Here is a 72,089-nt window from a genome sequence, read left to right on the forward strand (position 1 = left end):
TTGTAATAAAGTTGGAGTTTCTATTAAATAACCTCATATTGGCAAAAAATACTTCATTCATAAAATGTAAATAGTAAACCCACTACTTTATGTTTTCTTAGCTGTTTTTTTTGTGACTTTTATAGAAATGTTGACATGATTAGCTCAGTTTCCAAATACATTTTGTATTGAATAAAAAGTTTTTACGAGTGGCACATCTGGTACCTACACCGGTCGGGATCTCAAATTTCAGGTCATAAAAACAGAAAGTAGTAATAAAAGCAGTCACTGTTGCACATTTTACCTCAAATTTGCATTTCTCACTTGTGTCTTCTGTGTTTAAATGCTGCGATTTACACCAGACTTTATTCTTCCGGTCTGGATCTCTGCTTGAGTCAGACTTCCTCTTGAATCAGTGAAGTTAGCATCACAACATCCTTTGCCCACAAACCAAAGGAACACAACAGCCGTCCAGATGTTGATCACTTCCTGCTGGAGCTAAACACATCTGCATGATGTGCCCTTCACATGCATCCAATCCTTCAAACCTTTCTCATCTTTTCTTGATCTAGTTTCTTTATTTTTCACGTTGTTCGACAATCAAATGCTAAAAAAAGACGGACAAACGGAAACAGATGCTGTGAAAAGGGTCCTCGGTTCGCCTTGTACCGGAGCCAGAGTGGTATTAGCATGACCGATGAATTAGGATTATGTTAGTTTCAGCAGAGCTTACGTAAGGTCCTTTAACGCGTTTTAAGACGGAGTAATTTTCTACTCTAAAGAGTGTGAGGCTGTGTAAACTAATAGGATCAGCAGAGACCTGTCCAGACAGCACACTGATGAACAGCTGGAGGAATTTCTCCAACTCTGGAAGCTTTGTCTGGCTTTGACTCATCCAAAGAGACTTGTTGTCATGCCAAGACCACTAAAGAACCGTTGCACAGTCAATGTTGGCACCAGAAAGGCCCGACCAGATGCTACAGAGCTTCACAAATGAGACATTTTTGGTTCTGTTTAGCTGGTTATCGTGTCACTGGAGCCAAGGGAGAAGTGTTGGAAACCTTGGCAAACATCACAGTACAGGTGACAGTGTTTCAGGTGATAAATGGTTCTTCTTCTTTGTAATTAACAGCTCCAATCTCAGCTTAACCCGAATCCTAAAATAAATTCTGAACACTCAAACAGCCTTTTAGACGTCGGCCACAGCGAGGAACAGGCATAAGGTCTTTGTCCAGTGTCATTTAAACGAGGAGTGAGTGTGAAAAGCTGTGAGTTTCAGCCCGAGGATCGGAGTAAAAGCTCTGTGAGCAGCAGCGATCGAGCTTAGGGACAAACGGAGTTTATTTGTGGAGCACAAGGCAATTCAAAGTGCTTTACAAGTAAAATAATTCCATGAAACATCAAGATAATCATTAATTAATTGATTTAAAAGTAAAGAGTGCAGATGAAACACTTTCAGCTGTCATATGCACAGCTAAATGAACAGTTTTCAGCCTGGATTTAAACATTGTCAGAGTTGAGGCCTGTCGAATACATTATATATGATATAATATAGGTAGAATATGCTGAAAAGGAGAGAAAAGCACAACCTATGGACCGATCCAAGTTAACGAATTCGACCGCCTGAATTCACTGTTGTGTAATTCATTTGATCAATTTTAAGTTTATTTGTAATTCAAAGTGCTTTACAGCTACATAAAATCACAAGAAGGCAAATAAAATCATTCCAAAAACAAACAATAATCATTAATTAATTGAATTAAAAGTAAAGAGTGCAGATAAAATGCTTTCAGCTGTCATTTTCACAGCTAAATGAACAGTTTTGTCAGAGTTGAGGCCTGTTTCACATCTTCTGGAGGACTGTTCCAGATGTTAGGAGCATGAAGCTGAACTGCAGCCTCAGATTTTAATCCTGACTCTGGACACCAGCAGGAGACGCCTCCCTGAGGCTCTCAGAGTCCCAGCTGGTTCATATGGCTCTAACAGGTCAAAGAGGTCGTCTTCACCACCGACTGTAACACTTTAACTAAGTGTCAGGACTCAGAACTCAGATGCAAAGAGATGTTTATTAAGTAAACACAGCAGGGCAGGATGAGGATCTCCAAGCAGAGCAACAGGCTCTCCACAATAACTACGGCTGGGGAGATTTCTGCAAACATAAACCGCTCCACAAGGGCTCTTTAACTGTAACAAAGCTCTCCTAATGAGGCGGATTTAAACTCTTAAAAAACAGAGGCGCTCTGAAACTTTAACTGTAAAAATCTTTCAATAAACGAAGACCTGAAACCGCTCCACTGGGGGAGGAACTGCGGAAAGTACAAGTCAATAAATCCAAAATACGGAGGAACAAAGCAAAGCGATGAAACTTACCGGGATAAACTGTGGCTGAATAAACAAACTAAAGATGGCTCTGCAGGAGGATCGCTCACTGCAGGCTCGAGGAAACTGTGGCTCAAAGGCTGGTAATGATGCTCAAAAGGAGACAAGAAACTGGAACAAGACAAGGGAAACACAGACTATTTAAACTCATGAGGGACCAAGAGGAACAGCTGGAAACACTCAAGGAATCAGGGAAGATAATCAGACACTAAACAAAAGAGGAAGGGCAAGGTACCTGAAACAAGAGGAAGTTAATATTTCAAAATAAAACAGGAAATGACACGACACAGAACGTAAATTGTGCCACTAAGTAAATAAATCCACAGAGATTGTGCTGTAAATTAAATCCAAGCAAGCTGAAACTAATTTTGTGGGCTGAAAATTTAAAATGTCCGGGAATGCTACTGAATTACTGAATAATTTACAATTTCACAGGTCATTGAGCAACTGTTTGACTCTTCAGAATAAATAATTTCAACATTCCACCGAAATAAATCTATTTTCTGTTGGTTTATTTCCATTTTTTACTCACTTTTTCTTTGGTTTTAAAGCTTTCCTTTAAGGAAACCTCAGCTAAAGTTTCCCCAAAACCTCTGGAGCTAAAACTTAACTTTTTAAAAGTCAACTTTGGGGAATCAGGAAAGACCTGAAACGAGAGGAAGTTAATATTTCAAAATAAAACAGGAAATGACGAGACAAGACATGACACAGAACGTAAATTGTGCCACTAAGTAAGTAAATCCACGGAGATTGTGCCGTAAATTAAATCCAAGCAAGCTGAAACAAATTTTGTGGGCTGAATACTCCAAAGAAAAGTAATCCTGGTCAGAAATGACACATTTAAAATGTCCAGGAACGCTAACTACTGAATAATTTACAATTTCACAGGTCATCGAGCAACTGTTTGACTCGATTATTTCAACATTCCACTGAAATAAATCCATTTTCTGTTGGTTTATTTCCATTTTTTACTCACTTTTTCTTTGGTTTTAAAGCTTTTCTTTAAGGAAACCTCAACAAAAGTTTCTCCAAAACCTCTGGAGCTAAAACTTAACTTTTTAAAAGTCAACTTTGGGGAATCAGGAAAGACCTGAAACGAGAGGAAGTTAATATTTCAAAATAAAACAGGAAATGACGAGACAAGACATGACACAGAACGTAAATTGTGCCACTAAGTAAGTAAATCCACGGAGATTGTGCCGTAAATTAAATCCAAGCAAGCTGAAACAAATTTTGTGGGCTGAATACTCCAAAGAAAAGTAATCCTGGTCAGAAATGACACATTTAAAATGTCCAGGAACGCTAACTACTGAATAATTTACAATTTCACAGGTCATCGAGCAACTGTTTGACTCGATTATTTCAACATTCCACTGAAATAAATCCATTTTCTGTTGGTTTATTTCCATTTTTTACTCACTTTTTCTTTGGTTTTAAAGCTTTTCTTTAAGGAAACCTCAGCAAAAGTTTCTCCAAAACCTCTGGAGCTAAAACTTAACTTTTTAAAAGTCAAGTTTGGGGAATCAGGGAAGACCTGAAACGAGAGGAAGTTAATATTTCAAAATAAAACAGGAAATGACATGACACAGAACGTAAATTGTGACACTAAGTAAGTAAATCCACAGAGATTGTGCCGTAAATTAAATCCAAGCAAGCTGAAACTAATTTTGTGGGCTGAACATTTAAAATGTCCGGGAATGCTACTGAATTACTGAATAATTTACAATTTTACAGGTCATCGAGCAACTGTTTGACTCTTCATTCCACTGAAATAAATCCATTTTCTGTTGGTTTATTTCCATTTTTTACTCACTTTTTCTTTGGTTTTAAAGCTTTCCTTTAAGGAAACCTCAACAAAAGTTTCTCCAAAACCTCTGGAGCTGAAACTAAACTTTTTAAAAGTCAACTTTGGGGAATCAGGGGACCTGAAACGAGAGGAAGTTAACCTTTCAAAATAAAACAGGAAATGACACGACACAGAACGTAAATTGTGCCACTAAGTAAGTAAATCCACAGAGATTGTGCCGTAAATTAAATCCAAGCAAGCTGACACTAATTTTGTGGGCTGAATACTCCAAAGAAAAGTAATCCTGGTCAGAAATGACACATTTAAAATGTCCAGGAACGCTAACTACTGAATAATTTACAATTTCATAGGTCATCGAGCAACTGTTTCACTCGATTATTTCAACATTCCACTGAAATAAATCCATTTTCTGTTGGTTTATTTCCATTTTTTACTCACCTTTTCTTTGGTTTTAAAGCTTTCCTTTAAGGAAACCTCAACAAAAGTTTCTCCAAAACCTCTGGAGCTAAAACTAAACTTTTTAAAAATCAACTTTGGCATTTCAGTGTTGAACTGACGCTGAAAGATGAGTTTAGAGTGTAGAGCAGGGGTGTGTTGTTGTTGCCGCCCGGGGCATATTGTGTTACCTGCTGCTGCTGCAGAGCTGTGTTAACTCTCACGTTGTGATCCACTTGCTGCTGCAGTAATTTAATTCAGGCTGCAAACAAAGCTGTGGAAAACCCACAGATGGTCCCATACATCCAGTGGGAAATATTATTAGGGGGGAATCTATCCAACAAAGTGCAAGTGTGCATTTGAAGCCAGGAAAGCGACGCAGTGGCCTCAGAGAGACTGATTCACAGCTAAAAGAAAGCAATTTATACACCAAAGTAAAAGCAAAAAGGTGCCACTTACCAATTCAACATGTTTTATGAGCTTCGGCTGATAGAATTGTTCATCTTTATTAAATTATTAAACATTATGTGACGTCAAAGCTTGAATTTATGTGCAGTTGCTGCACATTTAATTGCATCTTTTTACTCCAGAAAGAGTCAAAAATGGCTGCAGCAGCTGATCTGAGATACGTTAATACGCATAATTTAATAAGACTGCTTTCTGTTCTCATGTTTGTGATAATAGTTTAAATGTTTGCAGCAGGGAACGGGTTTGTTTAAATGCTGAATTGTGTCCTGCTTCCTCTGAGAATTACTTCTAAATTCAGCTCATTTCTACTCTTCAGAAGCCAAACGTTAATCTTTTTTAATGAGTTTCAATAAAACATGTTTATCGACAGTATATAAAAGTGTAAAACCCAAAGTATAAGATTAACATCTGAATATACACCCGGTAACTTTATCAGGAACACCTGTTCAATCACCTGTGACCACAAACAGCTGATCAGCCAATCGCATGGCAGCAACATTTAGGCATGTAGAGGTGGTGAAGACAACCTGCTGATGTTCAAACCGAGCATCAGAACAGGGAAGAACGGGGATTTAAGGGGATTTAAGTGTCTTTGAAGGTGGTTGTTGGTGCCAGACGGGCTGGTCTGAGTATGTCAGAAGCAGCTGATCTGCTGGGATTTTCACCGATAACCATCTCTAGTTTACAGAGAAGGGTCCGAAAAAGAGAAAATATCCAGTGAAAATGCCTCGTTGGTGTGAGAGGTCAGAGGAGAATGGGCCGACTGGTTCCAGATGACAGGAAGACAACAGGAACTCCTGAAATAAGCGCTCGTTCCAACCGAGGAACGCAGAATAGCGTCTCTGAGCCAGTGGAGCCCTGAAGAAGATGGGCTGCAGCAGCAGGAGACCACAGCGGGTGCTGCTCCTGTCAGCTGACAGCAGGAAACTGAGGCTACAATTCACACAGGCTCACCAGAACTGGACAATAGAAGGTTGGAAAAACTGGTCTGACGAGTCTCCATTTCAGTCGAATTAGTGGCGGAACGGAAATTAAATTCCCGTTAGTTCCGCTACCGGGTTAATTTATTTAACAAAATTTAACATTTTAACGCAAAATTAGCTTTTTAGACAAGATTAACGTTCAATTAAATTCAATTTAGTTTTATTTATATAGCGCCAAATTACAACAAAAGTCATCTCAAGGCACTTAAATATTATAGTCCAATTCAAACCAATTGGAGTTCAATTCATTATATATATATATATTTACAATTAGTTAATTAATTTTAACAGCCCGTGTGTGTGTGTGTGTGTTTATGATTAGATAGATAGATAGATAGATAGATAGATAGATAGATAGATAGATAGATAGATAGATAGATAGATAGATAGATAGATAGATAGATAGATAGATAGATAGATAGATAGATAGATAGATAGATAGATAGATAGATAGATAGATAGATAGATAGATAGATAGATAGATAGATAGATAGATAGATAGATAGATAGATAGATAGATAGATAGATAGATAGATAGATAGATAGATAGATAGATAGATAGATAGATAGATAGATAGATAGATAGATAGATAGATAGATAGATAGATAGATAGATAGATAGATAGATAGATAGATAGATAGATAGATAGATAGATAGATAGATAGATAGATAGATAGATAGATAGATAGATAGATAGATAGATAGATAGATAGATAGATAGATAGATAGATAGATAGATAGATAGATAGATAGATAGATAGATAGATAGATAGATAGATAGATAGATAGATAGATAGATAGATAGATAGATAGATAGATAGATAGATAGATAGATAGATAGATAGATAGATAGATAGATAGATAGATAGATAGATAGATAGATAGATAGATAGATAGATAGATAGATAGATAGATAGATAGATAGATAGATAGATAGATAGATAGATAGATAGATAGATAGATAGATAGATAGATAGATAGATAGATAGATAGATAGATAGATAGATAGATAGATAGATAGATAGATAGATAGATAGATAGATAGATAGATAGATAGATAGATAGATAGATAGATAGATAGATAGATAGATAGATAGATAGATAGATAGATAGATAGATAGATAGATAGATAGATAGATAGATAGATAGATAGATAGATAGATAGATAGATAGATAGATAGATAGATAGATAGATAGATAGATAGATAGATAGATAGATTGATTGATTGATTTATGAGCCCAGCATCCCATCCTCTGATGGCTGCTTCCAGCAGGATAATGCACCATGTCCCAAAGCTCATATCACCTCAAACTGCTTTATTTAACATCGCAATGAGTTCCCTGAACTCCAACGGCCTCCAGTCACCAGATCTCAGTCCAACAGAGCAGCTTTGGGATGTGGTGGAAGAGGAGATTAGCATCACAGATGTGCAGCCGACACATCTGCAGCAGCTGCGTGATGCTGTCATGTTAATATGGACCAAAGTCTCTGAGGAATGTTTCCAGCACCTTGTTGAAGGTTTGCCACGAAGAATTAAGGCCGTTCTGAAGGTAAAAAGAGGTAAAAGCCTTTTACTAAGAAGGTGTTCCTCATAAACAGGATCATGCATGTGTTTGAACTGGTGTTACTCTAATAAAACGGTACGAGCTGCACATTAATATTTTAAGTTAAATATCAGATAAATCCAGCAGTAATATCACACATTTATCAACAGAGCATTTTCTGCTCTGTTTATTGACTCCTGGGGTACTTTGTCACTCCGAATCCGACCGACCTGCCATAAATCACCTATGAAGCATACACTCACACACATAGAGGTATTGATCTGGAGGTGGGAGCCATAAAATGAGCGGTGATGGATCAGTGCAGTGAGCGGCTCGGCCTTGTCACTTGTGATTTTCATGCCTGGAGATGTGAGATCCCTGCCGGCTGATCAATAAAGAGGGACTGTCAGTTTCTACATATTCATTGAAAACGCCACTGCTGCAAAAACAAATAACAGAGAACATGTCCAGCTCATCTTTCATAGCCCCAAAGCTTTGGACCTGAGATGAAACGAGATGAGTTACTTATCTCTTTCATCTTTGTCTTAATCTGATTTATTGATTTCAAGGCAAAGCTTGTTTTTCAGGCTTTTCCCTGTAGGATTTAAATTGATGGATAATGTTAAGCATGTAGAATAGAAAAAGTAAGTAAAAACCAAACAAACGTGTGATTTATAACTCATGACTGTTGGTAATGGCATTTTTAGCCACAGATATGAGCCTGCCCACCCATAAAGCCAATAAAAGATGACCCTGTGGCTTGTTTGTGAAAGCGACTCTCCGTGACCTCCATAAAGGTGTTTTATTGTGACATTGAACATATGACAGCCATAACGAGTACGTAAGGTGATGGTAGCTGTGGCAGGATGCTGCTGCGGATGGATGAGCTGACGAACTTTCACATGTTCCACCAACTTCCATCTTAAAAACACAGCTGGCCTCATTGTGTCCAAGGCTGCCGAGCGTGAAGTGAGGGTGGAAGCATCGAGGTCCTTTTAGCTAACGAAAGGTAACGAAAATCCACGTGGTTTACACCAAAGAGCTGGAAAATAACACATTATGAGATTATCAACACTGAAACATCAGTGTATGGGCATCCCTAATTATAAGCTTTATCAGAAAGGAAAGTTTCAGCCTGATCTTAAAGGTAGAGAGGGTGTCTGCTTCCTGAAGCCAAACTGGCAGCTGGTTCCACAGAGAGGGGCCTGATAACTGAAGGCTCTGCCTCCCATTCTGCTTTTAGGGGCCTGATAACTGAAGGCTCTGCCTCCCATTCTGCTTTTAGGGGCCTGATAACTGAAGGCTCTGCCTCCCATTCTGCTTTTAGGGGCCTGATAACTGAAGGCTCTGCCTCCCATTCTGCTTTTAGGGGCCTGATAACTGAAGGCTCTGCCTCCCATTCTGCTTTTAGGGGCCTGATAACTGAAGGCTCTGCCTCCCATTCTGCTTTTAGGGGCCTGATAACTGAAGGCTCTGCCTCCCATTCTGCTTTTAGGGGCCTGATAACTGAAGGCTCTGCCTCCCATTCTGCTTTTAGGGGCCTGATAACTGAAGGCTCTGCCTCCCATTCTGCTTTTAGGGGCCTGATAACTGAAGGCTCTGCCTCCCATTCTGCTTTTAGGGGCCTGATAACTGAAGGCTCTGCCTCCCATTCTGCTTTTAGGGGCCTGATAACTGAAGGCTCTGCCTCCCATTCTGCTTTTAGAAACTCTGGGAACCACAAGGAAACCTGCAGCCTGAGAGCAAAGTGCTCTGTTGGGGAAATATCCAACTGTGAGATCTTTAAGATGTGATGGAGCTCGGTCATTAAGAGCTTTATATGTGAGGAGAAGAACCTTAAATTCTATTCTGAATCTAACAGGGAGCCAATGAAGAGAAGCTAAAACTGGAGAAACATGATCTCTGCTGTTAGATCTCATCAGAACTCTGGCTGCAGCATTTTGGATCAGCTGGAGGCTTTTCAGAGAGTCTGTGGGACAGAACAATAATAAGGAATTACAGTAGTTCAGTCCTGAAGGAACAGATGCATGGAGCAGTTTCTCTGCTCTGAGACAGGATGCTCCTGATTTTAACAATATTACGAAGGTGAAAGAAGGCAGAAACCTGTTTTATATGAGCATCAATGGTCAGAAATAACCCAAAGGTTCCTCACTTTAGGACTAGAAGCCAAAGAAATAACATCTAGAGTAACTATTTAGCTAGTTTCTCTCGGAGGTGCTCAAAACTACATCCAATAATGTACATTTATGTCCACAACCATCATACTAATGTTTTAAAAACTACAGGAAATGAACTTAGACATTTACAATAAGCCCAGTGACTGGTTTGAGATGCTTTTAAGTTCAATATTTGGTGCAGAACATTAAAATTAGTTAAATACACCTGCAGCACATTCATCTACATGTTATTTTTAGGCTAAATCAGCTCATTTTGTTGTAAATATGCAGCCTCAGATCCAAGAAAATACAGAAAACCTGGGTTGATTTGCATCGTTCATAAGTATCCTCAGTGAGGATTAGTTGAGATAACTGGAGGATAACCTGGATATGTTGAAGCTTCGTAATACAGAGTAATATAGAGTTTATTTGCATGTTTTGGTGATAAAGGTCCAGCTTAGAACAAACTCTGAACTTGGGGCCCTCACAGCAGCTTTCAGATCTCTGGGTTTATGGCTTTCAGGTGGAAGCGTTCAGGTCCAGGTTAAATAAAACCTTTCTGTATCCAGGTTAAATCAAACCTGGATCTGTGTCCAGGTTAAATAAAACCTTTCAGGTCCAGGTTAAATAAAACAGTTCTGTGTCCAGGTTAAATAAAACATTTTTGTGTCCAGGTTAAATAAAACCGTTCTGTGTCCAGGTTAAATAAAACCTTTCTGTGTCCAGGTTAAATAAAACCTTTCAGGTCCAGGTTAAATAAAACCTGGATCTGTGTCCAGGTTAAATAAAACCTTTCTGTATCCAGGTTAAATAAAACCTGGATCTGTATCCAGGTTAAATAAAACCTGGATCTGAGTCCAGGTTAAATAAAACATTTTTGTGTCCAGGTTAAATAAAACCGTTCTGTGTCCAGGTTAAATAAAACCTTTCAGGTCCAGGTTAAATAAAACCTGGATCTGTGTCCAGGTTAAATAAAACCTTTCTGTGTCCAGGTTAAATAAAACCTTTCAGGTCCAGGTTAAATAAAACCTGGATCTGTGTCCAGGTTAAATAAAACCTTTCTGTATCCAGGTTAAATAAAACCTGGATCTGTATCCAGGTTAAATAAAACCTGGATCTGAGTCCAGGTTAAATAAAACCTGGATCTGTATCCAGGTTAAATAAAACCTGGATCTGTGTCCAGGTTAAATAAAACCTGGATCTGTATCCAGGTTAAATAAAACCTGGATCTGAGTCCAGGTTAAATAAAACCTTTCTGTGTTGATTGGCAGGAGATGAATCAAACTGAACCGGGCTGCTGTGAGAGGATAGAAGAAAAGTTCGCCTCCCTTTATCTTACATGGTAATAAACCGTTTAATTGCTTTTTGTGTGACTGATTCTGGCTGTATTTGTCAAAGGTAAGTGCTAAGCAGCGGTGTTGAACAGGTGCAGGTGGGTAATGAGCTCCTGTCCGGTGACGGTGATGACGCACAGCGGTCGTACGGAGAGGAGGATGCTCCGCGCAGCCTCACGTTCCCTCACTGAGCGCGCGACTGTCTGACGGTGAGCAGCTCTCGTTTTCTCCCGCAACCTGGAAGGTGTAAGAGGTGATACCTGAGTGGATGGAAGGAGCTTTTTATTGTTCTCGGCTTTCTGTCGCACGTCACGTGCCTCCGTCCTGAGGACCAACAGGCTGTGAGAGGAGGAAAGAGGCAGAGGAGACGCGCGTAACTCTTCTGTGCGTCTTCGGGTCATGCTTCCCCCCCTCAGCCTCCTCTGACAGCTGCAGCCTCTCCGCTCCTTGGATAAACTTTCTGGTCGCGGACGCGGCCGCTCGCTCCAAGATCATGAAGACGACGCGGAAATGTCGCGCGCTGCTGTCGGTGGCTTTGAACCTGGTGGCTCTATTATTCTCCACCACCGCCTTCATCACAACGTACTGGTGCGAGGGCACCCAGCGCGTGCCCAAGCCCAACTGCAGCAAGCAGCGGCGCCACAACTGCATCGACTACGGCGTGAACGAAACGGACCAGAACAAAGTGCACTACAGCTGGGAGACCGGGGACGACCGCTTCCTCTTCCGCCGGTTCCACACCGGCATCTGGTACTCCTGTGAGGAGAACATCCACGGCACAGGTGCGTGCGACAGTGCGTGGGGGCAGGTATCTGTGAGGTGATTAAAGCTGAAATCTTAATCTTAGCCTTTCCTGAGCGCCTCTGGGACCAGAAACACCAGTGAGTCCACTGCCTGGTTTCATTTTAAAGCTTAACTTTCTCTGCAAGTTTCACTTTGTTCATGCTTGACTGCAGTCATGAATCTAACAGGTCAGACGTGTCGTTTTTACGCACGCAAAACACGCACATTTCTGCGCGTAAAACCAAAACAAACGTTCTGCTGCTTTCGGTTTTTAGTGTTTCTTGTCTGCAGATTCTTTAATATCAGTTTGTGGTGCAGAAGACACTCAGTAAATCTAATATTTGAGCAGATTTGAATGATTTTTATAACTTAAACGAACTTAGTGAAAGAATTTCCTCTGATGATGGAAAGATTTAATGAGGTTTTATCTTTTTAAAGAATAAACCAGACGAACTGTCTCTGATATTCTCTTAATAATTAAAGTAAACTGAATTTATTTTGCCTAAACATGCTTTTAATTTGCTTTGTGGGATTCAGACGAATCCTTAATTCAGCAGATATTTATATTTCTTCTTTAGTCATTATTTTTGTCCACTTTTCAATAAATGAGTCCAAATAATGTGCTTTTTGTAAAGAGGTTCCATTAAAACATCTGAACCGACTCTGTTTGGCTCAAGTTCAGCTTGTTAACAGCAGGAAAACATTTAGAAAAGATCTTTGCTTTGCCTCCAGCTTATTAGTCTGTTTCTGATATTTAGTCCTCTTGTGATGAAGCAAATATGACGAGAGTTTTGGTGCCAGTTATCTTCCTGTGCTCTGATAAAAGATAGAAGTCAGTTAAAACGATGTCCAGTACCTGTATGTTTACCTTATTTACCGGATTTCTGCTCCAGAGGGAACTAATAAAGGAAGAGCGATAAGGTGTGAAGGGGTGATAGAGGTAAAAAACGACTGATGCACTTTGAGAGTCGCCACAGAAGCTCGTATTGCTACAGAAGGTTGTGGTTGTTACTCATTTGGGGAATGGAAACGGCTTTGGGAATTGAATCTGACCTTGTAAAAGATTGAAAATGACTCACCAGCTGTTTCCAGTCTGGGCTGTCTGACCGACATCTTCCCAGCTATGATATAATGTCTCAGATGTTCCCAGAGCTGAAGGTTACTCCTGAAGAAGAGCTCCATTTTCTTCCTGTGAATGTCCACCTCAGTTGTCCCTTTCTGGCTCGGACAACTACTTCTTCTGCTGAATTATTACCATGAGCAACACACTCTATGCTGCCTCCAAAAGATTTCTTCAGATTTGCTTCATTAGAGAACAGAAAGACGATTATGTGGCTTTATGTTCTTATATTATTGTTGTTATTATTATTATTTTATCGTTAAAATGACCAAATCATCCAGAACCAGGAAGGAACCATTTGCCTGGACCAGCTGGGGCTGAGAGGACAGGAAAGAGGGGACAACAAACACCGTAACACCAGGCCAGAGATACCTGCTGAGAGAGAGAAACACAAGTTAATGACAGCGATGATGTCATATGTACATGGAGAGGTGCATCATGGGAGCTCCCCCAGCAGGCTGGGCCTATAGCAGCAGAACTATGGGATGTTTCAGGGTCACCTGAGCCATTTACCATTTAATTAACCGAACCTATATTATGTATTAGATATGAGTGAATTAATTATTTATTAAACTTAGCCAAGTTTTAAGGTGTTAAAAGACCAAAGTAAATTAAGATTTAATGTCCTTAATCTTAATGCAGATAAACTGATTAAGTAACACCTGCCAACACATTTTATAGCCCAAGTGTGTTCTTCAGTTGAAGCTTTAAACCACGGTCCTCTGAATTTTACTTGATACATTAAACAATGAAATGAGAAAAGAAGCAGTTCCAGAGAGGATGTAAAATCCATTGCACTGCTGTCTATTTTCCAAAAGGAGCATGTAGCTTTGTGCTGGTCTTTACTGTAAAAAACGTCTTAAACATGACAGATCAGGACCAGTGAAAGGTGTTTTTATTGACTTTTTTATCACGAGAAGCATCATGTTTTATTTGTGTGCCTTTGTATAATTGTTTAGGATACATTTAGGTGTAATTTTAAAGATAAATAACCTGATAAAGTTACTGTTCCTCCTGCCAACAAAGCCGGATTCTTCTTCATGTCACATATAATATACACAAGAATGAGCAGATAAAACAAAAGAAATGCAAGAATATGCATTTTTATCATATAAATTGAACCATTAATAGAATAAATCCTGTTTTCTGGCTGTAAGATTGATAAAAACATGATTTATATCAGCTTCAGCTGCACTTTGAATTAATAAGATGTTTACGCTGAGAGGAATTAATCAGGTTATCTACGTGTTTGGACTTGTATCCTGTATTTTCCACATTCAATCCGTCTTTTCCCAGATGTTTTGTATCTTTGGAAACCAGAAAACACGAACGTTTGCCTTTCTCTGGTCTGAGGGACACGAACTCTCCAGAAAAGCCCAGCAGCTTAACTCAACGTCTCACTGAGCTCGTTTCCCAGAGTTGGAACAAATTCAAAGTATTTGATGACGCTTCCTTGCAAGGGCGTAACCATGGTTTAGACATTGGGGGGGTCCAAGAAAAACAAAATTGTTGAGTGCATTATCTACAATTCTTTATTTATATATGAAAAATTGGACATTTAGAACATAGTTTAGAGGACTACATTGACCATGTAAGTTCACATCTAAAGGAATAGTGTAATTTCTCCGAGACAGTGACTGCCCCCCCACTTTGTTTTGGTTAGTTGCTTACTGTTTACTGACCTTAAACACACCTACCAATTACAATTATGCTCTTCCAGTAGTTCTGTAGCAAATAGGACAGCTTCCAATGGAAAACGACCAAATACCCAAAGCATGTTTATGGAAATATTTTAATAAGGACAACTAATGATGTAACAAAGTACAGACTTTTCCTTTAACAAAAAATGTGCTGAGGACTTTTAAGTCCAGGTCCATTTCTATTGTGTCAATGTCTCAAAATTTGCATTAACAATGAAAAGTCTAATAGTCTAATGTTATTTTCGTTTTAAGTTCTTTTATTTTGAAAGGGGGCGGACGTTTATTTTGTTGATTCTGTGTTGGATTTCCTGTTCTGGTACAATCTGCTCTGTTGAGCAGCGGCTCCGTCAAAAGTAGAAGTCCAACGTAAAGATAAGGAGAGCCGCTGCTGAGCCGGCGGCGCGCCGGGTGGGTCACTCTCATTGGCTGTTAGCATCAACAACGGCGACCGCGGCGCAGCCGTTACCACGGTAACACACGGAAATAAATTGACAATAAATAAGACATAACAAGAGACCGATCCCTTGACAGGGTTCATAAAAGGAGAACATGCATTTCACATATTTTCTTCTGTATATTGGGGGGGACAGGTTGGTATTTTCTCAATATTGGGGGGGGGGCACGACCCCCCCAAAGAATGCGTGGTTACGCCATAGCTTGCTTGGCCGTGATGAAACAAGTGTACATTTTTTACTTGTTTATGGCATCTTTGTGCATAAAACATCACGAGTGATCGCATAAAGTTCGTGTTTTCTGACACTTTCTTTGATTATGAAATTTAATTAATTTATAGTGGATCTTGTCTTTAATTTGCTCAGAATTTTAGTTTTTTGTTGAAGCAGCTGATGGATGCTTTGACTCTGAGATGCTGCTACAGTAATACTCTGATTATTTTATAAAAGACCACAGAGAAAGTCCTTATTTATGGTCCTCACATCTCTACACGTCATTGTTTTTTGTATTTGTTGTGAAGCAAAGATCAAATCGCAGAGGCTGTCATCATTTTACTCTAATTTATTCAAGTAAAATGTCAACTTGGCTTATTTTTCATTGGTTACTCCCCCAAGACAGTCAGTGACAGACAAATATTAAACAGATTTATGAGGAAGAATTTGAGTTGTTGGTTTCCTAAAGTGGTGTAACGTCAGAGGAGGATTAAGGACCACAAATATTCCAATTTCACTGCAAAATGTAAATTATTTACTCCTTTATTTATGGTTTATTTTATAGGGACTGATAAAATATACAAATATAGGCTGAAAACAGCAAATATAACAGTGTTTGTAGCATAATACTAATTTGTGACATTTGTACCAAGAAGGGAAAAATAAGTCATAAAATGTGAACCAAATACAGGGAAAAACAAGTTAAACTAAATACTCTGAAGCATGATTACAACAGATATTTAAACAGATTTAGACACCAACAAGGATTTTGTCTCTTATGACAGTCGGGAGGCAAGTTGCGAAGTTTTAGTTCGTTTTAGTTCGCTATTTTTAAAGTTTTTAATGCGTTTCAGGATGAAAACTTTCTTTCTCTTTTGGCTTTTTTCGAGGGGCCTGGTCTCCTAAACCCGACCAAACACCAAGTGGAAGTAAAAGTAAACAAAAACAAGCGTTTGGAAAATAAAAGTGAGGTTCGAAATCAAACGTAGAGCATATTCGTGTGTAAGGCTGAGAATATATGAAACCGGCTCTGTTGTCTGTGTTATTTTAGTCACACTGTGTTCTACAACTACTGTTAACCACAGTAGCTTTAAACTAGATTTATAGTCGTCCAGAACGTTGCCGGCGTTGACATAACGTCTTCATTGAGCATTCGAAGTTCTACGTTGAGGGAACACGTTGCTCTGCAGTTCACCACCATGCCAGTAGGGGGTGTGGCTGAGTGTTTGTGTGGTTTCAGGTTATAACCGAATACTTGCTCTTTCTTCCGGTCACAGTTAACAACAGTAACCGACGGCAACCGAGGTGGAGCAGCTGTATTTGCAACTGGAGCTAATCAATATTGAAGAACAAATGGTTAAATTGCAAATATTGAAGCACAGGGGACAGAGATGACGTTCGTGGGGGGGGGGTCTGTACGACCGGCTGAGGCTGAACGGGTGAATTTACAACCTGGATGAACAAATTTCGAATGTCAACGAGTTTCTTCGCCATTAAGACCGGAAAAAGTAACTGAAAAAGTAACGGAAATTACGTTCTGAGCGGACCAATCACAGCCCTTACAGCCCACGTTGTTTAGTTATAATATAACTAATAAAGGTGCACGTCAGGCTACGGCGGGGGGGTAATCATCCATGACATCCCTACGATTTAAGCTGGTCACACTCGGCTGTCGTAGACAGTTTTCCAGTCCGAATGAAATCAGGAAGAACCTCTAAACTCAATCCAGGCTGTTTTAATTTAATAAAAAAAAATTTTATTAACCTTTATTTATACGGGTAAAATCTCATTGAGACCCAGGGTCTCATTTGCAAGAGAGACCTGTTTTAGGCAGCAGCAAAACACAAAGTTACAGATTAACTGAATGTACAAGAAACAAAAACAAAACAGGAACATAATTAATAATAATAAAATTAAAGAAAAAAGGAACTAGTTAAGTACAGAACATGTGCAGAGCCCCACTGACTGTCTCACCAGCCTTCCTACAAGACCGTCTTTCGCACATCTTGGGGTTACGACAAAACCAAACATGTTTAACATGAGTCTTTAGTCTCGTTCAATAGAAATTGTTTCGTTCCGCCTGTTTTAACCAATGCGTGGCTGAGAGTAACCATGGCGCCGTACAAAAGGAGGAGCGACTGGCTGTGTTATCGAATGTTTCTACGACGTTTCATCTGCAAAACGCATCCAAAATTGCATCTAAAGTATATGAATTATTAAACATATCATAAAACAATTAGAACGCAGCTCAAAGGAAACTGATTTAGGGATAAATTACAATTTAATTCCCAGAACATATTTTACACCTGTTCGACTTCCCAACACGAATATAACAAGATCAGGGCACCTTTAATCATCTGATTTGGCTGTAGATATACATATTTACAGCTTCCTCAGTGTCTTTTTTCAGAAAAACCTCGAGGATTTTCCATTTGGCCTTGAAGTGGTCAGATTGCTGCTGTTTTTCTTAGTGAGTTTGAGCTGAAATGGTTATATTGTGGCATCGTTTTACGTTATAAATCCGTATAAATGACCTGACAACGCTGTAGAAGGTAAACTACCCTCTGCTCTGCAGGATAAGGAGGATTCTGACATGATGAAAAGTTTAATTGACTAACATTTACATTGTGAATCTGTGCTCGGACTTCACTCTGCTTTAACCTCTTTTTATATCAGAGCTGTTGCTCCCTGTAGAAATGAAAGAGCTCATCCGGAGGAGAGTCACTTCCTGCCAATCACAGCTGTCAGTCCTGATCTCACACACTCTTTCCACAACACGAAAAGACTAATCCAAAACAAAGTGATCAGACACAAAGAACCCGATAAACTTTGAGCATTTTATTCAAGCAGCCACCGGAGTGTGACTGCTTCGGCCTAATTTCTGAGCTGTCATGTCGTCCATCTTGATGCAGACTCTGAAGCGTTCAGTTTGAGGTGAACATGCTGGCGTGGCAGCTTTGTTTACAACCTGCAATTCATCATTGCCTGGTTTAATCTGCCTTTAGCCAGAACATGTTCCTCAACAAGGCGTTATGAGACAGAAAGGGAGGGTGAATAAAACCATGGAAGGAAAAACTCATCTAACATCATCTCACGCCCTGAAAATATCACGCTGTCACCAGCTGGACCGGTCCTGGGATACAGAGACAGGATGGAGCCGAGGTCCTTCATTATCTGGATACTGAATATGGAGAAAATATGGAATGAATCTGAATCATGAAGGTTTTAACACCACATGGCAATTATTTCTCAGTCTGCGTCTTCGGAAGCTCGTTCCTTTGGGGTCGGGCTGAAGGTCCAAATGCTTTCAGGCTGAATTGGAGAAGGATGACTTCATTAATCACCACTACCTACAGAACCTCGCTGTTTTGCAGATGATTCAGAATGCATATCCCTCAGTCCTCATGAAACTTTGCTGTGTTTCCGTGCTCAGAAAGAGCATAAAGTATTTCAGCGTCTTCGGCTGGCGTCCCATTGTGTTTGAAGCCTGTTCGGGCCAAACTTTACCGAGTCTCCTCATCAGTCTGCTGCTCCTCGGTGTCCCGGATCTCCTGGTCCACAGGCAGCTCACTGTCTGCTCTGCTGCTGCCACATCTGTTCTGACCGAGGTCACCTGCGCAGTCAAAGGTTAAACCAAAAACAGACGAGCTGTGATGATTTCAGCGAGGCTTACTTGCTTTATTACATCACAGCAATCTGCCACGACTGGCAAAGGGACTCGTAAGGAGCTCAACTTGATACTATTTTAACAGCAGTAATGAGAACAAGGCCTGTTGATCCAGGCTTACATTTGGGGTCATATTTTACGCTGAATGGCCTCTCTAAAAACTCAGCTGAAGTGTCTTTCAGCAGCTGCTCGGTTTAATCTTTTCTGCGGGTTTTAAAGGTTGAAGTTGGTGTTTTATTTCACTTTGATCTGTCGGCTGCTTTTGCTTCTTCATTGTCTGGTTCTGCAAAGCGAATGTGGTTAAACTGAACATGAGTTTGTCTCTCGCTGCAGCAGCTCCATCTGCTGCGTGGACGCATGCGGCTACGGTTTATTCAAATGGTTAAACAAATCAGCTGCTGACCAAAAGGAAGTCGTGTAGTATGAACAATTCTTGTGCTGATTATTTAAAATTTTTCACCCTTTTCATCTGTCTGTGGTTCCACAGAAGAAAAATCCAACGAAACGTATCAGTTGTTTTGTTTTATTTAATGAATCTGGGTTCAATTTAGTTTTGGGTTTAAATTTGGATTTATTCTCTTTAGCACGGCGGTGAGGTGGTTAGCATGGGGGTGAGGTGGTTAGTGAGGTGGTTAGCACGGTGGTGAGGGGGTTAGCACGGTGTTTAGCAGGTTAGCATGGTGGTGAGGTGGTTAGCACGGTGGTGAGGTGGTTAGCACGGTGGTGAGGTGGTTAGCACGGTGGTGAGGTGGTTAGCACGGTGTTTAGCAGGTTAGCACGGTGGTGAGGTGGTTAGCCCGGTGGTTAGCAGGTTAGCACGGTGGTGAGGTGGTTAGCACAGTGTTTAGCAGGTTAGCACGGTGGTGTGGTGGTTAACACGGTGGTGAGGTGGTTAGCCCGGTGGTTAGCAGGTTAGCACGGTGGTGAGGTGGTTAGCACGGTGGTTAGCAGGTTAGCACGGTGGTGAGGTGGTTAGCACGGTGGTTAGCAGGTTAGCACGGTGGTGAGGTGGTTAGCACGGTGTTTAGCAGGTTAGCACGGTGGTGAGGTGGTTAGCACGGTGTTTAGCAGGTTAGCACGGTGGTGAGGTGGTTAGCACGGTGGTTAGCAGGTTAGCACGGTGGTGAGGTGGTTAGTACGGTGGTTAGCACAGTGGTTAGCATGGTGGTGATGTGGTTAGTACGGTGGTTAGCATGGTGGTGAGGTGGTTAGCAGCGTCGCCTCACAGCAGAGGGTTCCTGGTTCGATTCCCAGCTGGTCCCCAGCGGTACAGTTGGCATGTTTTCCCCGTATATGTGTGGGTTCTCTCCAGTTCCTCCGGCTTCCTCCCACCGTCCAAAAGCATGCATGTTAGGTTAACTGGTGTCTCTAAGTTTTCTGTAGGAGTGAGTGTGTGCATGGTTGTGTGGCCCTGGGATGGACTGGGGTACCCTGCCTCTCGCCCAGTGACAGCTGGGATAGGCTCCTGCAGCCCTAAATTGGATTAAGCAGGTACAGAAAATGGATGGATGTCCTGACATGATTTAATCCCCTGAGTTTTCCTTGCTGCTTTCATCCTTGGTTTTCACTCTGGTTCTGCCTTCGTGCTTTCGCCTTCTGATTTTTTTTAGTTAACTGGAGTTTCCTGCTTTCATTTAGTGAGTGAAATAAAGACTTTTGGTTCCCTGGTGGGATCCAGTGGATCCAGTGCATTCCACAAAGGAGGAAACCCTTTCTTTGTTGATGGATGTGGGTTCTTACTGTAAAAAAAAGACGAATTAAAGCTGCAGATTGAGCTCAGATTCACTGTATAGCTGCAAAAAGCTAAAACAGCATAAATCATGCTCATGTCCAAACATTTCTGGGGCTAATTGTAACTTCACTCTGACGCTTTTTAATCTTGTTCGCCTTCATTCTCTGAGTTTTACCTGGCAGCAGAATAATTCAGACTAAGACTCAGCTAAGGTATGCTGTTGTAGCTGTTTCACAAAACCATTTATACTCATCAGAGCTGTAATTAACCCCCAAATGACACCGGATCACTGATTAAACAGACTGCAGTGCTGCAGGGGAATTGTAATGAAGACTGGTTAAAAGTGAGAAAAAAGTCATGCAGCCAGAAACCACCTGAAGCCTGAAAAATTAGTTTCATTGCAACCAGAAATGTGATAACTGGAGTTTTTCTCTTCTTTTTTCTTTGAAATGAACATTTCACCGCATCATGGAGTCCACTCAGTAAGAATACTGATTGTGCTGTTAATCCTGTCAGGTCACAGACAAGTCATTTGGCTCTTTAATTACATTTTAAATTCATGTCCTAATCAGACGCTGAGCTGCTCACCTTTTGGCTGCAGCACACTTTCATTGCAGCTCAAAAACACTTTAGTTTTTTCCCCATCTTGCTCTCTTCTAACCTCAAAAAAGATTACTGTCACAGAGAAGTTCAGAGTGCTTCGGCATTTTTAACAGGACCAAATTTTGGCTGCAGCTGTCTTGAAAGAAGTGAGAAGCCACGAGGGTTAAAGGTAATCTATTTTCTGGAGGAAAAGCGGTTAAATTCAGCCAAACAACCGAAGGAATCAGCTGACAGGTGGGACACAATCAGCAGGTTGGCAGCTGGTAACAAACAGGAAGAAGAAGCAGGACCTGCAAATCTGTTGCTGACACCCTCCAGAGGATGGAAACTCACTGGGTTTTAATCCTCCACATTTTCTGTGTTTGCATATGAGGAGCTCAGGCTAGAAATAGGAATAAGTCACAAAATAAAGCATTTATAGCCAGAAAATGGAGAGAATTTAGTGTGGGAATAAAAGCATGTGCTCTACATTGGTTTTACTGCTCTTATTTGTCTTTTTCACCTCGTTTTGAGGGAATCTAGATGTTAAATCTTGGTGGTGTGGTGGTTGGCGCCATCACGCCACAGCGAGAGGGTTCCTGGTTCAGCTCCCAGCTGAGGCCTTTCTGTGTGGAGTTTGCATGCATGAGTGGGTTCTCTTTGGGTACCCCGGCTTCCTCCCACCCCCCAAAAACATGCAAACCTCAGAGAAACAAACCAAGGTTACAAAAGGGAAACTTTGGAGAAGAAAACCAACGCAGAAGGCGGATCTGCTGGTGCGTAACGGCATGACAACGCAACTGTTTTAGGCTGTTTTAGGCTGTACTTCACTGGAAAGGCCGGCTGGGAGCTTTGGGAGTTTGAACCCAAACCTGCAGACAGATAAAGAGCCATTTAGCAGCCTTGAAAGTGGAATTAACAAAGTGGTTCTCGCCGCTGTCGGGTATCCATCAATATTTGGAAATTAGTAAAACAAAATGGCGGACAGAAAGTTAGCGAGACAAATCGAAACAAGGCGACTGAGGTCTGCTGGAGGAGTGGAAATGAACTAAACTTCATCCTGTTAAATACACCAAACAAAGTGAACGTGATACTGCAGTAATCCCAACTCACCAGAAAGGGAGGTTCCTCCTTTGTGAAGTTAAATTAATTATTTATATTAATTAAACTGTGATGCACCCATGCCCCAAGGAGGAGGGCCAAAATTCGCCATTCGCCACCTGCTCCGCACGTGCGTATAATAACCAAAAAGTGCTGGCGAGGCAGGAATGGCGAGGAAGTAACCACACCAAAAGTGGCGTGAGCGGCCAGCTGCCATTCATTTTCAATGTAAGCCGGCGTTGTGAGCTTCATGAGCTTCAAGAGTTGAGAAAGGCTCAACTTTATGCAAATGAGCAGTGACGCGACGACAGCCAATTAGGGCCGATCTGCATTCCGAAGGCGGAAAAAAGGTGGAAAAAAAGGTGGAAAAAAGGCGGAAAAAAAGGTGGAAAATGGCAGAGCACAAACACAAAGAAACACAAAGGAGGCTGCCCAGAGTACGATCCATGGTGAAAGAGGGAACCGATGTATGGATGGATTATTATATATATCTGCTAGTTGCTATACATATAAGCCCCGCCCCTTTGGCCGCTTCCGGCGGCAGAAGAAGTAGAAGCGGCGGGTTGTGAGCCCCGGTTAGGTGAAGAGAAAACGGACTGACAGACATCTGGGGTTGTGTGAAACTTTAATCACCCTCAGTGTCCGTAAGACAGTGGCGTGTGGCGGTGGGGCTCAGTGGCGTGTGGCGGTGGGGCTCAGTGGCGTGTGGCGGTGGGGCTCAGTGAGCGTGGCGGTGCGAGGGCGGCGGTACCCGTGGTGGTTATGGATGGACCTGCCTGCTGTCCGTGACGCCACAGACGCTGAGTTATGGCTCATGGTGCAGCTGCTGGTCTGTGACCTGCCGGGTCCCGCTGAGCTCCGATGAACTCTGAGCCGGGAAGAAATTTAATGAAGCCAAGAGGAAGCTGCTCAGCTGGTGCCACAGGAGCAAAATGTGCCTTAAACTGTTGTAGAACCAGGATAAAGTTCATATAAATGCTTTTATTCTCACTTATTCAAGCCAACATTTGAAAACTCTCCCTCAGTCAGTACTTCGCAGATGTGGAACCATCTTTTCTAACCACAGATTATCATTCGAACGCTCTGGAAACATGGATTTTGCAGCATGTTGGCACTACTGTGTGCATTATTTGCTATGAATTTGTGGCTAATTCAGCACTGCTGAGGCGTAGAAAGAGTTTAAACTAATGTTTTATTCACAGTAGAACAGAAAACATCTAATGTTGAAAGTGAGACATTTTAGTCTTTTAGTAAAAGATAAAATGTTCATCTTGAATCCGATGGCAGCAACATGTCTCAGCTCAATAAGATGTTTGGGTATAAAAAGAGCACCTTAGAGAGGCAGAGTCTCTCAGAAGTAAAGATGGACAGAGGTGCAGCAATCTTCAAAAAACTGTCTACAAATTTCAGAAAAATGTTCCTCAGACTTTGGATCTCCCATCATCTACAGATCATCCAAAGATTCAGAGAGTCTGGAGACATCTCTGGATGTCTGTGACCTTCAGGCAGCTCTGCATTAAAAACAGACCTGATTCTGGCCTGGAAATCACTGCCTGGGCTCAGGAACACTTCCAGGAACAGCTCAGCGTAACATCCACAGATGCAGGTTAAAGCTCCTTCAGATGCAGCTTAAAGCTCCATCAGATGCAGGTTAAAGCTCCTTCAGATGCAGGTTAAAGCTCCATCAGATGAAGGTTAAAGCTCCATCAGATGCAGGTTAAAGCTCCTTCAGATGCAGGTTAAAGCTCCATCAGATGCAGGTTAAAGCTCCATCAGATGCAGGTTAAAGCTCCTTCAGATGCAGCTTAAAGCTCCATCAGATGCAGGTTAAAGCTCCATCAGATGAAGGTTAAAGCTCCATCAGATGCAGGTTAAAGCTCCATCAGATGCAGGTTAAAGCTCCATCAGATGCAGGTTAAAGCTCCATCAGATGCAGGTTAAAGCTCCATCAGATGCAGGTTAAAGCTCCTTCAGATGCAGGTTAAAGCTCCATCAGATGCAGGTTAAAGCTCCTTCAGATGCAGGTTAAAGCTCCATCAGATGCAGGTTAAAGCTCCTTCAGATGCAGGTTAAAGCTCCATCAGATGCAGGTTAAAGCTCCATCAGATGCAGGTTAAAGCTCCATCAGATGCAGCTTAAAGCTCCATCAGATGCAGGTTAAAGCTCCATCAGATGCAGGTTAAAGCTCCTTCAGATGCAGCTTAAAGCTCCATCAGATGCAGCTTAAAGCTCCATCAGGCAGAGAAGAAGCCACATGTGGACATGATCCAGGAACTCTGCCGTCTTCTCTGGACCGAAGCTCATTTAAAATGGAGGCAAAGTGGGAAAGATGGATCAAAATGGACGCTGCATCCTCCAGACTAAAGAGGAGAAGGACCATCCAGCTGGTTATCAGCTCTCAGTTCAAAGCATTAGTGCCTCTGGAACTGGAAACCTGCACATCTGGAAAGGCTCCATCAAAGCTGAAAGGTATAAACAGGTTTCAGAGCAGCATCTGCTCCCTCCTTCAGGGAAGGCCTTGCATACTTCAGCAGGACAAAGTTAAGCCACATCCTGCATCTGTTCCAGCCCTGGAAACATTTGAAATACAACAAAGAAGGCCCAGCTGCAGTCATTCTGCACAGCATCCAGACTTTTTGGGACCTATGGTTGTAATTCAGGTCGTGCAAACACTGAAAATGATGTTGAGGGAACCAATCAGACTTCATCGAATGGGTTCCCGTTAATAGAGTCTCCGGTTTATTTTATATATTGAATGTTTTTTGTCTAAATTCTGCCCTCAGAGTTAGTAGATAATTCAAATCCGACAGCTTCACTTTGTCTTTGGAGCAGATGGGACAAAAATCTAATTCCCAGCCCGATCTGAAGCCCTTTTTTGAACCTCTGGCTCTCTGAGTTGTGAGTAAAGGTGACAGTGACAAACTGCTGCAGAGTAAATAATGAATTAACACCTGAGTGACATTCAGGAGTCGCTGTATCTTTGTTTGCAAGCCTGACACATTATTAGCTGATATCAGTTTGATGCTCTAACGCTCATTTTATCGTTTTCTCTCCACGCTTTGCTTTAATTCTCAACCCTGCGTCCCGCCCTCCTGTCGTTCGCCTCTCCTCCCTTTGCTTTATTCTCAGCTCATTTCACCTTGCTTTCTTCACCTTTTTCTGATCCCCGTCTCCCTCTCCCCCCTCTGCTCTCTCCCCTCTCAGGTGAGAAGTGTCGGAGCTTCATTGATCTGGCCCCGGCGTCGGAGAGAGGTGAGTGATGATGGTCGTTAGGCGCCGCCGCCACTCCCCGCTGCTTCCCACCTGTTCGCAGAGCCGAGGGAAACCCACACGTCTCTTTTTCTCAGCTCTCTCGGTGTTTGTCAGGAGTTCGCAGATGAGTGAACCTGCAGAGAGCAAAATGGGATTTTTTGATTGAGTTCACATAAAGCTGGATTTTTTAATACATCCCACCTACGTGTTCGCTTTAAGGCTGCGTGTTCGTACTTCTGTGACCGGGTTCACGTGAAAAAACACCCCAGAACTTCCCTCGTCTTTAAATGAGGCGGCACAAGTCTGTAAAGGAGAGGTCTTTATACAGCTGAAAGAACACCAGCACTCACTAACATGTGGTCCAGTCTGATAAGCACAATGTTTGCTCATTTAAGGACAAATCATTTGCAGTTTGAACTGATACTGATTTGTTTAAAGCCCAGAAAATAGAATAGAAAAGAGGTAAAACCTGCTAAAATTCATGAATAAATTAATTAATGCATTTCTATCGTTATTTTATACCAAAAAGCTGGATATTACAACCTGCTGCTGGTCTCATTTGATCAGGAAAGGGTTTCATCAACACTCAGCCTGCATATGTAGATAAAACAGCTGCATACTCTACAGCAGGGATACCCACATCTGGTCCTCGAGGGCCGCTGTCCTGCAGGTTTTAGATGTTTCCCTGCTTCAACACACCTGAATCAGATCAATGCATCGGTAGCAGAACTTAATCTTTTGAAGAGATCCATTTCATCTGAAGCAGGGGAACATCTAAAACCTGCAGGATCCCAGGGGACCGGATGTGGGTATCCCTGCTCTACAGCCATGAGCAACTCAGGAAAGTTTCTAGCTTCCATGTGCCTGAAAGAAACTCCCTAAAACTCCCTAAAACTCTTCTTTGAAAGCATCCTGAGGCCTTGGTTGTTGTTATAATGACAAAGAACGTGATAAAGGAAAAGTGACGCGTACTGATTGATACGAAACAAGCTTTTTTGGTGTGTTGTCAGTTTTGATTTATGGAAGTTATTGGAGTCTGTGGCTCCAGTAAAAGGAGGATGACACCTTATATTTACATCAATATTGTACCATCTCCAAGTTTGTTTTATGAAGTTTCCACAAGGAAATCAAGTATGTTCCAACTGGAACATTAAAACATCTTCATAAGAAGATCTAAATGCAATAAAGAATAAGATAAAACGACCAGACGCGACCTGTCAACCCACCGGTGAGCAACGCCCTGAGATGTTGGTGTAGATTCTTAGTCATCCAGGTTATGGAAACCCTAAAATCTTAAATTAGGCCAACTGGACGTTTCACCTCTAATCCGAAAGGCTTCTTCGGTTCTAAACTAGTTGGTGGGGAGTATCGGCTTGTAAGTGAAAGAGCAGTAAATATCATCTCTAAAGTACTTAACTCCTTAAGTTGGCTCCGCCTCCTCTGCTAAGCCCCGCCCACTCACATCCACCCTGCTGGACGGATGAAGCCAGCTTCTGCTGTCAGCTGCACTGAGGAGCATGCATCTTCCATCCAGCAGCAGCCTCAGAGGATATAAGAGCCCAGTGGATAAACTATATCTGAGGCTAATGTTCCAGCAGAGTTAGCTAAAGACTGTGAATGTGCAGCAAACACTTTTCATCCCACTGTTTTACTGATTTATTTCTTCCTTTAGCAGCAGCTAACGCTAACAGATAACGCTAGCAGCTAACGCTAACAGCTTAGCTAATGAAGATGACGTACACCAACTTCTAAGGAGTTACTGCTGTTCCTTTCTGAAAGATGAACATTATTGTTCCCACATTACTTTGTTAGCTGAAGCTTTCTAGTTGACCATAAGGCGCACTTAAAATCCTTTAATTTTCTCAAAAATCGACAGTGCGCCTTAAAATGCGCTGCGCCTAATGTATGGATTAATTCTGGTTGTGCTTTCTGACCTAGAACCGATTTTATGTGGTACATGGCGCTCAAAAATCTGTCAAAATGTTTTAGCACGACCTCAGTAAGCTACGAAGCTGCACTGCTTGATGGTTTGAGCATTACGGGCCACCGTAGTCACGAGACACGCTTACAATTTCAAACTCAACGCTACCAGTCACGCAGTACAACAAGTGAGTTGAATAAAGTTTGACTTATCTGAGTTTTGTTTCACTTTATAGCCCAAAAAATACGGTATTTCTTCCTTTAGCAGCAGCTAACGCTAACAGCTTAGCTAATGAAGATGACGAGTTACTGTTGTTACTTTCTGAAAAACGTTACTTTCCGTTAGGTCCTCAGGAAATGGTGTGAAATTGTTAAAAAGGGCAGAAAGTGTCACCTTTAAACCCCCACATCGACCACTTCACCATCACACACATCAAAGCAAACAGTTTTGACTCAACAATGATGCTAACATCCTGTTTTTTCCGAGCTCTCTCCAGCAGTTAAATCTAATCTGATGTTTATTCTTGTCCCGTGTCTTTGCTGCATCTTCCACTGCTGTTTGAATTATTTTCTTAAGGTGAAAGTGTGTTTTTACCTTGTTGTTGGTGCTGTGCAGGGCTGGAAACCAAAGATATGAACTGCGGTATCTCAGCCTCCGGGCGCTCCGGGGCAGTTTCAGGCCGGGGAAAGTACTTCAAAAAGGAGTCAGAAGCTGCTAGTTTTAGGGTTTAAAACTTCTTTAGTCTTGCTTTAAGTGTTGACATAAATAAATGGTTGCAAACACAAAATAGATTATTACTAAGTTATTAAAAATGTCCTTATTGCTAAATGCAGCGCTACATTAACCAAACAAATAATCTACAGCGTGAGGATCTTCCCTGTGGGTCTAAATCTAATTAAATCTCCATTCTTGACATGGGAATGTTTAGAGAAAAATGGTGTTAAATAAGAATCACACACAGAAACGCACCACTGACACACACACACACTGTAATTAAAGCTGTAATTACATCCATTTGTGATGAGGCTCGGTCTGATGAGCCTCCTTCCTGTTATCAGCTGAGTGCCGGCGGAGTCCCTCACAACACGTTTTATTTACCGTCTGCAGCTCACTGAAGTCAGTTCACTCTGCTGATACATATTCAATAAGACAGACATGGGGGAGACAATTATTTTAGGCCAATATTGCTGCATTGTGAACTTCCCTCACAGGCGTTTTATGCCCCTGGAAGTCGTTTCTGTCGGCTGGCTGGAAATAAAAGCTGCAGCGACTGAGATGAGCTGAAGATGTGAAGCATGCGACCTGCAGGCTCAATATAAAGAAGGAGCTTTGTACATTTGATCTTTGATCTCAAGCTGAAGTTGTTTGAATTCATAATTAGAGCATGTTGTATGAAGTAAATACGACATATTAAAGAAAACAGCAGACTGAAACATGTTTGCTGTGGTTTAGTGAATCAACAGCAGCTCGGCTTGCAGCTAAACACGACTCAGCACATTTCTTAAAAAACCTCACCCACAGCACAGTTTTGCTCTTTCCTCTGCAGCACTTCATATCCCACCAGAGGCAATTCAGTGGACCGGACAAGCAAAATTACACATTTCTGGGGTGTCCAATAACTTGGTTGTTTAGTTTCTACTCCCAAAACTCTGCAGTTAATTTCCACTTTGTCATCTGAGGTTCAGCACTGAGCAGAAGCCTTGAATCCGCTCACATGAAGTTATAGACTGCTGCTACTTGTTCAAACATTAATATAACTACAGAATATAAAGCAAAAACAGAGTTTGTTCAGTTCTGAGCAGCTTTAAAGTGAATCTCTGGTCTGAGCTCCTTTATTCTCCAACACAGCCTGAACCCTCTGAGACAAGCTTTCTGTCATTTCTTTAAGGAGTCTTCAGGAATAGTTCTCCAGGCTTCTTGAAGGACATCCCAAAGCTCTTCTTTGGATGTGGGCTGCCTTTTGTTCCGTTCTCTGTCAGATGATCCCACACTGCTTCAATAATGTTGAGGTCCGGGCTCTGGGGAGGATTCATCCCTCCATAAGACCTGTTGCCACTGATTTTCAGTCCACTTCTTGTGTCATTTGGCACAGCTCAGCCTTTTCTCCCTGTTTCCCTTCCTTAAGAACGGCTTCTTGACAGCCACCCATCCATGGAGACCATTTCTGATGAGGCTTGGGCCAACAGTAGATGGATCAGCTGAAGGTCCAGATGCATCTCTCAGGTCCTGTCAGGTCACAGCTGGATTTTTTCCTCTTTCTTAAGGACATCACTTTCAGATCCTGTTCATCTGCTGGAGATAGTTTTTTAGGCCTGACACTTCTTCTTTTGTCCTCCACTTGTCCAGTTTCCTCAAATGTTTTAAGGACACACTGCACACCATGCTGAGATATGCCAAGTTTTCAGCTAATAGCTCTTTGGGAATCACCTTGTTGCTGCAGAAATCCTATTTTCTGTCTGTCAAACTGTGTTTTCTTTGCTGTTTTTCATAGATGCAGCTAAAGAAATGGGAACAAATGATGTGTCTTTGTAACAAAGTGCCTAAAGATCCAGTTTAAAATGGCTTCTTTGCTAAGTTGTCTGTTCTGTGTCGACACAACACTGGTTCATCCCTTGAGTTAGGAGCCTTTTTCCTGCCTGAATGCTTCAGAGTTAAGTGGGTCAACAAAGAAAAACACATTCCTCTGAAAATGCTCAGGTACAAGGACTGAAGATGAGGGAAAAAGCAGGAATGAAAATACAAAGAAGTGAGGGCTGAATTAGGAGTTTTGTACAATCATTATGATTTTTAGATTTTGTTTTTGTTGTTGCCTGAAATACAAATTGTAATGGTGTTTTTTTTCCTGTGTTTCGCGTTACTTCCTGTTTTATTTTTTAAATCCTGATCTTTTGTTCACTTCTGTTAGCTTACAGCTTCCCTGTCACACCTGGTTTCCTTTGGTTGCCTCACCTGCTGTACATTTGTAATTATTTCTCAGTTGGTCCTTCTTGGATCAGTGTTTTTCCTTTTCTCTGTTGCTTCCTTTCTTCATGCCTCAGTCTGATTGATTAAAAGCCCGTCCTCACCTCCTCCTCCTCAGTCCTGCTTTTGGGTTTTCTTCCACCATAACCGGGACAAACTGCTTCTTCTTAAAGCTTCACGGAGGAGGTGTGAAATCAAATGAATGATTATGAGTTCCAGCAGTTTTAGCTCCCTGATGTGACACATATGACACTGACGTGCGATAAAGACAAGAAAACATAAGCTTTCAGACTTTAAAAGTAGGAAATGACACGGATGACAGTTCAGAGCTGGAGGGGGAGAAAAAGCTCCATTAGAATAGAAAAGATGGGCGTTAATGATGACAACATGCTGATAACTTATGTAAAAACTTTCCCTCAGGAGATTCATGTGTAATTTAGCAGTTGTTTTAAAGTCTATCATCACCCTTCAGTGCCTTTTCAAAGCACTTTGAATCTATAAAAACGTGGCTTTGACCCAAAATTAGTGATCAGCACTGGCAGCTCAGGGATTCTGCAGCTTCTCCAGCACTGAAAGCTCAGCCTGTGGCTCGTTCTTCCACCTCATCTACATCCCCAACAGATCAGCATGCAGCAGATAATCCTGTTTAATTCTTCATTGAGAGCCGCCGTTCAGAGATGATGCATGTGGAGAAAATGTGAGATCTGATGGTGCGAGTTTTCTCTGCTGTCAAAATGTTGCAGGGTGTGCAGCGTTGTAATACCTGCTCATCATCCTCTTTAATGGCCCTTTCAGCTCTGATGGGATTTCCTTCCTCTCTGTTTGACCACAAGGCTCTGCAGAGGTGGCATCAAACACACTCTCTCCAGCTCCTGTGGCCTGATCAGAAACACATATCTCACTTGTGTGTTGAGCTCTGAGCTCATGTGGAGAGAGATTATCGTTTTCTGGGGATCCATCAAACCTTCGTCTGTGGTTTTGTCGGTTATCGGACTCCAGATGAATGAGCGACTGCAGAAAAAGAGAAAATATGACAACGTGTCTCTGCCCTGAAGGACAAGAATGTTGCCATGTTTAGTCTGTATTTTCCACAGCCAGGAGTGAAGGTCGACTCCGGTGTTTCACCTCTAAAAAGCATCTTTTCTTGCAGTTGCTGGGAGATTGTGGAGAACCCAAGTGCAGGAAACAGCAGCCCGGAGGCTAACGGATGATTGAACTAAAGTTTTATTTAAAAGAAACCAATAAAAGCGCAGCTGAGCCGAGAAACCATAAACTAACCATGGAAAACAAAAGACTAAATAATAGAACAAACCAGACAGGGAAAACACAGACGACAGAGAAGATCAATGATGAAAGCAGCGGCGAGGATCTGACTAAGACTGAACTAAAGAAAGGAGCATATATGCTGTAGGAAACTAATGAGGAAGGACTGCAGCTGTGAGTGATTGTAAATGAAGAGCTGAGAGTGGAGCTGAAGACCAAACAGGGGAGCTGAAACTAAGACAGAATAAACAAGAAAGTGGGCCGAGTTCAAGACTGAGAAAATAGCTAAAAACTAAAACAGAAAACACAGGGAATGAGAAAGTAAATGCATGTGGGTAAGACCAAGCAGAGCAAAAGGTCAGAGCAAAAGAAAATATCTATCTATCTATCTATCTATCTATCTATCTATCTATCTATCTATCTATCTACCCAACCATTCATCCATCTATCTATCTATCCATCCATCATCCATCCATCTATCTATCTATCTATCTATCTATCCATCCATCCATCCATCCATCTATCTATCCATCCATCATCCATCCATCCATCCATCTATCTATCTATCTATCTATCTATTCATCCATCCATCTATCTATCCATCCATCCATCTATCATCCATCCATCTATCCATCCATCCATCTATCCATCCATCCATCCATCCATCCATCCATCTATCCATCTATCTATCTATCTATCTATCTATCTATCTATCTATCCATCCATCCATCTATCTATCTATCCATCCATCCATCTATCTATCTATCTATTCATCCATCCATCTATCTATCCATCCATCCATCTATCATCCATCTATCCATCCATCTATCATCCATCCATCCATCTATCTATCCATCCATCTATCATCCATCCATCTATCTATCTATCTATCCATCCATCTATCTATCATCCATCCATCTATCTATCATCTATCTATCCATCCATCCATCTATCATCCATCCATCTATCTATCTATCATCCATCCATCTATCCATCCATCCATCTATCCATCCATCATCCATCCAAGGCTAAAGGAGGAAGAAAAGGACCTGAACACAGTAGATGCAGGCAGATGAAGAAAAAGTTACTTTAATAAATGCAAAATACGGAGTAAAGATAAAGAAGAAACCGAACTCTGGTGTCGAAGCTTGACTGATGGGAGCTTGGGCGCAGGACCAAGAGACATGGTGACGTTATGATGAAGATCTGGCAGCAAACAAAGCAAACCAGAGAGTTTTATTTACAGGAGAATTACTGATAAGTTGCGGGTTAATCGGTCAAACTAAGACCAAGAACCAAAAACGGACACTTCCTGTAAAAATAAGACAGGAGGGAAGGCCAAAGACACTGAAAGTAAACTAAAAGTTGCCTGAAATCACTGCTGAGATTTTATCATGATCACTGATTCTGATTTTCATTTTCAACAAGAAAAAAAAAACTGCATTTAATATTTGTCATTTTATCAGCCGAGACCAAATCACAATATTATCATGCGTCACGGTTGGTAAAAAGCAGACCCAAATGCAGGATTATTGAATGAGGGGGAGAATAGGGAATATTACAGGCTGTTATTACAGGAACTAAAGGCTGCTGGAGCAGGGTGAGCAAACTTATCAACAAAAAAGTTACAAGAAACAACTGTAGGACTGACAAAGGAGCTGGAAACAAAGAAAAGACGGCAGGGAACAACGAGGAAATGACCTCCAATGAACTAAAGGAAACCAGGAGAACCAGCAACAGAAACCAGGTGTGACAAGGCGGTGGTGAAACTAACAGAAGTGAAGAAAAAGAGCAGGATCTATCGAAATAAAACAGGAAATAACAGAGGAAACCAAAAGTCAGAGTAAAACCAAATCACAAAAACTCAAAGACACAGTTACGGTCTGTAGAAGGTGGAGAGATGAGGACATTATGCAGAAGGGTGGACTGGAGGCTGATGGAAAGCTGACGTAAAGTTTATTTAAAGAGAATAAATAGCTGAAAAAAACGTTGAAATAAAATCCTGACAAACCTGATGGAGAAAACGGAAAAGCAAAGAACTGAGAAAAACTATGAAGCTGAAACGGTGAAGATCTGACAGTGAGTTTGGCAAAGGAGCGAATATACTGAGGGGAACAAAGCAGGAAGTGGCTGCAGCTGTGGCTGGTTGTTGGAGACAGATGTGCATTTTAACTGAGTTTAATTCAGAGTAATGACGAGAACAAGGATCGAAAGCACAGCACAAAGTATGAGCTAAAACATTATACCAAATGTGAACATAGAACAGAGACCAACCAAGAAATAGGACAACCACAGAAACCCGAATGAAAGACAAAATAAAAAAAGTTCGAAGAAGCTACGAACTCGAACACAAAAGAGTAAAACAAAGAACTAAGAAATAAAAAACACACAAAAAAATCAAGGAGTAAATACAAACAAAAAGACAAATATAAACAGAATAAATCGTAATTTAAACCGAAGATTAAATACCACAGAATAGGAACAAAACACGGAAAAAACAAGTTCGTAAATCCACGAAATCCTGATAAAGGACCAATTAAACTGTCAGTTTATCTAAGATTCATTGAAAGATAATCATTACCAGAAGGACTCACGATAACAATATTATCACAATATCAAAAGAATAAAGTGAACTAACTCGTCTTTGTTTATTGGGGTTTTTTGTTTCTTTATTTTTTGGCAATTTGAGAAAAGGAACTTAAAAAAATCTGCGTTTAATTTATTTATTTTTCCTCAGCTGGCTGATCTGGTCACGATATTTTAGCACAATATCGATATTTCATAAATACCGGTATGGTGTGACATCTGAATTGCCTGAAAACTTCGAATCATTAGTGATCCTCTAAGAGTCATGTGACTTACTACAGTCCCAGAGTCATTGAAAAACCTGGAAAGGTCATGAAATTGCTTTTAACTGTTAAAGGTTTTAACATGTTTGTGGAGTTGATTTTTATTTTTTGTCTTGAAATGGATTAGCATTAGTAATCTCCTAAAGTAGTGGTCCGAATAACGTATTTAGAAATGATATTTTCAGTCCTCTGAGGTTGGATCAGACAGAAACAAACTCTTGTCTGTGGATCATGTGAAGAAGCCAGAACTCAATTTCTGTTTTGGTTCAGACCATAAAACTAAACTGTAATGTGACCACACCGTAAGAATTTTCGAAATTTATCGGAAAAATGTGTTTCTTCTACTTATAGTCTTTAATTTTAACGTTTTGGTCTCAGCTGCTTCCTTTAAAAAGGCAAATAAAGACATTTGTGTGTAACTGTGCGTTTGCAGGAGTGCTGTGGCTGTCGGTGGTGTCGGAGGTGCTGTACATCCTGCTGCTGGTGGTCGGATTCAGCCTCATGTGTCTGGAACTTTTCCACTCCAGCAACGTTATTGACGGACTCAAACTCAACGCCTTCGCTGCCGTCTTCACCGTTCTGTCCGGTAAGAAAGAAACTGAAGTACAGGTGGATGTTTTTATTTTGAGCACATCTTTCTTGTAGGAAATGCAGCTCAAACTATGATAATAATTGATGTAATGATTTAAAGCTGCAGCCACCTTTAAAGGTGATATATTGTGTATAAATCCCTTCTTCCTGTTCCTGGGAGCAGATATAAGGGCGTCTGAAATCACCAGCAGGTGTAAAACTCCCCAAAACACAACCCTGGTATTTCTTTTAGTTTCTTTTTAGTCCCTTGTTTGAAAGTTCCTCATTTAACGAGCCGTTCTGATTTTCATTCCTTAAGTTGGCTCCGCCTCCTCTGCTAAGCCCCGCCCACTCACATCCACCCTGCTGGACGGATGAAGCCAGCTTCTGGTGGAAATGTTCTGCTGTCAGCTGTACTGAGGAGCATGCATCTTCCATCCAGCAGCAGCCTCAGAGGATATAAGAGCCCAGTGGATAAACTATATCTGAGGCTAATGTTCCAGCAGAGTTAGCTAAAGAGTTAGCTTTATCCTACTGTTTTAACAACTTGGTCCAGTTCAACGCTGGACTGAAGGAACTGAGCCACAAAGAGGATCAGTTCCAACTCTCAGAGCCTGAACTTCAGAGCAGGGAAATGGAAGCATCTGAGAAATAACTCCTCATGGTTTATTTATTGATTTATTTCTTCCTTTAGCAGCAGCTAACGCTAACAGCTTAGCTAACGAAGATGACGTACTCCAACTTCTAAGGAGTTACTGCTGTTCCTTTCTGAAAGATGAACATTATTGTTCCCACATTACTTTGTTAGCTGAAGCTTTCTAGTTGAACGGTTCCGTTCTGTAACTCAGACAACCTGCAGCTGTGTGGATAAGGTGTGTTTCCGTAAAGATGGAGGTCTCCAGGTACAATTGTTTAATGAGGTTAATATATCCAAAATGTTTAAAACGCAGTAATTAACGGAACACATGCATTACTACGAGTTACGCTGTGCACATCTCCGGCTTGGTCCATTACTGTTGATGAGAAAGGATTGTTTGCTAGCATCTGCTGCTAACTTACAGCTAACTGCTAGCTTACAGCTACATGCTTAACTATTTCCCTCTGGGATCAATAGAGTAATGATCTGTATCTATATATAGAGCTGAGTGTTTCTGGTCTGACTGGAGGAATAACTTCAGTATGTCTGTGTTACTGCATTAAATCACACAGCAGATGTCCAGGTTTTGATGACAGCTAGCATAGCTAAACACACCGTAACCCTCCACAGCAGCATGGCAGCGTTTCCTCAGCCAACGAACAAACAAACCAGCTCCTTGACTCCAGCTCACACTGATATAATTCCACGGTTTTGTCAGAAACAGAAACACCTGGTGGCATCGACTGATTAGTGGCCAATGAGGCCAATTGTGGTTCAGAGTAATTGCAAGATAGATAGTTACCGAGTGTTAAATCTATGTATTTTTGACTAAACACACTGTCACATTCACAAAAGCTCAACATTACGACTGATGCAGACTTGCAAAAGGACATCTTGAGTCAAAAGTGACCCCCGGACACACTTCCTGTCTCTGTGCCAAGGACTTTCTCCAGACTTAAGTTAAACCTCTTACACAAGACGTTGGCTCTCAGAGGAGTGTTCCTAAAGCACACTTTAAAGCCGTCATGCTGCTGTTTCTCACTCATCACACCACAAGTCATAAAACAGATCTGCATCACATCTATAAATGATGTGAAAACCTGATCAATACTATTTATGAGGAAAATGTTAATTGAGTTCCTGAAAATCTATATGTGGCACCAAAGAGAGCCCAGCTGTAATTAGTGAAGCTGTGGCTTATAGCTGAAGACATGAAACAACCTGCAGAAAGTAAATGAATGATTAATAAGCTTATTTATTATTTTTGTTTTGTAAAAATGAGCAAACACCACAAAGATTTAGAAATGTGGTTAAAACGATGTCACTGACTGTTGCTTATGCTCAGGCTTTGTTTCGCATGCAGGAACCTTTTTTATACACATGCTGTTTAAATCAGTCCATTTCTACTCACCATCACCCAATGCTAAACTCACTGTACGGCTCAAAAATGTTGATCCAGCCCTCATTTATTTATATATTAACAGAAAAATAGGAAATATCTGCTGTGGTTTGTTTAAATATGATCAAACATCAATAGAAATACAGTAAATAAGGCAGAAACAGAGCTGAATATCTGGTCTGAGCTCCTTTATTCTCCAACACAGCCTGAACCCTCTGAGACAAGCTTTCTGTCATTTCTTTAAGGAGTCTTCAGGAATAGTTCTCCAGGCTTCTTGAAGGACATCCCAAAGCTCTTCTTTGGATGTGGGCTGCCTTTTGTTCCGTTCTCTGTCAGATGATCCCACACTGCTTCAATAATGTTGAGGTCCGGGCTCTGGGGAGGATTCATCCCTCCATAAGACCTGTTGCCACTGATTTTCAGTCCACTTCTTGTGTCATTTGGCACAGCTCAGCCTTTTCTCCCTGTTTCCCTTCCTTAAGAACGGCTTCTTGACAGCCACCCTTCCATGGAGCCCATTTCTGATGAGGCTTGGGCCAACAGTAGATGGATCAGCTGAAGGTCCAGATGCATCTCTCAGGTCCTGTCAGGTCACAGCTGGATTTTTTCCTCTTTCTTAAGGACATCACTTTCAGATCCTGTTCATCTGCTGTAGATAGTTTTTTAGGCCTGACACTTCTTCTTTTGTCCTCCTCTTGTCCAGTTTCCTCAAATGTTTTAAGGACACACTGCACACCATGCTGAGATATGCCAAGTTTTCAGCTAATAGCTCTTTGGGAATCACCTTGTTGCTGCAGAAATCCTATTTTCTGTCTGTCAAACTGTGTTTTCTTTGCTGTTTTTCATAGATGCAGCTAAAGAAATGGGAACAAATGATGTGTCTTTGTGACAAAGTGCCTAAAGATCCAGTTTAAAATGGCTTCTTTGCTAAGTTGTCTGTTCTGTGTCGACACAACACTGGTTCATCCCTTGAGTTAGGAGCCTTTTTCCTGCCTGAATGACTCACAGGTCAGAGTTAAATTCTCTACACTTTGCCGCAGACCTGCAGGTTCATGACAGGAAATCTCCCAAACAAAACAACAACACAGCTGTGTCATCACGCTGTCACGGCTGAGGACTGATGCTCTCTTTATGGTGTAAATCTGAGGCAGATGAGTGTTACGCTGCGTGGTTTTGATGTCTAATCGCTGCACTAATTTCACATTAACACATTGTGGCTTTTTGATTCATCGTGATTTCATGAGTAATTATGCTCTCATCTCTAATTGATTGGATGTCTGATAACCTGATACCGTCTAATGACTAATTATGATCATTACATATGTTCTGATTCATTACTGAGGGCTGTGACGCAGACGAGAAGTGATTTACTGCTGTTTGTTTCCACTTATTATGCTGGCAGATCATCTTGTGTTCGTGAGTTTACGTAAAAACAAGAAAACACTCATTATTTATCTGCTCGGGGAAAGTTTGTCGTCATGAGCAGTAAATTTAATGTATTTCTACTTGTTTATTGTCTGAGAAGCAGGATTTTTTGTTTGATTCTTAAAGAAAAAGAACTGTGAAGCCCTCAAAACCCTCAAAAAGGTATTTTATTGTTTGTTTTTCTTGTCTCACTTTGTTTAAAGTCTGTTCTCTTAATCCTGCTCCTGGTGGACTTCCTGATTTTACCATTTATTCATACAATCAGCCACTCCCCGTTGGAGCTGCTATTGAGGCAGCACATGTTTGTGGCTCTGGGCTTGAAATTTATATTGAAATTGTTGGAAATCTGGTTCGAAAACCCGTCTGGAATATAGTTGTGAATGTCACCTGGATGGAGGTGCCTGTTCTACTGTCTCTCACTCTGAAATGATCACTTTACTGTAACTGAACGCAGCTGCACAACTCAAATCGGAGCATTATGAAAGTAATCCAAAGAGTCCAGTCCCAAGGTTAGCATGTGTCCCGAGGTTTTCCTCATCTGGAAGCGTTTAGATGCAGATGATTTTAGATGAAGATGTACAGCACAAATAAAAGAAATACATCAGAATCCTGTTGCCCTTTAACTGAAAGCAGATTGTTGAGATACTGTTACGGATGTCGAGACCGAAGGAGGACGGTCTGGTTCTCGGGAACTGGCAACTCAGTGGTCTGTGGAAGGGAAGTTTCCTTTTGAGCAAACAGGGTTATTTAGATGGTGGCGGATGGCGAGACCTAACCGGGGGCTCCCACCAAAAGCGTCGTGAGCGGCCAGCTGCCGTTCATTTTCAATGTAAGCCGGCGTTGATGAGCGGCCGGCGTTGTGAGCTTCATGAGCTTCATGAGTTGAGAAAGGCTCAACTTTATGCAAATGAGCAGTGACGCGACGACAGCCAATTAGGGCCGATCTGGATTCGGAAAAAAGGCGGGAAAAAGCAGAAAACGGCAGAGCGCAAACACAAAGAAAGCTGCCCAGAGTACGATCCATGGTGAAAAAGGGAACCGATGTATGGATGGATTATTATATATCTGCTAGTTGCTATACATATAAGCCCCGCCCCTTTGCCCGCGTTCCGGCGGCAGAAGAAGTAGAAGCGGCGGGTTGTGAGCGTCGTGAGCGGCTGTGGTCGCTTTTGGTGTGAGCCCCCGGTAAGGAGGACGGTCTGGTTCTCGGGAGCTGGGAACTCAGTGGTCTGTGGAAGGGAAGTTTCCTTTTGAGCAAACAGGGTTATTTAGATGGTGGCGGTTTGGTAAAAGATCTGAATCCGTAAAACGGGGAATCTGTGGTCGGGAACTCCAAACGATTCCAAAGAATCAAGAAGACACAGATAAAGGTATTTAAAGGGTAATTGGGTTCTTTCTTCACTGAAACAACAGAACATCCTCATTCACAAACTTTAGCTTGACTCATTTCAGAATAAATTCATGCATCAGCCTCTTTCCGCTGGCTGCAGGGTGATTGCAGCAGACTCACTGACCTGCTTTGACTGTACTGTGCGCTGTAACAAAAGTACAATGCTATCCGAAGCACCAGGTCTCTACCCACAGGTAAACCCCACCTTTGACTCGTCTCATCCCAGAGGAGGTTACACGCCGAGCCAAATGGAGGCTGCCGAGGACTGTTCTGAAAAGATTTCTTGGACTTTCTGCAACAGATGCAGCTCTGAAACATACCTGTGCAAACTTCTGCAGGAGGCTGTAGTAGTCGTCTGTGGAGAAGGGAGGCATCTTGTTGCTAGTTAGCCTAACGGTTAGCATCTTTCCAGGCTATTTAGCTTCAGCTGTGTGTGGCTCGTCAGATAAGTTGTAAAAAGAATACAAAATGATGAAAAATGATTTAAAAAGTCAAAAAGTTCACTTAAAAGAAAAATAATATAATTATATCCAAGACTTGTGGAAATAAATAGAATGATTTAAAAGCAAATTAAGCAGCAGGAGGAAGCAGAAGCAGGAAGTAAAAAGATGCAGCTCTGAAACATACCTGTGCAATCTTCTGCAGGAGGCTGTAGTAGTCGTCTGTGGAGAAGGGAGGCATCTTGTTGCTAGTTAACCTAACGGTTAGCATCTTTCCAGGCTATTTAGCTTTAGCTGAGTGCTAGGTGCCCGGACCAGGCTCTAAATCAGGCTTCAGCTGTGTGTGGCTCGTCAAATAAGTTGTAAAAAGAATTAAAAAATTATTTAAAAAGTCTTGGTTCACTTAAAAGAAAAAGAATAGAATTATATCCAAGACGTGTGGAAATAAATAGAATGATTTAAAAGCAAATTAAGCAGCAGGAGGAAGCAGAAGCAGGAAGTAAAAAGATGCAGCTCTGAAACATACCTGTGCAATCTTCTGCAGGAGGCTGTAGTAGTCGTCTGTGGAGAAGGGAGGCATCTTGTTGCTAGTTAGCCTAACGGTTAGCATCTTTCCAGGCTATTTAGCGTTAGCTGAGTGCTAGGCGCCCGGACCAGGCTCTAAATCAGGCTTCAGCTGTGTGTGGCTCGTCAGATAAGTTGTAAAAAGAATAAAAAATTATTAAAAATGATTTAAAAAGTCTTGGTTCACTTAAAAGAAAAAGAATAGAATTATATCCAAGACTTGTGGAAATAAATAGAATGATTTAAAAGCAAATTAAGCAGCAGGAGGAAGCAGAAGCAGGAAGTAAACAGATGCAGCTGTGAAACATACCTGTGTGCACCTGTTTCTTCACCCAAAGACTTTTGTTCAGTGCGTTCTCGTGCACCACGTTGTGGTCTTTGGACTCCTGTTTGAGACTAATAATCAACATGTGTGTGTTGCAGGTCTTCTCGGTATGGTGGCCCACATGATGTACACCCAGGTGTTCCAGATCACAGTCAGTCTGGGGCCTGAAGACTGGAGGCCTCACAGCTGGGACTACGGCTGGTCTTTCTGGTCAGTCCACACTCCATCAGTCCTAAACCAAACTGAAGATCCAACCCCAGCTTCATTTCATTCTATATTTATCCACAAAACCCTTTAAAGGTTCCCTTGAACAGGTGAGCAGATGCTTTATGCTTTAAGCTGTTTCTGTCGCTTCCTAAAACAACAAATATCTAAAAAAAATAATCTGACAGATGGCAGATTTAGTCAAAGCTTCACTTTAATCTGATTCCTGTCACATAAATGTCTCCTTCGGTGTCCAAACATAACCTGCTGAAGGTAGATGAGTGACAGCGCTGCTGTTATTCACAACAGCCAGACAAGACTTTCACAGCTGTGAAGGCTGAGCTGCAGCTGCCGTCTGAGCTCAAACAAATCGCTTATCAATCAAGGACAGAGGCTCTGAGGGAAGAGCAGCATCCAGGTGACGCTTCGGTCACAAGGACAAAGTCACGTGACGCCTACGTTTCATTACAAGCTGTTGAGAAAGGCAGCAAATCCCCCAAAACTCAACTGAGGAGTTCACTTATTATATTCTAAGGTTTTAAACAGCAGAAGATGAGAAAAAATCATAATAATCTGGTTTAAATCAAGTGTTAAAACTCAGTAAATCCAACCTCTGATTAACAACGACATGTTACACTGAGTCATTATTTATGGAGCAAAACACAGTGAGTGAGAAACTAAGTGAACCCCTGATCCAGCAGCTTCAGCAGCAGTGAGCTGCAGTGATGGTTTCCTGTGGGACGTTATCAGTCTCTCTCCTGGTTCTGGAGGAATCTCGGCCACTCTTCTCTCCAGCGCTGCTTCAGCTCATTGAGGTTTGCAGCATTGGTTTCTGCACAGCTCTCTTAAGGTCCCACCACAGCATTTCAGTCAGGCTGAGGTCTGGACTCTGACTGGACCATTGCAACACCTCGATTCTTTTCTTTTTCCCACATTCTGCTGTAGATCTGCTGCTGTGTTTGGGATCTTTGTCCTGTTGATGAGCCAGTTTCAGCCCAGCTTTAGCTGTGGGACAGATGGCCTCACATTTGACTCTAGAATACTTTGGTATCCAGAGGAGTTCATGGTGGACTCAATGACTGCAAGGTGCCCAGGTCCTGTGGCTGCAGAACCAGCCCAGATCATCAGCCCTCCACCACCGTGCTTGACAGCTGGTATGAGGTGTTTGTGCTGATATGCTGTGTTTGGTTTCCTCCAAACGTGCTGCTGTGCATTAGGACCAAACATCTCCACTTTGCTCTGGTCTGTCCAAAGGACATTGTTCCAGAAGTCTTGAGCTTTGTTCAGATGCAGCTTTGCAAACCTAAGCTGTGCTGCCATGTTCTTTTTAGAGAGAAGAGGCTTTCTCCTGCAGCCCTTCCAAACAAGCCATCCTTGTTCAGTCTTTTTCTAACTGTGCTGTCATGACCTTTAACCTTTAACATGCTAACTGAGGCCTGTAGAGTCTGAGATGTAGCTCTGGGCTTCTTCACCTTGGGGTGACCTTTAACCTTTAACCTGCTAACTGAGGCCTGGAGAGTCTGAGATGTAGCTCTTGGCTTCTTCACCTTGGGGTGAACTTGCTGGGACGTCCACTCCTGGGAAGATTGACAGCTGTCCTGAATGTTTTCCACTTGTGAATAATCTTTCTCTCTGTAGAATGATGGACTCCAGATAGTTTGGAAATGGCCTTATAACCCTTCCCAGACTGATGGATCATAAGATCATTGCTGGTGTCTTTCCTCCTTGGCAGCAGCACCTGGCTAAGGTGGCTAAGGGTTCACTTAGTTTTTCTCACACTGCTCCTGTTAAGTAGATAATGACAGTATAATGTGTTGTTGTTCAGCTGATGATGCCCTCTTATGGTCAGAAGTAGCAGCACAGGCAGGAAGTCGGGACGGTTCTTCAGGTTGAAAAATTGATTTTTGCGACAACATTTTGGTTTCCGATTCAAACAATTCGACAAATCCAACATTATATGAAGCTTTAAAGAAAGAACTAAAAGTAGGGCAAATATTTTAAAGAGAATGAAAGGAGTGTAACACTTTAGATAAGTTTAGTCTGTCGTTTCGGGTCATTAAAGGATGGATTAACCTCACGGGAGCAGGAAGGCAGAATTCCTTCAGGAAGAATTAAACGTTCTTTAATTCAACTTTCTTTTTAAGCTCAAACTTCCATCCTCCTGTTGCTGTATGTTCTTTCATCTCCATTTCCATTTTAACGTGTTCTTCAGAGTGAGATCAATGTGTTCGTGAGCCTACGGTCAGAGTTTAATGACACAAAGGTGCTGAACACATCTCCTGCTCTGGTTTCAGATTAAATCAGCTGTAAAGAAAAGCTTTTAAGGTCAGATAGAAAGTCAAATATCAGCGACAGAAGCATGAAAACACCACAGCAGATTCATCCTGAACAGAAGGTGCCAGAAAACTTCCTCAAAGGAGACACTCAGGTGAATTCTCACTTTAAGCTCCTCTGACAAGCCTCTCCTCTCCGACATCTCCTCTCATCTGGGTGCATTTTAAGACATCCTTTAAAGTATTTTACTATGAACAGCCTCAGAGTCAAAGACAGAAGGAAGGAGATGACGAGGAGGCTGAAATTAGATCAATGAGATGAGCCGACAGTGTCAACTTTAACCGCTTTAAAGCAGTTTTTATGTCTGTTACACTTACAGTTGTTGTTGTTGTTGTTGTGATCGATGGACTTTGGAGGTTGTCAAGGAGCCAAATGCAGAAGAGCGAGCCAGAGGCAGATGGACGATTAATTGAGGATTTTATCAAAACAAAATGGCCATAAAGTAACAAACCAAAGACAGGATAACTAAATAAGAAAAAGAGGAAAAGCAGATTCAATGCTTCCAACGAAGCACAACCGAAAACCAGGAGCCAAACGAACACATCGACCAAAATTACTGAGAAAATCCAGGAAAACAACAAGAAAACCAAACTGAGCCCAGAACTGAAACACCAATAAATGAGGCGTGAACACGAAAACAAACCAGGTCCAAAGACCCCAAGCTGAGGACTGAGAACGAATCCAGACACAATAACTCAGTTTATCATTAAATACTGCGTAAATACATCCATTTATATGTTTTAAAAAGGATTTCTTACTTATAAAGCAACCAAACACCAATAAATGAGGCGTGAACACGAAAACAAACCAGGTCCAAAGACCCCAAGCTGAGGACTGAGAATGAATCCAGACACAATAACTCAGTTTATCATTAAATACTGCGTAAATACGTCAATTTATATGTTTTAAAAAGGATTTCTTACTTATAAAGCAACCAAACACCAATAAATGAGGCGTGAACACGAAAACAAACCAGGTCCAAAGACTCCAAGCTGAGGACTGAGAATGAATCCAGACACAATAACTCAGTTTATCATTAAATACTGCGTAAATACATCCATTTATATGTTTTAAAAAGGATTTCTGACTTATAAAGCAACCAAACACCAATAAATGAGGCGTGAACACGAAAACAAACCAGGTCCAAAGACTCCAAGCTGAGGACTGAGAACGAATCCAGACACAATAACTCAGTTTATCATTGAATACTGCGTAAATACATCCATTTATATGTTTTAAAAAGGATTTCTTACTTATAAAGCAACCAAACACCAATAAATGAGGCGTGAACACGAAAACAAACCAGGTCCAAAGACTCCAAGCTGAGGACTGAGAACGAATCCAGACACAATAACTCAGTTTATCATTAAATACTGCGTAAATACATCCATTTATATGTTTTAAAAAGGATTTCTGACTTATAAAGCAACCAAACACCAATAAATGTATTCGGCTGACCTCGAAAGCTTGATTTTGCAGCAGCTTCTACAGAACCGGTGTTGAAATATTCAGAAATATGCACTTTATGTGCAGGGGCTCAGTTTAAAGAAGGTTTGCTGATGATGAGCTCATTTTTCAGGAGGAAAACTAAACTTTACTCGGGAAAGACGTCGGTGAGTCGTCCAGCAAACAGTCCGGATCTCAATCTGTGTTCAGATTTATGGTGGAAACGGAAAAAAATGGTCCTTAACAAGGCTGCATCCTGCAGAGCCGATCTGTCAGCTGTTGTAGGAGAAAGTTGGAACCTGACTGATGGAGAATGCTGTTTTTCATTTGAGTCGTCCTCAAAGAGTTCAAGCTGTCAGGAAAGACAGATGAGCTGAAACAAAGTACTGACTCTGATGCTTTCTGGGTCACCATTTCATCATTTTTTCCTCTAATGCAAGTGGAAAAAATGTGATTAATTACAACAAAATGTTCTCGAGTTTTGCTTCGACTGATAAAACGGTTAAAAACATTACTAAACATAAGAAAGATCAGACCATACCTGACCCAACATGCCCCCCAACTCCTGGTGCAGGCCATGGTCATCTCCCACCTTCACTACTGCAACGCTCTCCTAACTGGTCTCCTAACTGGTCTCCTAACTGGTTTCCTAACTGGTCTCCTAACTGGTTTCCTAACTGGTCTCCTAACTGGTTTCCTAACTGGTTTCCTAACTGGTCTCCTAACTGGTCTCCTAACTGGTTTCCTAACTGGTTTCCTAACTGGTCTCCTAACTGGTCTCCTAACTGGTCTCCTAACTGGTTTCCTAACTGGTCTCCTAACTGCTCTCCTAACTGGTTTCCTAACTGGTCTCCTAACTGGTTTCCTAACTGGTTTCCTAACTGGTTTCCTAACTGGTCTCCTAACTGGTTTCCTAACTGGTTTCCTAACTGGTCTCCTAACTGGTTTCCTAACTGGTCTCCTAACTGGTTTCCTAACTGGTCTCCTAACTGCTCTCCTAACTGGTTTCCTAACTGGTCTCCAGCCTGTGAAACCTCTGCAGATGGTCCAGAACGCGGCGGTGCGTCTGGTCTTGGATCAGCCTAAAAGAACACGCCCCCCCTCTGTTCATTGAGCTCCTCTGGCTGCCCTTAGCCGCCTGCATCAGATTCAAGTCCCTGATGTTAGCTACAAAGAGCTTAATGGAACGGCTCCATCTGCTTGAATGCTCTTGCAAAGGCTTCTGTCCCAACTGGGTCCCTCCGTTGGTCCCAGGATTGTCGTCTAGCAGCTCCTACACCACGCCTAAGACAATCCAAACTCTGTTCATGTGTCGTCCCACGATGGTGGAATGACCTACCGAGCGCTACCAGAACAGGGGCGTCCCTGTCTATCTTCAAGAAGCTCCTGAAAACCCAGCTCTTCAGAGAGCATCTCCTATCCCAGCACTTACCTTGTACTTCCCTCCCCCCTCTATCTCTGCCCTTTATCTTTCTGCACTTCCTTCTATGCCTGCACCCTATCTCTACTCTGTCCCCTCTGACAGAGTTGGACTCCTGGGTTCCTTCTATGTAGCTTATTGTTAGCTTTTATACAGCTGTTATATCTTCATTTGTAAGTCGCTTTGGATAAAAGCGTCTGATAGATACAGAAACAGAAACATAAACAGCTGAATTAACATCCTCTGAGAGTGACGATGGCAGGTTTTTTTCAAGGGTTGTGGCGTCTAACCCACCTTCTCTGTGTCTTCCTCTACTACCAGCATGGCGTGGGGCTCCTTCACCTGCTGCATGGCTGCCTCCGTCACCACCCTCAACTCCTACACCAAGACGGTGATCGAGTTCCGACACAAACGCAAGCTGTTCGAACAGGGCCTGCGCGAGGAGCAGACCTACCTGGACCAGGAGGCTTTCCACTACTTCCGGGACCGCTCCCTCCAGTCCATCTCCAGCACCGTGGAGGTGTACCCCGGCCACAGCGGCGCCAGAGCCGGGCTCGTGGTTGGGGGCCCTGGCTCCGGACCTGGTCCTGGTCCCGGTCCTGGACGTGGAAAGATCAGAGCGGCGTCTGCCTCCGTAGACCTGGGAGAGAACGCAGACTCTCTGGGGGAGGAGCAGTGCTGAGGAGGGGACTGCACCTTTAATTCTGGACCAAGCTAACTCTTCTGCTGACAGTGAAAGCACAGCAGTCTTTATTTTTTATTTCAAGGAGAAGATTAAACAGACCTGACAAGCAAAGACGAAAAGGAAACAAATATCAAATCTGACAGATACTGCCCTGTATGTTCGTGTTATATGAGAAGTCCAAACTGTGAAAAACTGACATCTGTGACCTTGTGGGTGGAAAGTAGGTGTTCTGCTTCATATTTTCATATTTCAAGGTGATTTGTGTAGCATTTTAACATCAATACATCATCACAGCTTTGAGATCATCTGACTCATCAGCATCCTGTGGAAAGTAGAAATAACTGGATATTAGTTCATGTTTAGTAGCTGAACAGAAACATCTAAAGACTGCTGATAAAACAGAAACACGAGAGATGAAAAGGGAAGAGACGTCACTAAAGCCATTTTTACCCTATTTAGAAACAAAAAAACGGCTAATATGTGGGTTTAGAGTGCTGGAGGACCAAGTTTAATCTGCATTCAGTCTTAACTCGAATGACTATGCAATGATCTTGGCTAGCTGTTGTTTGACGTCCACGGTACAAACAAAAATATTATAAACTGGCCTCATATTTTGGAACATTGTGGTTATTAGATCCAACACAGCCCTACTTACCGGCTCGTCCCTTTGGGAGGTGGTGGTACTTACTGGATAACTCCATCTGGTGTGTTGTAGCCCTCAGAGCACTGAGGAAAAATACACTATTGACATTGGGAAATGATTTAATCGGCTTGTTTTAACAGGTGGACTCTCGAGTAAAGGACCTAAGCTACTTTTGGCTGAAACAAGACCGTATTTAGAGCACAAAGACATGACGCACAAACTAAGTAATATTTCAGATTACAACAGGAGGCAAGAAAAATAATAACTTCAAACTAAAACTACACCATGGCAATCTATGCTTTACTATTGCTAGAAGTTCAATTAGATGGTTACAGGAGCAGTAGAAACCAAAGCTAGAAAGGCTGCCTCCTCCCACGAAGGCCCACTCCGCTCTGATTGGTCAGCTCCAGTGGCCTGATCAAGCACCGCCCACCATTCCACATCTGGGCTGTTTCTCAGTCTGTTACCGGGGACTCACACCAAAACTCACAACCCGCCGCTTCTACTTCTTCTGCTGCCGGAATCGGCCAAAGGGGCGGGGCTTATATGTATAGCAACTAGCAGATATATATAATAATCCATCCATACATCGGTTCCCTCTTTCACCATGGATCGTACTCTGGGCAGCCTCCTTTGTGTTTCTTTGTGTTTGTGCTCTGCCCGTTTCCCGCCTTTTTTCCCCCTTTTTCCCGCCTTCGGAATCCAGATCGGCCCTGATTGGCTGTCGTTGCGTCGCGTCACTGCTCATTTGCATAAAGTTGAGCCTTTCTCAACTCTTGAAGCTCACGAAGCTCATGAAGCTCACAACGCGCCGCTCACAATGCCGGCCGCTCTTCGATGCCAGCTTACATTGAAAATGAATGGCAGCTGGCCGCTAACGATGCTTTTGGTGTGAGCCCCCGGTTAGTACTGCTCCAATCAAAGTACGCATCAGGGCAGGTACGGTGGAAGTGCCCTGATGTGTTCTTGCTCTGCTCATTTTACCCAGAATGCACCAGGGGGTGACTTGTGTGGACATGGGGCAGCCTCATGTCCCAGAATGCACTGGACTCCAGATGAAGGAAATATAGCAGAGGAGATAACTGATTTTCACAGTATTTTTTCTGTGTGAACCTGAATGACTTTTGGTGGAAATGTAGTTGTTTAAACTTCAAACATGAGGTCAATTCATATAGTTAAAGAACATTTAAGATTCGGCTTCTTCATGTTTTCCGCTTCCTCCGGTTTCGTGATAAAGCGTACGAACAGCAGCTGTCGGGTCCAGTTTAAACGTTTATTTCTAGTTGTTCTTATCAACTCATCACAAACAAACTACTGACACGACCACTGCTACCTTCCATATTATTTCATGTCAGCGGTCGCTTTATAAGCTCTCATATTCCCACAGACAGTATAGATAGTATTAATGTTTATTAGTAATGTATAAAATGAGCCACACAGAGCATTGTTGGCTAAGTTATTCACGATATCAGCGTAGAGATAAAGGTAACCTCCTCTGGAGGAAAATAACTATTGGTTGTCCTAAAAGTCGCTTGAAGTTGCAAAATGGCGTCATCACCTACTTTGACATGTGCATTAGGCAGAAAGTGAGCGAAAACAACCCTAAATATGTTTAGAACTACAAGTGAACTGTCTTGTGTTGATTCTTAACTGGATCAGCCGGCAGCGGCTTCATGCATGAGCGATTCATTTGCAGTCTGGACGTGGAGGCTGGACATCTCCTGCTCTGCCTGCAGCTGGGAGGGACAGCTGCACAGGGACTGGGCCACCTGTGGGTGCTCTGGGACGGGGGAGGGGGGGCCCACGGCAGCACCTGCTGCTCGTTAAGAAGACTAACCGGGGGCTCACACCAAAAGCTTTATGAGTGACCACAGCCGCTCATGACACTCACAACCCGCCGCTTCTACTTCTTCTGCCGCCGGAAGCGGACAGAGAAGCCGGAAGCGGTCAAAGGGGCGGGGCTTATATGTATAGCAACTAGCAGATATATATAATCATCCATTTTCCCTCTTTCACCATGGATCGTACTCTTAGCAGCCTTCTTTGTGTTTGCGCTCTGCCGTTTTCCGCCTTTTTCTGCTTTTTTCCGCCTTCGGAATCCAGATCGGCCCTAACTGGCTGTCGTCGCGTCGCGTCACTGCTCATTTGCATAAAGTTGAGCCTTTCTCAACTCTTGAAGCTCACAACGCCGGCCGCTCATCGACGCCAGCTTACATTGAAAATTAATGGCAGCTGGCCGCTCACGACGCTCACAACGCTCACAACCCGCCGCTTGTACTTCTTCTGCCGCCAGAAGCGGCCAGGGAAGCCGGAAGCAGCCAAAGGGGCGGGGCTTATATGTATAGCAACTAGCAGATATATATAATAAACCATCCATACATCGGTTCCCTCTTTCACCATGGATCGTACTCTGGGCAGCCTTCTTTGTGTTTCTTTGTGTTTGCGCTTTGCCGTTTTCCGCCTTTTTTTCCCCCTTTTTTCCGCCTTCGGAATCCAGATCGGCCCTAATTGGCTGTCGTTGCGTCGCGTCACTGCTCATTTGCATAAAGTTGAGCCTTTCTCAATTCTTGAAGCTCACAACGCCAGCTTACATTGAAAATGAACGGCACCTGGCCACTCACGACGCTTTTGGTGTGAGCCCCCGGTAAGAACGATGCAAGTCAGAGTCTCGAAAAGTCTCCAATAACACCAGTAAAAAAGAGCCACCAGAGGGGTCTGAATACTCGCTAAATTTAGCGAAAAAATAACACGAAGTTGCAAAGTTTGCGCTACATGTTGCTCTGCTTAAGTTCAAAAGTCAACAAATTGCTTAACTGGACGTACAATTAGGACACGCCACCTTCTGTCCCGGAGGAGTCATGACTTCATGACCATTTTGGATAATATTCCAAAAAAAATACAATCTCCAAAATACCCTTTAAGAAAAACCACAAAAGTGCTTTTCTTGTCGTTGTTGGGCCAGATAATTAAGGCTTTTTTCTCCTTTGAAGACTCTCAGATGTTTTTGTGCCAGTTTTGGTTGAGTACTTATCACAACAGCACTGCTATCGTGTATCTGCAGGTCAAACTACTGTCGTTTTAGAGTCTCCCAGGTGACTGCAAGCAAACTGAAACACACTTTTCCCCAAGATGTCAACAACTTTTTGAGACAGACAACATAATACCACGGAGGCTCACTGAGTCTGATTATCATGAAATATTTGTGAAAAGTCTGTTTTTTTCAGCTGTATTGTCTGTACTTGGTAGCTTTGTTATGGTTTTCAGATTTTAAACCCTATTTGCCTCATAAAAGCAAAATAAAGACTGGCATGCTCTGCATTTTATTTCGTAGAATATAAAAGAAACCTTACAGTTAAGAGCGATAGCCGAATGTAAGTTGAAGCACACAGCTATCAAACTCTTAGGGGAGCACCAAATATTAACACCATGCACTGATCATAAGCACAATTAAATTGCAAAGACCCTGACCTCTTGTATCAAACTTATTTTAATCAATACTTAATAGAAAATGTCATTGCTGTGAGAGGCCTGCAGGTCAAATGGAACCACATCACCCGGTGGTCACAGGTTAAGTCCTCTCAGAGGTGCTGTCGGAAATTAACTTTAACTTTCTGGAAATTATCTGCATAAATATGCAGGTTTATATATCTTACAGACAAGTATGCGGGAAATAAATGATGACAAGTGCTGTCGGTGATGGCTACAGAGGTCAAAAAGAAAAGAGGGAAGATGGAGCCACACAAATAACCGGGTTCGACTCCCATCTCAACCAGAGATGTTTTGAGATGACTTCACCTTGAGATGCAAATGCATGAAAATGAAAGATACAATAAAGTCTCCACTGTTGCCTTGGAGAAAAATGCTGTGTTAGGGCCTGATGGGTGGTGTTAAACCCCTGAAATTTCAGCAGGAGATTGTTGTTTTTTCTATTTCAACTGTACTCCTGGGATTACTTACGAGTCCACATGGCTCCCAACTGATAGTGGTTACTTTCAGATGTCCAAAAATACAGGGTCAAGGTTAGAAAATACATTGCAATGGACTAAAACAGCTTAATTACTCGCATTGTGAATGTTACTAGTTAGCAAGACTGTTTCACATTTTCTGAACAGAAAAGACACAGTCTGAACTGAAAGGATCCTTTAAAATCACCATCTCAGTGATTGTGGCTAAGGTCAACGCAGAATATAAGGTTGTAGTTAAACCAGTACTTGTTGGTCACTGTGATGCTGCAGATGAGCTGTAAACACACCTGTGAAGTCTGAGCCGTAAAACCAAATCAGTAAACTGAAAACTGAAGCTGGAAAGAAGCAAACTAGCAAGAAAACTCTAACTAACAGTTTGTAATGTATCCATTAAATTAAAATAACACATATAAAATGGCCAGAAAGCCAGCTGAGGCCTCCTGGACGCCAACAGCATGCATCTGGACCTTGAGTTTTATGAAATGTTTGGTGGACTGCACAGCAGGGATTAAATTGGCTGAGGCTCACTGTGGTGAATCTCAGCCAATGGAAGGTTTGGGGGTCAACGTTAATCCAACGGTAAGCTGTAAAGCCTTGTGCTGCCTGGCTGTAAAGCGGTGGTTTGTTAGGGATCACGACTCTTCTGTACACTCATGTAACCATGCTGGTGACAATTGAAACACAATCCTGTCTGAATGTACTTAATTACATATATTTATCTATGTATACAACCTCCAGTTTCCTGTCTTTTTTTTAATACAGTGATTGATTTTGTTATTTCTGAGGCTTTAAGTACATTATTTTATGTACAAACTGAGCTCCAGAGGACCAAAAGGTAAAGTTGAGTCATTCCTTTTGCTGTTTAACCAAAGATTTCTGTATTATCTTTCAGTTTTCTCATCCTATAACCATCTTTAAATCAAAAACTTCAACATATGTATAACCCTTTTAGATCTTTACATTTTCAGGCTAATTTATAAATAAATGCAGTGATTCCTACATTTACTTTCACTTTGATTTAATTACTGATAGTATGGATCCAATATGTCTCTTATTCTGTCTCATAATCTCAGTTTAAATTGTTAATATACACCATTGTTTACATTTCAGACCTTTAAAACATTCCAATAAAAGATGGTCAGATGAGCTAAATATCTCGGTCGTAGATAATTTTCAGTGCCCACAGGTCAGTACTCCACATCCTCTCCCCCTATATCCTGTGGGATCCCCCTGGGGTCCATACTGGGTCCAGTCCTTTTCTGTTTGTACATGTTCCCCCAAGGCAACATAACCACAAAAGATAATATCTTCTTTCACTTTTATGCTGATGACTCACAATTATTCCTTCATCTGAGATCTGGGAAGTCCCTTCAGTCTGGACGGGGTATTATTTACTCCAAATCCACCCCCACAACCAACCTGGGTAATCTCTCCTCATATCTCACACTCTGTGCTAAAAATCTGGGCAATACTTTTGAGTCTGAGCTCTACTTTGATAAGCAGATTTCCTCGGTATCCTCCTTGGTTTCAGGTGGTCCAGAACACAGGAGCATAACGCCCCAGTCTTAGCCTCTTTCCACTGGCAGCCAGTACATCCCAGGATCCACTTCAAGACCTTGTCAATTGGTGTTTAAACCCCTAAATGGTCTGGCCTTGTACTTCATCTCTGACCTTATACCCCCCCACTCAGCTCCCAGGGTCTTCTTCACAGAACCACAGACCATGTTTGCAAGATCAGCGCCTGCAATACAGCTTTAAATCAAGGCTCAAAACTCACCTTTATTCCTTGGCATTTTATCTTTTTATAGCCCTTCGGTCAGTGTGAGCCATATATAAATGTGCTTTATGAATAAATGTTACTGACTCACTCTGGTTAAACCACCAGGACCATAATCGGATGCAGTCGAGAGGCCGGATCATATCAGCCTGCACCTCAGTGGGGTTCAAGCAGCTGCTGTATGACCTCAGCGGTCTGACCCACTTCAGCAGCCGGCACTGAACCAGAAATAGAAGCAATGACTGCTTCCAGAAAGCTTTGGGTGTATTAAACATGATCGATTGGTCCACCTGCTGCTTAAAACTGCAGCTCATCTGTCAGGGAAGCTGGGATTCCTCTCCTCTTTTTCTTTATCCACTTCATCCAGTCACTTTTTTATGTTTACTGAGTCCATTCAACTGCTGAGATGCTCGAGTCGAGGAAGTTGTGCTCAGATTCTGCTCCTGTCAGGCTTTGCACTCTGAAAACTTAGATTTTTGGTTTGGCAAATATAATGAAGATAATGTCTGTAAAATCTTCTGTCTCATAATGTCTCATAATCTCAGTTTAAATAGTTAATATACACCATTTTTTACATTCCAGACCTTTAAAACATTCCAATAAAAGATGGTCAGATGAGCTAAATGAGCTAAAAAAGGATTTTTGGTTTGTAATGTCTGTAAAATCTTTGTTTATTTGATTCATTTGGAAAATATCTATTTACATATATAAGTTTTCTTGTAAAGAATAACAAAAAGACAGTTCTAATCATCAATCAATATCTTATTAACAGAAGCTGAAAAATAGCAACATGTACTTGAAAGAAAAAGCAGAATTACTTGCATAAAGTAAATTAAATCCTTCCTGAGTAAAAACAAAATACAAAATACACACAGCTGTGCAACAAATGTGATGTAAACCTAACAGAGTGAGAGGAAAAGCAGTAACAGCGAAGCTTGCTCTGGAAAAAACAGTTTTCTCCTGAGTTTCTTTGCCAAAATGCTTCCTCCTTTCGGCAACTTTGACTCTGAACCATCTCCAAATAACCGAGCCGTTATTCTTCTTTTAGAAGCTCTTCTTCTGTCCGTTTCCATGCAGCTGCAGCAGGAGGGAGTGGTGGGGAAGGGGTGGGTCCAATACCTCGTATAAAAAGCATATCAATATAATTCAGAAGCTCAGCCCGACCCTGAGGGACGAATCGAGAAGATAAGAAAGCAGAAGATCCAGACAGCAACCTGAGGTCCTCCATCGGAGAAGGTTTGCTGGGATGGGGAACCTGCCACAAGTCCTATTAAAAAGGAAATAGAGAACCAGCCATAGTTTTTCCTGGACTTCCTGGAGAATGCACAGCCGACGGATGGAGAGGTGAGGAACCAGGTGAACTCGGTCCTCCGGGAGTCTCAGAGCATCCTGGTTGGTCTGCAGGGGTAAAAAGGCCCAGGGAAGGACATCAGAGATGCCTGGAGCTGGTCATCAAGCTCCAGAAGTTCCACAGTTTCTACTTCAGATGAGCAGGAGAAGGAGCCCAACTGTTGGCCGAGATCCTCGACTTCAAGACAGGAACTCCTGAGTTGGTGGTGGAAGATGGAGGTACCAAATGAAACCAAAAGAAAGGGAGAGCTGGGACGCCATGAACTAAACCCGGGAAACTAAAGAGTAAATCACTGAGAAAAGTGTTGAACCTGAGAAAAACCTTGGAGCTTTTACACTGAAAGGTGTGCAGGAGGGCTGAGAAAACCAAAGGTGGGACATCTGAGGGTGGGAAACAAGAACTGAGCTGAGGCAATACTAACCTAAAAACTATAAAAAGGGACCTAAAACAAAAAGGAAGATCAAGAAAAGGAAAAACCAAGACAAGGAAATCACATCCAAAGCCAGAGAACCCACAAACAGCCATTCAGAAGGACTTCAGCTCCTCGAGAAGAACCATGAGCCCAAACAGGATGAACAACAAACAGCCTTCATCAGGACAGAAACCTTTCATCCTCATACAGAAAAACTGAGCTTTGAGAGAAGCAGGCAGCATAAACATAACTTTAAATTAATCTAATGTCATGATAATGTTACTGTTATGTTTTACTTGTAATTCATGCAGTCCGATGATTTATTTAAGGGTCCAAATTAAATGAATGGGGGGGCAAATTAGTGCTATGAATAAGTAAAATCATTAATTCTGAGGCATGAATTATAGAAGCTGATTAGCTCTTTTCTCTGAACTTTTTTAAGACCTTTGAAATTAAAGGCCCCCCCCCCAACTCTGACCTGCTGTTCTGCCCTTTTTCGTCCCCAAATCTCACAGCTGTGTCGACTAAACTCGCTCTGATCCGTGTTATCGGCACAGAGCCGTGATGAATGGGCTGAAAGATGTGCAGCGAGGGAGGATCTGACCACTTAAAGCTTCCCCTGCATCACCGGAGGAACTGAAAAGAGAGTTACTGCTGATATATTAAAGAAACCTTTTCATTTTTCCATTTTAACCACATCAAATGTCAATTAGAGTCTGTTACGTCTTTTTGGACAATGTTGGTTCCTCATTCCCTGGATATTGTTCTATTTCTATCAAATTTGAGCTAATTTTGGGGTCTTTTTTTGTTTGGACACGAAGTAAATGACTAAAAACAACATAGTGCTATTTGAAAATCAATTAAAATGTTCTTATTTACACAAAATGGTTGTTTTACACAGCTTTTTGTGCCATATGACACAAGTTCACACTAAAGGGAAGCTCCCGAACAAGCTGAAAAGCCTCGTTTTTAGTCCTCCATTCTTATAAATTACCATGAAACTCACGTGCTTTCTTGCTAGATCAGTGTTTCAGAGCATAAAGCTACTTTGAGGGACACTTTAAAGGTGCCGTATCCTGCTTTTCCAGGTGTTCTGGCTTATCTGCAGTGTTAAAATGACGCGTTATCACTTTAAACGCTCAGAAAAAGCTCAGAAAACGCCATTTTTGGCTATATTTTCCCCCTTTGAGAGCCTGAATTCAACCCAAAAGGTTCAGTTTTCCATTTTAACCACATCAAATGTCAATAAGAGTCTGTTACGTCTATTTATATAAGAACTCTTTTTGGACAATGTTGGTTCCTCAATCCCTGGATATTGTTCTATTTCTATCAAATTTGAGCTAATTTTGGGGTCTTTTTTTGTTTGGACACAAAGTAAATGACTAAAAACAACATAGTGCTATTTGAAAATCAATTAAAATGTTCTTATTTACACAAAATGGTTGTTTTACACAGCTTTTTGTGCCATATGACTCGTTTTTAGCCCTCCATTTTTATAAATTACCATGAAACTCACGTGCTTTCTTGCTAGATCAGTGTTTCAGAGCATGAAGCTACTTTGAGGGGCACTTTAAAGGCGCCGTATCCTGCTTTTCCAGGTGTTCTGGCTTATCTGCAGTGTTAAAATGATGCGTTATCACCTTAAACGCTCAGAAAAACAGTTTTAGAACTTTTTCTAGAGTAGGAACTCGTTTTATCCAGTTGCTTTCACACATGGTTGGACGAGTATGAGAAAATAAATGTTGATTAAACACTAAAACATGGAAACATTCTTACTAAGCACCCAAAGTAAAATCATGAACCTGTAAACAAGCTTAAGAGGCTACATTTTCCCCCTTTGAGAGCCTGAATTCAACCCAAAAGGAAGAATTTAGGTGCATTATATCACAATTTCCTCTTAAACTTTTGCATATTTGAGTAAAAACTTTGATTTGATTCACAGCACAGCCCCGAAATGATGACATAAACCTCTGGTTTGGCACATAATGAGGAGCAGCACTCTCTGAGTCCTTGGAGAATACATCAGATGCATATTTGTGTGCTGCTGCTGGGCCTAATGAAGCTTGATGACAGTAATGCTCCGGCTCAAGGTGGTCCTGCATTTTTCAGGCAGTACAAACAAGCTGACTGCATGACCTTCCCTTTTAATGACTACACAATCTTAACAGGAGCCGTTATAAACCGCCCTGAGGTCGGCCATCCATCAGCGGGTCCTGATGCAGCGCTCTTGGCATTCGTATCAACAATAAATTGGACACAGAAGGTCTTGAGGAGAGGAAGGAGGATTTTTTGGGGCGGTATTTTTCATGAAACTATCCTCCAGGGATCGATGGCCTCACCCTGGACTCAGCCTTTCTCTGGGACTCCCACAGAGTGATCAGTGCATCTCTGTCCTCATTAACGGAGACAACTGAAGCTGCTGGTTTCTATGAGAGTTCAGTCCCGTCCCATAAGAAGAAAGACACCAGAGTTTATGTAGTTATCGTGAAACTGTGGATTCAACGTGATAAAAACCAGAGAACTTCAGAATTTATAAGTCAGACACAAAATGAGGGGTTTGTGGATCTTCTCAGTTGAGTTTTTAAGTCTTAGTGCCCCAGACTCACCAGTATCTGTCCCAGTTCCCCTGGTTTGGGTTCCTCAGCTCTCCAGAACCCCTAAGCTTCTCTTTGCCTAGTTATCTTATGGTTAGTTTGGTTTTGGAGTTATTCAGCCGGTCTGCTTTGATTTCAGCTTAAAGAAACAACCTTCAGTTAAGTTTCCACAGCTACCACAATTCATCAAATCCCTGACAAACCGGGTCCCATTGGTGCCAAACCGGGCTGATCATATAGTCCAATAACCAAGGATGTAACCTGAGAGCCCCAAAGAACCACAAATCCCTGCTGTCACAAGGTCCAAATGGTCTGGGAAGGAGGAGGGGAAACCCGGGAGAAAATGCACTGATGGATGGATGAACAAATGAAAAGCAACCATTTTAACCACACCAAATGTCAATTAGAGTCTGTTACGTCTATTTATATAAAAACTCTTTTTGGACAATGTTGGTTCCTCAACCCCTGGATATTGTTCTATTTCTATCAAATTTGAGCTAATTTTGGGGTCTTTTTTTGTTTGGACACTAAGTAAATTACTAAAAACAACATAGTGCTATTTGAAAATCAATTAAAATGTTCTTATTTACACAAAATGGTTGTTTTACACAGCTTTTTTGTGCCATATGACTCAAGTTCACACTAAAGGGAGGGATGAACAAATGAACAGGTGAGGCGGTGAGTGAGTTAAACCAGGTGTGGAAGTAACATTACAGAAATTACCAAAATAAAACAGGAAGTAAGGAGACTAAAAATAAAACAAAAAGGTACAAAATATTGTGTCACTGCAGTGATTTTACTGAGGAAAAGAACCAAGAAACCGATCAGAGCGACTGAGAATTAATGCTAAAAGCAAACCAAAGAGAAAACAGTTCAAGAAATTAAAGGTCAAACCCGGTCAAATAAAAGCTCAGCAGCTGTAAAATACCAACAATAAATCACCATAAACCTTTAATTTAGGAACTATTTATTTATCTAATTAAGGGCAAGATTAACGTGTTTATGTTCCATAAATATGTCAAATTTAACACATTAACAGATATATATAGATGCATGTGTCTGTGTATATATTTACAATTAACTTTTCTTTCTTTCTTTCTTTCTTTCTTTCTTTCTTTCTTTCTTTCTTTCTTTCTTTCTTTCTTTCTTTCTTTCTTTCTTTCTTTCTTTCTTTCTTTCTTTCTTTCTTTCTTTCTTTCTTTCTTTCTTTCTTTCTTTCTTTCTTTCTTTCTTTCTTTCTTTCTTTCTTTCTTTCTTTCTTTCTTTCTTTCTTCATATCACCTCAAACTGGTTTATTTAACATCACAATGAGTTCCCTGAACTCCAACGGCCTCCAGTCACCAGATCTCAGTCCAACAGAGCAGCTTTGGGATGTGGTGGAAGAGGAGATTGGCATCACAGATGTGCAGCCGACACATCTGCAGCAGCTGCATGATGCTGTCATGTTAATATGGACCAAAGTCTCTGAGGAATGTTTCCAGCACCTTGTTGAAGGTTTGCCACGAAGAATTAAGGCCGTTCTGAAGGTAAAAGAAGGTAAAAACCTTTTACTAAGAAGGTGTAGCTGATAAAGTGGCCGGTGAGAGTATTATAGCCTTTTTTTAAACAGTCAGCAGTAAAAGTTGTTTTCATTCTTTCACTGTCTGCATTTAGGTGGTAGGTAATGATGTGGAGGAGCCCGATGAAAGCGGAGGCAGAAGAGACTGATTTATTAAAACAAAACAGAAACCGCAGCCGAGCCGGAACGCCGTTAAAAACTAAACTGAGCAAAACAAAACCGACTGGGACCAGGAACAAGCTGGGAGACACAAACCGTGAAGTAGTGATGGCAACAGCAAGGACTGAGCTTAAAACAGAGAAGAGAGGCTGGTGAACGAGAAGAGCCGAGGATAAAGAAGATAAAGGTGATTATCATATAAAGAAAACGCTGTTCGTTATTCCCTCCCACGCCCAACTCTTTCCTTTCATTCTGCGCTCTGACATCACAAACATTACAAGCTCCAGTTACAGCAGGTTGGACGCTGTGGAAAATAAAAGCTCATAAACCAACATTTTAGTCTGCTGAGCAGCAGAAATGTGAAGAAAAACACTAAATAAGACAGTTTTTCAGCAGTAAAACGCACAGAAACATCCACAGAAAAGCACCTGTGAAGGTTTGGTTTGGTTCTCTTCACTTTTCTGGCCTGTCAGCTGTTATTTGGATTTATTCTGCTTGCATTTCTTTAGTCTTGCTTGTCTTTCTCAGTTGGTTTAAGCTGAGTCAGTTCTGGCTTGTTTCTTGTTCTCACCCACAGTTTTCCTCCTCTGTCTGGTCCTCAGCTCCAGTGCCACACCTGCACATCATCCTCACTGATCAGTTCCCCCCTCAGTCCTCGTCAGATCCTTGCTTGTAGGTTTTCCAACAAATCGATCGGTTTCCACCGGAGTTTATGGAGGAGTTTTTGTCCAAAGCGAAACCAAGAAAGAAGTGTTTCCTCCACAATTACTTATTTTACAGGTTTATTCCAAGGGCGTAACCATGGTTTAGACATTGGGGGGGTCCAAGAAAAACTAAATTGTTGAGTGCATTATCTACAATTCTTTATTTATATATGAAAAATTGGACATTTAGAACATAGTTTAGAGGACTACATTGACCATGTAAGTTCACATCTAAAGGAATAGTGTAATTTCTCCGAGACAGTGACTGCCCCCCCACTTTGTTTTGGTTAGTTGCTTACTGTTTACTGACCTTAAACACACCTACCAATTACAATTATGCTCTTCCAGTAGTTCTGTAGCAAATAGGACAGCTTCCAATGGAAAACGACCAAATACCCAAAGCATGTTTATGGAAATATTTTAATAAGGACAACTAATGATGTAACAAATTACAGACTTTTCCTTTAACAAAAAAGGTGCTGAGGACTTTTAAGTCCAGGTTCATTTCTATTGTGTCAATGTCTCAAAATGTGTATTAACAATGAAAAGTCCAATAGTCTAATGTTATTTTTGTTTTAAGTTCTTTTATTTTGAAAGGGGGCGGAAGTTTATTTTGTTGATTCTGTGTTGGATTTCCTGTTCTGGTACAATCTGCTCTGTTGAGCAGCGCCCGTTGGGTCACTCTCATTGGCTGTTAGCATCAACAACGGCGACCGCGGCGCAGCCGTTACGTTCCCATGGTAACACACGGAAATAAGTTGAAAATAAATAAGACACAACAAGAGACCGATCCCTTGACAGGGTTCATAAAAGGAGAACATGCATTTTACATATTTTCTTCTGTATAATGGGGGGGGACAGGTTGGTATTTTCTCAATATTGGGGGGGACACGACCCCCCAAAGAATGCGTGGTTACGCCATAGGTTTTTTCGCCAAAGTACAAAAAATAAAAAGCCCAAGTTTTCCACGGACACTTTAACCAATTATATACACACTTCAAAACATGTCTTCTACGTTTCCTAACACGACTTTCTGTAAATTAGAGAAATGTTAAGGATGACCTAAAGTTTATGTAGGACCCAAATTTAAACACCTAATTTGCATATTATGACGTATCATGCCGGATCATCAAAAATACTTAACTAGGTGAACTAACAAGGCTAATAGGCAGGTAACCAAACTTAGCTTTTCGTGACTCGGCATGAAGGGAAGGTGAGGATTCTGCAGTGACTGAAAGGAAACCAGGAGGCTAAATACTGTGGAGGGAGTGATCAGTGAATGAGGTGCAGCTGGGAACAATGAGCCAGGTGACAGGGGAGAAACATGACCAGAACAACACATGGTTAAAGATAAACTGTGACATGATAAACTGATAGGACAGACTGTCACTCTCCGGTGATCCACAGCCAGGTGCTAATCAGATGCCTTGAACCTCCTTAAAGACACAGGTGCTTACTGTCATCTGAGTTTATGTACAAATGATAAGTAGATAATAATAATCAGGACTTCAATTAACTTATCTTTAAATTCAATTAAATCATTAAACTGCCATGAAATCCAAATACATTCTCCATAATGAACTAAAATGGAGCTGTTTCTATGCTTTTCTCTTTGGCTCATCTGCCTCCAGCTGATCTGCCTCCAGCTCATCTGCCTCCAGCTCATCTGCCTCCGGCTGATCTGCCTCCGGTCGGCTGATCTCTTCACCTCCACACAACTTTAAGAGGAGCAGTTTAACCACCGCCATGAGATGCTCTTACAGCCAGAGAGCAGCTTGGTCATTAAAAGCAGGACTTTTTACAGGCTGCTGAGAGCGTAAAGCATCCCACTGGGTACCTAACTTTTACTGGAGAGGACACCGTTATCAGTATATCAGCTCAGGAACATCGAGTTTCAGTGATTTGTGCTCCTCCACTTTGTCGGCCATGTGCTTTTCTTTTCCTCGTGCATCTTGTTATCACAGAATATCATGATCTCTCCACCACCTGAGCAAATAAAGCTCCTATTCTGTGCAGAGCATCTTCATCACACATGCAAAGCAGCCACTGGCTCTGAAACAAACAAAATCTGCATCCTGCAGAGCACAGAGAGGCTGGCTCAGCTGGACTATTACTGCGGGGTTGCATCATGAAGTGGCCCTTTGATGCTCACAGCCTTGTATTATTCAGCCAGAGACGAGAAAAAACACAGACAACTGCTGCTTTAAATGTTGGTTTCGACAAGGATAAACCGAGCTTCTGATGACAGGATTTCTTCAAGCCGCATTTATCAAATTCTGGCAAAACGGGGGGAATAAATAATAGATTTCTGTAGCTCAGTGAGAGTTTCAGGGCTGCGCAGAAGGAATAAGACGAGAACTTTTCTTACTTTTCTGACGGATTGAAAAACTTTTACATTGACTCACCTCATTATGATCTGAAGATATTCGTGTTTGTCTCATCAGCTTCATTTAATTTGTTCAAATACGTCCATTTTGGCATTTCAGGCCTGCAACACCTTCAAAAGAGTTAGGACAGGGGCAATTTAGGGCCGGTAAAGAGGTTAAAACGTCATAGGCTGAGTCTTTTCTGGATGTCTAACGAGGTGATGATATTTCTGCTGAATATCCAGTTTAATTACAACATGGTGATTTATTTAGGTGAGATATTTAGCCGCTAGGGAGTGTTTCACAGCTAAAAGAATACAGAAAGGAAGAGGAAGAGAGAAAATTACCTGGAGAAATAGAAAGAAGAAGTAAAAGAAAGAGGTGGAAGGTGTGGGAGAAAATGGAGGAAAAATATCAAAGGAAAAAGCATCAGGAGGGAGAAAAAGGAACTAAATTCAGAGGCAAAAAGATGTTGAAAGAGAAGTTAGAATGGGAAGAAGAATGAGATCAAGAGAAACGAGAATAAGAAGGAAGAAAGGATTAAGAAGAAAAAGTTGGTAGAGGAAAATGAAAGATAAAAGAGGTGAGGAAGAAAAGGACGTAAAGAAAGAAACGTGAAGTCAAAGAGAGGAAAGAAGAAGAGGAAAGGAAGGAATAAGAGTGAAGAAAGGCAGAAGAAAAAAGATGAAAAGAATCTGGGAAATGAGGTGAAAATGTAAAAAAAAAGGAAAGAAAGAGGAAGCACAAAGAAAAGAGTTGGAAATATAAAGAAGAAAGTCAAGATGAGGGAGACCAAAAAGTTGTGCTAGTAGGAAAGGAAAGTAGAGGAGGAACTGGGTAAAGAGAAGGAGGAGAGGAGAAAGAAGAAATTATACAAAGAAGGAAGAGTTTTTTAAGGATTTCTGAACCCTCGATGAACTCTTTTTTCAGCCAGAATGTTTGCAGAGAAAACTATGATTTTCATCTCTTTGAAGTTCAAAGTTCAGCCGATCGGTTCCGATCCGATCGGTTCCGATCCTGACTGTGAGATGATGGCCACAGCTCAGAGTTCAGCCGATCGGTTCTGATCCTGACTGTGAGATGATGGCCACGGCTCAAAGTTCAGCCGATCGGAACCGATCCTGACTGTGAGATGATGGCCACGGCTCAAAGTTCAGCCGATCGGTTCTGATCCTGACTGTGAGATGATGGCCACATCTCAAAGTTCAGCCCGGTCCATACTGACTGTGAGATGATGAGCACAACAGGCCTCCTCAGAGCTCTGCCTCTCTTTCCTTCAGCAGCGAACTGAGCAGCAACAGCTGGGAGGCAGATATTACAGCGATCTGTTTCCACCCCCCAGAGACTGCTGGGCGGAGATATCAGACCCCAGCACATCAGAGCTGCTCCAGGTTATGAATAATAGGCTGAAGACAGTTTGAGTTCATCTCAGCACATAAACATTAGTGACTGTTATGGAAATTCAACCGATTTAAGCAGCTTTTACTTCTTGTTAAAGCATCTAATCGAACATAGACTAAGGCCTCAGAACCTACACAGAATGATGAGCAGCAAGATGAACCAATAAGAAGCTTTTACTGACATCTTGTGGCAACTTCCCATCACTTCACTGAGCTGCAACAGAAGCCCGATGTTGTTCCATCTCTACCTTGTTGATGGCTTTGAGCTCCAAGTCAGCTCCTAGATACAGAGTTAAATTCAGGAAACAAGATCAATAGTTACCTGAAACAGCAGCTCACGCTACATTTTAATCTAATGGAAGGAAATAATGCTTTTACTCCTGATCTGGCCCTCATTCCTCTCTGTTTCCTTCAAACATTCAGACTTTCCTGTAATCTTTTAAAGTGTCCTGATCAATACTTTTCCAGCTTTCTGAAGGTCTTTCAATGTGTTTTTTCTTTGTTCAGCCACTTAACTCTGAACTATGAAGCATTCAGGCAGGAAAAAGGCTCCTAACTCAAGGGATGAACCAGTGTTGTGTCGACACAGAACAGACAACTTAGCAAAGAAGCCATTTTAAACTGGATCTTTAGGCCCTTTGTCACAAAGACACATCATTTGTTCCCATTTCTTTAGCTGCATCTATGAAAAACAGCAAAGAAAACACAGTTTGACAGACAGAAAATAGGATTTCTGCAGCAACAAGGTGATTCCCAAAGAGCTATTAGCTGAAAACTTGGCATATCTCAGCATGGTGTGCAGTGAGTCCTTAAAACATTTGAGGAAACTGGACAAGTGGAGGACAAAAGAAGAAGTGTCAGGCCTAAAAAACTATCTACAGCAGATGAACAGGATCTGAAAGTGATGTCCTTAAGAAAGAGGAAAAAATCCAGCTGTGACCTGACAGGACCTGAGAGATGCATCTGGACCTTCAGCTGATCCATCTACTGTTGGCCCAAGCCTCATCAGAAATGGTCTCCATGGAAGGGTGGCTGTCAAGAAGCCGTTCTTAAGGAAGGGAAACAGGGAGAAAAGGCTGAGCTGTGCCAAATGACACAAGAAGTGGACTGAAAATCAGTGGCAACAGGTCTTATGGAGGGATGAATCCTCCCCAGAGCCCGGACCTCAACATTATTGAAGCAGTGTGGGATCATCTGACAGAGAACGGAACAAAAGGCAGCCCACATCCAAAGAAGAGCTTTGGGATGTCCTTCAAGAAGCCTGGAGAACTATTCCTGAAGACTCCTTAAAGAAATGACAGAAAGCTTGTCTCAGAGGGTTCAGGCTGGAGAATAAAGGAGCTCAGACCAGATATTAAAGTTTGAGGGGTTGAATAGTGTTTACAGACTGGCCTCTGTGTGCTCTGCCTGCTTTGAATAAAGTCATCAGGCTCCTTCTTATCTTATTCAGACTCGGCCTTCTCTGCTGGACATTTGAAATTTGAATATCTACACAGGCTTCACTTCACATTATATATGATGCAGTTTGAAGAAGACTTTAAATACAGATTATTTTATTCTACATTGTTTCACAGTGGTGCCGTGGTGATTATTATATTAGTTTTAGAGTCTAGAAAACATTTTTCAGAACTAATAACCATACAATAGATTTTCATTTCATTTTTTAAGAATTAAAGGGCCTATTAAACTCAAAAAGTGATCTAAAATCTCTCCTAATTTTTTACTGTGACAATAATCAGCCCTGATGAGCTAATTTAATGCCTCTATTTGACAATATGTGAAATATGTGGCATTTTAAGGACGTGAAATTGGACATTTTTCACCTTTTCCCTGAAGTTTATCACTCTTTTTATTCAATCAGGTAACTGTGAAAACAGATAAATAAACATCCGATGGATTTAAATGATGTGTTTAATGTTGATTCATGCTGAAAACAGAGTATAAAAGTGTTAAAGTCCCTTTAGATGCTCCATGTGCTTCACTGAAGCTGTTCGACCAGCTTCTTCTCCATCTCACAGTCTGGAGCTTCCTGTGGTTTCATCATCTTCTTTTCTCCGACCTCCCTCGGTTTAAGGCCCGCAGACAGCAGCTCTTTCTGGATCCTCTGCTGTCTCTGCCTCCCCAGCAGAGCCAGGATCTCCTTCCTCTGGTCGGCCATGGCCTCGTACCGCCGCCTCTCCTCCTGCCTTTGCCGGAGAGCGGAGCCACCCGGCGGCCCCGGGGCGGAGGTTGGAGGAGCGGAAACAGCGGCGGCGCTTCTGCGCTGTGGCCGGGACACCGGCAGCCTCTGGCGGACATCTGCCGACACCAGCCGGGACTCCAGCGGGGGCAGCAGGGACAGGGAGCTCCACAGCTGCCTGGCATGGGACACATCCTCCGGAGAGGAGCCTTCAAACACGGTGAAGAGTTGATCAAACTCCTCTTCCTCCGGAGCCTCCGTTTGCAGCGACATTTTACTTTCAGAGGAGAAACCAATAAAATAGAAGATAATAGCGATGGCAATTGGGGAAGTTACATCATTTCTAGTCTTGTAAAGTCTCCGTGAAGTTCGCTGTTGTTTACAGATGTTACCATGGCAACGTCAGACTTTCAGAAACAAAAACACCTGTAGCGACGACTGAAGTTGATCGATTCTCCCTTTAATTTACCAGTAAAATAAAAAGGAAGCCCCCCATGTTTGACATCATCTCAATACATTCAATGTTCAATATCTTAGCTCGCCACCAGCCCCCTTAGAGAAGTAAATAATCAACGTCCATTACCACTTACGACCGTTAAACATTTGGCGCCAAAAGTCTACCGTTTAAAGCCAACAGACTTTCATTTGTGAACTTTAATTTATGGTGCTTATCATTTGGCCTGAAGTAAACTAACAAAAGTCTTATGCACATTTTCAAGACTGAAACTTTCCTCCAGCACCCGGGGGCTTCACTTTACATTTTTGTGGGCTTTTGATGACGTCTTTGTTGCGCTTCATGACAACAAATTCATGTGCATGTGCAGGGTTCACGTGGAGTTTTGTTTTTAGGACAGTGGTGTTACATCCCACAACTGTAGGGGCGACAAAGAGTAAATAAAATGCCAAATTCTCTATTAAATGAAAGGAGTCTGTTAGATTCAGTCCATCTCGTCAGTATGTTTGGATAAATATTAAGCCTTAAATATGGCTAACATACTTTTGTCCAGATTTCAAGTATTAGGCCTACTCTCCTACACTCTGAGTTGAGTTGAAAGCCAGATGTCCAATTTGGAAACTTGGAGGAACTTCATGGCTGCCCCACTCACAGAAAGTGGTGATTGTCTCTATCAGTGAACATGCTCCTAAAGTCTATAATTCACTAGTTGTTAGCTTTTTTTGCTAATTATGGCTAGTTTTGTCAAGGATTAATTCCTACAGGGTTTTTTAACTTCAAACTGAACTCTTGTGTCAGGTAAAAGGTAAAATAGAATATAAGATAGCATTGTAAGTTGTCATAACCACATGTGAGATGCAGAAATATTATGGGATTACATAGATCTATGAGACCTCAATACTGTTTATGTATTGGTATTAAAAATCCCCCAGAAGGAGCTGGGGAGTGTCGTTTGGGAGAGGAATGTAACCACAGATAAGTGGAAAATAATAGATGGATGGACTTGTTGACTAAATCATAATAAAACTTAAAAACTTAGAAGTTTTAGCATCATTAGATGGTATAGTCTGGGTTTAGATTCAGATGTACTTTACTTGGGGGAAGTCTGTTCTTTTGCATCAGAAATACAAAAAGTAAAAAACATCCATAGCACAGATATACAGATTGAAAGTGAAACATAAGCATAGTTTATTGTGTCTGTTGGTATCCTTTCCCCTCAGTCTACTGTAACATCACAGAGGATAGTTTACCTTTAGACTCATAAATCTATAATCATCTCTTATGTTATCCTGCTACAGTTCCACTTAAGTCTCCTCCTGGATTGGTCTTTAGCTTCCTTTATCTTCATCTGGAGTTTTCAACCTTCCTCCTTGGTGCTTCTTCTTACTGTTGAAGAGGACTTCCATCTCTTTAGTTCCCCACAGCTTGTTATTTTGGCAACATTTTACTGTCCTGGCTGGAAAAATGGAGTCAGTGCTCAAGTCAGTGATGTCATCAAGAGCCAGTTGGGATGATTGAATATGATTGAGTCTATTTAGTGTTTATTTTCAGACTAACCAGGAATACTGCAAGTATAGGCCTCTTCAAGGACCATATATATGTATAAATATATGTATATATATGCAATCCAATCCATGTAAATATTAAATAGAATTGAAATATGTCTGTATTAGTTATGCTTCAATCAAATTACAATGTTGTAGCAACTAATAATATGATTATAATACAACATTATCAGAACTTATATTTAAGCAAAACTGATAATCATTACATTTGTTATCAGGCTATAAAGCATTTTATTGTAGCAGATGATGGATATGGAAGCTGTTTCAACTATTTTTGGGCAGTTTAGTCAGTTTAATACACAATAATTTCATAGATTATGCGCTTAAATGTGTCTTGAAAGCTTAATTTTTAAAAGAAACCAACTAGAACATCTGTCCACTGAATGTAGTTTGATGAAAAATGACATTTTTCCCTTAAATTTCTCTCTCAGAACTCACTGAAGGTCTTTATTTGAAGGCAGCCTGACCAAACCTCAGCTGATTGGCTGGATGGAGGCGTGGTGCTAACTTTGGAGAGAAGGCGGGTGGCTCCACCCCAGGTGTCTGCGGCCGGTTTAAATAGTGTGGAAGAGGAAGGGCGACAGCATCACCACCTTCACTTGATGCACCTGACAGGATATTCTCACTTTCCTGGAGTTCAGACAACATTCTGCGCTGAGGACTGAAGCACTGAGCAGTGAGTATGAACATCCATTTCCAGGTGAAATCCAGCTGCTGGGACAAAGGCAGCAGGTGTTTTTTCAGCTGAAATTACAACCTTGATTCATTAAAAACTCCAGTTTTATCTATTAAACAGCTAAACATGGAGGATATCTTCTGGAAGCGTTTTTTACTGGTGAAAAAGTAGCAACTTACTGGGTTTATAATTTGTTATTAAACAGCAAAAAAAGGTGCTTTAAATGAGTTTAATTAAATGCTACTTTTACCTGAGCCCCTGATGTTTGCTCCCACTAAATGCTGCATACTGTGTGGTGATCTGTGCCCACGTACCTGCCACACATGGATGCACCCCCCCACATGTCACCTTTTTGGTGTAAACGGTAAGCTTGGCTGGAGACGAGCGGCTGCACCTTATAAGGTGATGTGCCAGCTGAGTCCTGAGCATCCCTCTTTGGGCTCCCGAGCCACCAGAAGCAAAGGGTTAGCCAAACATGGGCATTCCAGCATGGCAGCTCTCTTGGTTGATAATAGGAGTTATCAGTGTGCTGCTTTTCATGTTTTATTGCCTGCTGCTCAGTGGGAGGCCAAAGCCTCCCTGGGATCCATATGAAGAGCCACAGACAAGGATAAGTGAGTAAGTAGCTCAATGCAAAGTGAGGGAAATGTGTTTTTATCAGCAGTAATCTCTGGGACACTTAAACTGAATGTAAATGATCTGAGCGGCACGGGAATTCAAAGGCAGTTTGAGTCATCGAATGAGGAAGGACAGGGGGGGGCATGAGCTGAAGTGTTGGTTTTATTGATGCTTTTCACATCTGCTTGAGCCTGTGTGTGATTCAAAGTGTTTGAATTGGTGGATTAGCTTGAATTTTGTAAATACACCAGTCAGCCAACATCAGTATGACATTATGGCCACGAGCAGGTGAATTGGAAGACGTAGCAACTGGTTTAGGTTGGAAAAAACGAGGCAAAGTTAATGTGCCGAAAGCAGAAAAAACGGCCAAGGATTTGAGCGACTCTGAGGAGGATCAAGTCCTAACACCTCAGTAAGAGGTCTGCAGGGGTCAGGACCTCCCAGAAATGGTTAGAAATAACCAAGAAATGGGGAGTAAAGATTCAGTAGAACGGCTGCTGCAGCTCAAATTTGTGATAAGTTCAAGTTCCAACAAGAAAAAGGTGCCAGAACAGACGCTGCAGTTCGTTGTGTTCGGATAACGGCAGAAACCTGCATCTTTGTGCTCCGACTGCTGTTCATCTGAATATCATTTTGACACCTGAGAGGTTTGATGAACACAACAACACATGTGAGTTGAACCGACCTCCAGATTCTCCATTTCTCAGTCTAATTGAGCTCCTGTGGGACGAACCCAGCAAAGAGGAGACGTTCTGCAGCTGTTCTGCAGCTGTTCTGCAGCTGTTCTGCAGCTGTTCTGCAGCTGGTTTCTGCAGCTGTTCTGCAGCTGGTTTCTGCAGCTGTTCTGCAGCTGTTCTGCAGCTGTTCTGCAGCTGGTTTCTGCAGCTGTTCTGCAGCTGTTCTGCAGCTGTTCTGCAGCTGGTTTCTGCAGCTGTTCTGCAGCTGTTCTGCAGCTGTTCTGCAGCTGTTCTGCAGCTGTTCTGCAGCTGGTTTCTGCAGCTGTTCTGCAGCTGTTCTGCAGCTGGTTTCTGCAGCTGTTCTGCAGCTGGTTTCTGCAGCTGTTCTGCAGCTGTTCTGCAGCTGGTTTCTGCAGCTGTTCTGCAGCTGGTTTCTGCAGCTGTTCTGCAGCTGTTCTGCAGCTGTTCTGCAGCTGGTTTCTGCAGCTGGTTTCTGCAGCTGTTCTGCAGCTGGTTTCTGCAGCTGTTCTGCAGCTGGTTTCTGCAGCTGTTCTGCAGCTGTTCTGCAGCTGTTCTGCAGCTGTTCTGCAGCTGTTCTGCAGCTGGTTTCTGCAGCTGTTCTGCAGCTGTTCTGCAGCTGTTCTGCAGCTGGTTTCTGCAGCTGGTTTCTGCAGCTGTTCTGCAGCTGGTTTCTGCAGCTGTTCTGCAGCTGTTCTGCAGCTGTTCTGCAGCTGTTCTGCAGCTGTTCTGCAGCTGGTTTCTGCAGCTGTTCTGCAGCTGGTTTCTGCAGCACTTGACTGCGGTCCATAATGAGTTGATCACGCCACCAAGAAAGATGTAAATGTAAATGTAATTTATTTATACAGCCCTTTACAGCCCCTTTCCCTTTCGGTACCAAAGTGCTTTACAGCAGATAATAAATAAAGAAAAGAATAAGTACAAAACAATAAAATAACAGTAAACGCAATAAAATACAGCAAAATTGAATAAAATAATATAAAAGTGTCACCATACTACTGGGTATTAAATCTCCAAATGCTTATTAAGTCTACTGGGTATTAAAAGCCATCTGAAATAAGTAGGTTTTTAGCCTAGATTTAAAGAGGCTATGAAATAAATATGAAATAATATGCACAACTTCTCATAAAGATATGAGAAGTTGTGCATATTAAAATAACTGTACTATAGTTTACTTTATCTAAATATATCAAAATAAATTATACTTTAAGTTTAACTGAAATGACTAAACTAGATTTATTTTACAGTTTATAGCATTATAGAGTTGATAGATTGAGCACATTATTAATAAAATACCAACGAATTAATGACATATTGCCTTAATATTAGTGGCAGTTTTACAAAAAATCTTCAATATTCTTATAAAACAACGTAAGTAAGTCTGAATTACGCATTAAAAGTGGGGACTTTATCATGAATTTATGTTTTTTATCCAGTTCAAACGCGCTGGA

The 72,089-nt window shown here is 41.8% G+C and overlaps 3 protein-coding genes across 3 annotated transcripts in view; 2 read left to right on the forward strand and 1 right to left on the reverse strand.

Annotated features, from left to right (window-relative positions):
• Positions 1-11,418: 11,418 nt before the first annotated feature.
• Positions 11,419-48,927, forward strand: gsg1l (gsg1-like). The gene is made up of 5 exons (XM_072369560.1): positions 11,419-11,869; positions 25,642-25,689; positions 35,117-35,269; positions 41,532-41,643; positions 47,159-48,927. Exons 1-5 carry the CDS (start codon positions 11,581-11,583, stop codon positions 47,517-47,519), a joined length of 963 nt encoding a protein of 320 aa, XP_072225661.1. The 5' UTR covers positions 11,419-11,580; the 3' UTR covers positions 47,520-48,927.
• Positions 48,928-66,413: 17,486 nt separating this feature from the next.
• hoatz (HOATZ cilia and flagella associated protein) lies at positions 66,414-66,976 on the reverse strand. Its single transcript, XM_072369428.1, has one exon. It carries the CDS (start codon positions 66,901-66,903, stop codon positions 66,430-66,432), a length of 474 nt encoding a protein of 157 aa, XP_072225529.1. The 5' UTR covers positions 66,904-66,976; the 3' UTR covers positions 66,414-66,429.
• A 2,270-nt stretch (positions 66,977-69,246) lies between these two features.
• The window catches only part of LOC140272967 (uncharacterized), a 32,663-nt gene continuing 29,820 nt past the window's right edge, over positions 69,247-72,089 (forward strand). The window contains exon 1 of the mRNA XM_072368488.1: positions 69,247-69,325. The gene's annotated coding sequence lies outside the window, so the exon portion shown is untranslated. The remainder of the gene's footprint in view (positions 69,326-72,089) is intronic.

The sequence above is a fragment of the Leuresthes tenuis genome, unplaced genomic scaffold (assembly GCF_036924035.1).
Source record: "Leuresthes tenuis unplaced genomic scaffold, fLeuTen1.0.hap1 SCAF_17, whole genome shotgun sequence".
NCBI lineage: Eukaryota > Metazoa > Chordata > Actinopteri > Atheriniformes > Atherinopsidae > Leuresthes > Leuresthes tenuis.

What these genes read in the sequence shown, in the direction of transcription:
- hoatz (XM_072369428.1), bottom strand. Translation starts at nt 66,903, where the DNA reads ATGTCGCTGCAAACGGAGGCTCCGGAGGAAGAGGAGTTTGATCAACTC.
- gsg1l (XM_072369560.1), top strand. Translation starts at nt 11,581, where the DNA reads ATGAAGACGACGCGGAAATGTCGCGCGCTGCTGTCGGTGGCTTTGAAC. An exon ending in GGAGAACATCCACGGCACAG is followed by an intron (nt 11,870 to 25,641) that starts GTGCGTGCGACA and finishes CTCCCCTCTCAG; the next exon opens with GTGAGAAGTGTCGGAGCTTC. An exon ending in CGTCTTCACCGTTCTGTCCG is followed by an intron (nt 35,270 to 41,531) that starts GTAAGAAAGAAA and finishes TGTGTGTTGCAG; the next exon opens with GTCTTCTCGGTATGGTGGCC.